This window comes from Lissotriton helveticus, chromosome 8 (assembly GCF_964261635.1).
Source record: "Lissotriton helveticus chromosome 8, aLisHel1.1, whole genome shotgun sequence".
Classification (NCBI taxonomy): Eukaryota; Metazoa; Chordata; class Amphibia; order Caudata; family Salamandridae; genus Lissotriton; species Lissotriton helveticus.
In genome coordinates, this window is record NC_136069.1 from 1,613,418,507 (window position 1) to 1,613,490,595 (window position 72,089).

The 72,089-nt window shown below is 43.6% G+C and overlaps 1 protein-coding gene across 1 annotated transcript; it reads right to left on the minus strand.

Annotated features, from left to right (window-relative positions):
* Positions 1 to 28,233: 28,233 nt before the first annotated feature.
* On the minus strand, positions 28,234 to 29,172 carry LOC144773971 (olfactory receptor 52B2-like). Its single transcript, XM_078659019.1, has one exon. It carries the CDS (start codon positions 29,167 to 29,169, stop codon positions 28,234 to 28,236), a length of 936 nt encoding a protein of 311 aa, XP_078515145.1. The 5' UTR covers positions 29,170 to 29,172.
* Between the last annotated feature and the right edge of the window lie 42,917 nt (positions 29,173 to 72,089).

Below are 72,089 nucleotides of genomic sequence, written 5' to 3' on the forward strand. Positions count from 1 at the left end.
AACAAGTAACCCGAGTGACTTAATACACTTGCCACTTATGACATTGCATCAAACATGCAAAAAGTGATAGGAGGATGTTTGCAATATGTATAACCACCTGCAATTGCTCTGGGTACTATTGCAAACGATAGTCCTGTTGCTCATCAGGGAGGTAAAAAGACTCTTCCATGAGTTATGGATTGTGGAGATAACCATGCCTGTCAAATGTGAATGTTTTTTAGGTTATTTTATAATCATAACTTCTCTTTAAGTGAGGTTTTGTTGGTGAGTTTCACAGAAATCTTTAAATCCATGTTTGGGTTTAATAACCAATCATAACTGTAACTTCACTTTTAATGTAGTGTTTTCAGTCAATGTCTGGGGTTGGTTTGATGATATATTGCATCCACTTCTTTGAATTAATTGTTTTCCTCTTTGTGCACTATCTTTGTCCACCTTTAACCCAGCCCTGTACCCAACCTGAAACTGGCAACCAATACCCTCCATTTTCTTCCTTCAAGCAGCCAAGCTGGGGCTTCCCAACTTTATTTTTTTACATGTTTTTATTTTTTTATTATTTTTGAATAATGTTTTTTTTTCGGGGGATTCGTGAACCCAAATATGGGTTTGTGAATTGTTAGAGGCTTGAGGACATTTTTGAACCTCCAGAAGGGTTCACAAAACCAGTCCAAGAACTGCAAACCCATCAGGGAATCCAACAAGGGTCTATGAGCCCCTACTTGAAGGTTAGCTGATCCGGAGCCAGGATTTGCATACCTATGAGCCTAGCTGCTGGTCTGCCAACCTCATTGCTGGGTCTTTGAACCCTGAAATTTAAATTTTTTATTTTTAAAGGTACTCATGGGGGAGGGGCAATTCCACCCACCACCACCACTCTTGCCTGAGCCAGGGGATCCCTAGTCTCTCAGTGGCTCCTCAACTTGTTTCATCATGTGGCGAGTGAGCATCATTTTCTCAAATGGCAATAGCGATACATTTTTCTCTGCATCACACGCCAGTCAGGGCCTTTGGGTCCCAGGATCCAGCTCTGAGTCTGCAGACCTATAACAGACATTGGAAGAAAAGGGTCGCTCATTCAGTCCCATTCCTTTATTTTTTAAATTTGGGTCTGCAGATGTTCAGTGAGCTGGGGTTTGCTGACCGTTTGCTGCCTCATGGTCCAGATGTCTCAAACTCTTAATCCTTTCAAGCCTACCCACACATTTTTCTATCACTAATTGATCGAAAGGTACTGATCAGAATTACACCAAAGTTAGCAAAGAAACTATGGTGATTAAAGTTTGACTTCCATGCAAAGTTTTGTATAATTCCATTGGGTAGGTATTTCTGTGGAAGAGAGCAAAAATGGGAAAAGTAGGATTTTTATCCCTCCTTTATTCTTCCCCTTGACAGATCTGCATACTACTTGCCATTCTGACTCCAATCAGATGAATTGCTCTTTGGAAAGTTTTGTTCTGATTAGTTGAAGGACACCACTGTTATTAAAAAAGAAAATCATTAACGGCAACTCTGAACTCATAATATCTATAGTGCTACTATAGCAGATTATGTTACATACATTATAAAACAAAAACAAGTACCCTCGGTAGAGGCGCGTACCTTGAATTGTATGAATGCCCCTGCTTATCTTAACTGAGCATTAGAATAATGGTGGGTGTCCTCCAGCTAAAACCTTTCTTTAAAGTTTAGTCACAGCCAACCAATTTGCTGTAGATATGACAATGAAAGCAATGAGGTTATGATATTAAATCATATTTGATCTTTATCTGTCCTTCTTACTCTCAGTGTAGGTCAAGATGGTTAAGATGAATGTGTTGGAGTTTTAGAATAGAAAAATCATGCTTACGCATAATTTCATGTATGTTAGCATTCACTGACACATTTTCTTTGTTGGTCTTAACTATCATTCTGCTGATTCCTCCACTGAATCCTCGCATGTACAGCCATGTTTAATGTGATTAATGTACATAATTATATATTAAGGGACCACCCTTTAAAACTATGTTTTTCCTTATCCATAGATTCTTCCTGCTCACAAATATTGTCCTGATGCGCCGTCGACCCTTTCACAACAAAAACACTCCTTTACTGTTTAAATTTTATATGGAGTTTTTGCTAATGTTGTCAATGCAATGCATTTTTTAATGTCACCTTCACTCGTCACATCACGCTTCTTCCACTATTTTGTGAGCACTTGAACTACTACTTGAATCAGTTTCAAAAGTTTTTGATATATTATTTATGGAGTAAATAAATGCTATGTCAATACTATTGTGTGTCCCTGCGTACATTGTGATACTGTCTTATTCTGTTGAGTCTGGCAATTACTAATTTCCAGTTGCCACATGTCTGATGATTAATACTCTTTTAAAATCAATAGCTCAGGCTGTTTTAGGACCTTTGTGGCCTTATATGTACCATTGTTTCCTTACACTACCATTTTCTTTGTCTGCACTATTTTGTGTGATATTTGAAACTTATACTTTGCTATTTCCGAGAAAACACATCCGCTATGTTTTGTTTCTTCAAGGTGAGGTTTTGCTTCACTAATGAATAGACTGTTCTTATTAGCACATACCTTTCCCTCTAGATAGAGGCCTTCTCCCACTAGTCTAGTGGTGAGCACGGGCAGAACAACCTCGAATAGTAGATAGTATGTCCCCAGCTTCAGAACCCAAACGTAATGTTATGTATTTCACTGTTTTGCTGCATCTGTTTGGAAAATTACATTGTGGGTGTGAATTCATTGGTCCTGAAATATACAGCACTCCTAGGCGACTGGGCAGACTGGGCTCCACTCTGAGGGCATCTGAATAAATAGATATTGGTTTGATATTGGTTAGTATTTTCTACTGTCTGACCTACTCCTCTGTAAAGTAGTGAAACAGGTTTAATCCAAATACCTTTATTGGTATTTACAAGCCAAAGAATGCAGGTGAGTGCCAGGTGAACTCCTTCTCATGCAGATGCTCCAGTACAACTGACACTCACTGTAATGGTACAAGTACATACATTCCACAGCAATAGATCACGAGCCTTAAAGTAAAACAGTACCACTTAACAAGTAACCAATATAACATCCTCATTTGGTATGGAAGGCTGAGAGGTGGCCACGAGTGACAGAGTGACCCATATCAGACCACTACCTTCAGTTGGTGCCCAAACAGGGACTCCTTTGGGTGAGTGACCCATCCCCTTCCATGGACAGGGGGGGAGATCGAGGCCATTGTCGGGTGTCGGACTGACCGTTCAGGGATCCCTGTATGAGGAGCATTGATTGCTCGTAACTGCGCCTTCCCTCCTGCTGGATGGTGCCTCACCCAGGGGTCTTCCTGACTGGAGTTCTAAACAGTGAAACCCTTGGATCTGACCGTTTGATCTAAAGAGTCGGCAGTGGAGAAATAATTCATTTTGACCTGCATATATCAGGTGAGTTTGTTTTGGTTCTTTGCGGATATGGTACCATTTTGGTTCACATTTGGTTTGGTCTGAAGACCGTCTTTGGGATAAAAGCATTTGCAATTGCTTTGGCAGGCATAAAATAGTGAACTTGTTCACTTTTTTGCTGTTGTTGTTGTTCTGCAGATGCACGATTGAAAGAAGCTCAGCCGGCGCCTCCAGGAGGCACTTCAAATGTTGATATGTATGTGAAGCTTGGTCTTGGTCCTATTATGTGTAGTACATTATGGCACAAATATACGAGGGACAATGCCAAGTTGCAGTGGCCGATGACAGTCACCTTTGATGAACAAAAGATTGGGTATTTACAAGAACAGTTATTTAAAAGGTGAAGTAGACAACCTGTGTTTGATTCTCTTAGAACGTTGCAGAAAGCAGCTAGGCAGAGACGACTGGAGACAGAAAAAGAGGCCTGGAAAGGGAAAAGGCAGACACTGACTCAGAAAGCTGTAGCATACGGTAAAGAAAAACAGGAAAAGGGAGTTGAATGCGAAGATAGGAGGTTTTGATTGCATATTGATAAATTGTATTTCGCTCAGGAAGAAAGTTATGCTTTTGTGGAAAAACTGTTAGATACTCGCCACCCGCCCCATATGCTCCGCAAAGGCTATATCCTACTGTCCATGTGCCATCACAGCCACCTGTTACAGCTGTTCTCACTGTCCATGTATCTACTGCTATTGTTTTGACAGCTGTGGTTTTGGCTCCTCCTCCTCCTTCTGTATCTTTTCCGTCTGTGGCAACAGTGACTAATTGTACTCCTGCCACACCTATTGTTTCAGCATCCCTGTCTCCAGCTCTTTTTCCTGTGATGCAACTGCCAGCGATGATTGTTCTTGTTGCTACTGTTGCTTCTCCCTCTTTGATTCTTCATCCCGAGATATTTGTAAGCACCGAGACACCAGTTTGTGGGTTTGAGGATAGAGACTTGACAAAATGTAAGGAGCGTTTGGCTTCTTTTGTACAGTTTGCGGTTGGAGATGAGGAGAAGAAAGTAGTAGCTAACCAGGCTGTGCAGTGGGATCGCAACCCTATTTACAGCGTGGAGGATGTTTGGGTTGTGATGAAAGATTCTGAGCCTTTTATATATCAGTATGCTCTTAAGCACATGTCCTCTATGTTAATTGACCTTTGGGAGCAGCACTTTAGGAATGCTGCGCCACAAATTTTATTTGATATTAGAGATTATGTGTATACTAATGGTATGGACTGAGGTCAAGTTTTTAGTAATATTACCACATTGGTTGCCTATAGGGGCAGGTTGCATGATAAGAGTCCTACAACGGTGTCTCAGTTACCGATGCAAGAGTTTTATCCCGTATGTCACCCAGAAATACCGGAGTTGACAGATCAGCATGGCGTTATCACCAGACGGGGTATAGGGGCCCAGTTTCAAGAACACTCTCTTAAGACTCATCTGGCATTCCTAGAAAAAAATCCTACTGCTTATTCTAAGGAATTAACTGAAACTGCTTCCTCAACAGTGATGGCTCTTGCTGATATTGAAATGTTTTTTGGTCTTCTTGTTCCGGTTGATATTTGGAGGCAGGTCCATACTCAAGATCATGTTCTGGAGTTGGGTGGTACTTGTGATCAAATGAAAGCATGAGACCAGGAGAGAAAGCCAAGTGATAAGCCCCAAGTGGAAATCTTAGTGTTGCCTGGTTGCATTATTACATATATGCATTCTCTTATTCTGCTGAGAAAAGTAGATTGGGATAAGCTGTTGGCTTGTTGACAAAAGAAAGATGAGAGTGTGTCTGATTTTTTCACTCGTTTTGTTACATTTTAGGATTACGGTGGCCAGAATCTGTCCATTGAGGGGGGGTGTTTGGTTGTTTGTCAACAGGTTTGTCTCTAATTTACTTCCTAATTGCAACTCAATTACAGGCTTCTGAAAGTACCTGGACCACCTTTTCCCCTTCTGTTATTTTGAATACGGCTCAATACTATGAGCATCGGGACAATGAGGAGAAATAGTGAGCAGAGAAAAAGCATAAGGATTTAAAGACAAAGATGTTGTTGCAACAGGTATTGAGAGGGAAAGGCAGAGGACTTGGTGGTCCCACCGACAGCTTCCACGTACTATTAGGCCACCGAATACGACGCCTCTGGGGCCGAATAGGTGTGCGTATTGTAAGGAGGAGGGTCACTGGCATAACAGGTGTCTTGTGCTCTTGCTGAAGGTAGTGATCCCTAGAGGACGAGGTTCTCGTGGACAGGGTTGTGGAGCTGGTGGGGATGATAGGACTCATAATGCTGCAGCCTCACAGAGTCATTCCGATACTGATTATTTTGATGATCCCTGGGATGGGCAGTACTGTCATGATGATTATGATATGGAGGAAGTGACTGGAGTGTCTTGTAGCTAGGACAGCCAGGGGCAGAGTGGGGGAACAGTTCAGATAACTGTAGATCAGTGTGGTCCTCATGTAAAAGCGGAACTGCAAGGATCGACTACGGAATTTTTGGTGGACAAATGAATGACAGAAAGTTCTGTTTCTTGAAATATGGTCCCTGGGGCGGCTCTGTCTGGCCATAATAATGTTTCGGTAGGTTTATCTGGTGTACCAGTTGTAAGCCCCATTTCAAGACCCCTTGCATTGACTATTGGTCCTTTCACTGTGGATTCACCATTTTTGTTGACATCTAATTATAGAGGGAATTTGATGGGTTTGGATTTGTTGAAGAAATTGCATGCTACGATTTATTGCTCCCCGGCATGTGTCTATATGACAATGGGCCCAGATGTAGTAGGCATAAAACAGTGTTTGTCCAAGGATGCGCCTCTCCCTGTTGAAATTGCTGATGTGTCACCCACTTTGTGGGCGACAGGTGATACAGATGTGGGACTGCTGCATATACCACCCGTTTCGATAAAGGTTAAGGACAATGCTATTCTGCCTCATATTCCTCAGTATAAAATGCAACAGGCAGGAGTGTGACTTACTGCAAATTATTCAGGACTTGATCAAGAAGGAAGTGTTTTATGAGATACAAACAGTCAGAACAGAAAGACCCTGCCAGTAATATTTAAATAAGGTCCTACATGAGGATCCTCAAATATCAATGGAGCAACGGACCTACCATTCAGAGCCAAACATCAGGTCAGTCAAGTATAGATATATATTTTTTTATATTTATTCGTTTTCTTTGATTTTCAAAATTCCATATACTGATATTACAAAAGATAAATATAAGTGCATTATTCAGAAAAATAGATTAAAACACACATGATCAATATTACAAGTAACGTCCCACAAACACCGTACATATCTCATACTCACATAACCACCTACTCTAACAACAATCACACAACCAATCTTTCACACATCCAAGCATAAATAATCCCACTAGTATATAAACACCATAAAATGAATTGATAACCGAATGGACAACAGTTAATTGAGCAAAGGAGTGTTTAGGCAGAAACAGAAATGGAAATAAGGACTGATGATGGAATAAACAATCCTGCCGCCAACAAGAACCACGCCGACGCGCGTTTCAGTGTAAGGACCCACACGGGCAACACCTTTGTCAGGGCGATGATGTACCACGGAGTAGGGGACTGTATATCAACACATGTTTAACCCAGGATCCAGATATGGAACATCGGTCCTAAAGGGATTGGTTCAGATGACAGTCTCTACTTGGCGTCTTCTTCAAATGATTGTGGACAACAAAATTCCCTAGGTTTAACAAGTCTTCTGGGCCCTTCAATGGTGACACTCAAATCTGAAATTCACCAGAAGGAAGTGGTCCAATAAATGTCTTTGGCGCGACGCCTCTATTCATAAATCAGTGGCCTCCATAAGGGGAACTGGTTCCATACAGATTTGCGGTCTGAATTTCATCAATATGCAGTAATCCACTTGATATCTTGATCGTGGCACCTCTATTTATACAATAAACGAACGTTTGGGAAAGGGTCCAAGGGCTAGATTAATGACCCAAACAGACACGTACCCTAATACTACGCATTTATAACAAAGAAATGTCTGTGGGTCAGTGAGAGAATAAGGGTTCCACTTTGTGTACTGGAGTGTGACATAAAAGAAAACCAAATAAGTAATTAGTGCCAAATGTGCAACAAACAGCACTCAATTCCTGAATTGGAAAAAAGTGCCTATCAGTTCCCACACGGTACCGCCCTATTCATCATCTGGGCTCTCCATACCCAGGAGAAAGTGTGGTCTGTCACTAGATATTGTTATGACAGACAATCGACTCAAGATGAATAAATGAGTTGTGTGATGGGTAGGACCGAAATAATTAGTGCATCCGGGTAACTGAATTGCAGTGCTTGAATGTGTGGTGAAAAGAAATGATATAGTGTTGTAAAATTGGGTAGAAATTGAGAAGAGGAATGAGTTTGAGTTTAAGGTATTTGTAGAGCGCTCATACACCTAGCGGTTTCTTGGCGCTATATGACTACAGCTACTCAGGGAGCGGGAAAATATGGGATTGTAACAATTTAAGAGGGAAAGGCTTGGGTAAAGAGAAAGGTTTTGAGGCCTTTGCGGAACAGGGGGTACTGGGAACAGGTTCTCAAGTGAAGTGGGAGAGAATTCCAGAGTGCTGGGGCCGTGGTAGAGAATTTGGAGCCTCCCCACTTCTTCCGTTTGAAGCGGGGAACCACAAGTAGATGGTGAGAGGAAGAACGAAGTTCTCTCGATGGAATGTAGTCATAAATGACTGTGTTAATGAAGGATGGGGCAGTGCCGGTCCGGGCTTTAAAGGTGGTACAGCCAAGCTTGAATAAGGCGCGCTGCCGGACAGGAAGCCAGTGAAGGGAAGCAAGGAGGGGAGTGACATGGTGTGATTTTGATAGGTTAAAAACCAGCCGGGCGGCTTGGTTTTGGACCAGTTGGAGGCGCCTCATAAGGTATGCCGGCATGCCATGATAGAGGGCATTGCCATAATCTAGGCGAGATGTTACCATGGCCAAAAGTATTAGTTTAAGCGCAGATGAGGAGAAAAATCGTGAGACTTTACGTATCGTCGTAAGGGAGAGGAAGGCAGAGGATACGACGGCACTGACTTGAGAGTGTAGGGAGAGTTGATTATTGATTTTAAACCCAAGAGTTTTAACGGAAGGGACAGGAGTGGGTGGGGAGCCTAAGGCAGGAGGCCAAAAAGAGGAGGACCAGGGACTGGAGCAACCACCTGTCAACACCAATTCCGTTTTATCGGGATTGAGTCTCAGGTGGTTGGAGTTCATCCAGTCCTGGATAAAGGTCATGATGAACTGAAAATTAGATATTGACTCGGGGGAGGAAGAGAGAGAAAAGATAAGCTGGAGATCGTCTGCATAATTGTACACAGAGACCTCCAGCTGCTGAAGAGCGAAAATAAGAGGGGCAATGTAAAGGTTGAATAGGAGAGGGGACAAAGAGGATCCTTGGGGGACCCCGCATTGGATAGGCCGACAGTCAGCTGAGTACTCACCCAGGCAAACTGCCTGAGTGCGACCACTCAGAAAAGAGGATAGCCATAGCAGGGCTGTCCCTCCGATTCCCGCCGCCTCGACACGTGAAAGTAAGATGGTGTGGTCCACCGTGTCGAATGCGGCGGAAAGATCAAGGAGGACCAGGGCTTGGGGCTGACTAGTATCCATTCCTTCTCGGAGATTGTCCAGGACAGATATAATTACTGCCTCAGTTGAATGAGCGGGGCGGAATCCAGCCTGCCTTGGCGCCAGGACGCTGTTTCTCTCCACAAACTCACTCAGGGTTCTGACCACATGACGTTCCAATACCTTCGCCAAAAAAGGCAGAAGCGAGATGGGGCGGTAATTGGCTGGATCTGAAAGGTCCGCCCCAGGTTTTTTTAATATTGGAACGATCACTGCCGATTTGAGCGTTGGAGTTACAATACCCTGGGACAGCGAGCTGTTAAGGAACGTAAGGGGCGTTGAGGGGCAGTGTGTGTAAATCTGTTTCAGAATATAGGCAGGGCAGGGATCCAACGGGGAACCAGACTTAACCGACAGAAGGATGGAGGAGAATGATTCGGTCGTGAGGGGAGGGATGGAATCAAGACGTGCTGTAACTGGAGGGTAGCAAGGGTCAATGTAGGCCGGGGAAGGGGGGGGGATCTTGGCTTTGATCATGGTGATTTTATCGAGAAAAAAGGAGTTGAGGGAGTCACAAAGTGATTGTGAAGGGGGGGTTTGAGTGAGACTCTATCGGAATAAGCGAGATCTTGAACAATATGGAATATTTCTCTTGGCCGGTTCTCTGCATGCTGGATTTTAAATGAGAAATAAGTCTTTTTGGTTTCCAAAATAGATTTCTTGTATTGTGCTAGGAGGGCGGTATAGCGAGTTTTAAGAGCAGGACAGTAGTTCCGCCTCCACTGGCGCTCCGCTTGGCAGAGATTGAGTTTTTGGGTCTTCAGATCATTAGAGAACCATCGATTAGCATCTTTGGGGCGTTTGGACGAGATGCGCTTTAAAGAGGCGATGGTGTCGCAGCCCGCCCGCAGCCAGCTGCTAATAGCTTCCGCTTGTCCACAAGAAGGCAGTCCGGAGAGGTCGGGCTGGATAGGAAGAGTGTCGCAGATAAGGCCTCGACGTCAACACTGTTCCATGATCGTGCCCAGACGTTTTTCGCGGGAATAAACTTAGGGCGTGAGAGCAGGGATAGGGAGAAAGTGATCAGAGAATGATCTGACCAAAGACAAGGAGAAATAGAAAGTGAGGTGAACGGGCAGTCTCGATGCCAAATTTGGTCGAGGATATGTCCCAGCCTGTGCGTAGGGGCATGGACAGCAGAAATAAAATTCAGCGACTGAAGGGAGTCTGAGAACTCTTTGGAAGTTGCACATTCCGCAGGGTCAGAGGGCCAAAAGTTAAAGTCTCCCAGGACTATCATGGAAGAATGGTTAACTGCCAGGTTCGCCATTAGGTCTTGGAAGTTATGGAGAAACGTTTGAGGGGAAGCAGGGGGACGATAATTAAGACACACGTAAGTGGGGGAGACAGAGAAATTGAGCGGGCAACTAAACAGTCTGATGCTCCCAGGGAAGGGAAGATTAGAGGTTGAAATGTGAGTTCTTTACAGGCGATCAGGGCAACCCCTCCACCAGGCCGGCCGGGAGAGCGGTCGGCTCGAATGGCGTAGTAAGATGGAGGGAGAATTGCCAACAGGGAGGGGAGAGAGCTGTCTGAGAACCAAGTCTTGGTGAGAAATAGCAGGTCCGGTTTGTGAAGTTCGAGTAGGGTGAAGAGGTTGAGCTGATGTTTGACTGCCGATCTAGTATTGAGATACATGGCAGTTATAGCTGTGGGGGTGGGACCGGTTAGAGGCAGAGGTGAGGAGTGGCTAGTTGAAGGCAAGGACACAGGGTTGGTGAGAAGTGGGTTATGAGAGGTAAGTAGGCCGAGACTAATGATTCGAGCTGTGGTGGCCGCAACTAATGGCCACTTTCCCTGAAGATCGACCAGTTGCGAACGGGAATATTGGGTAGGAGAGGCAGAGTGACTGGCCTCTGGCCTCGGTCGGCCGCGGACGGGCGCAGACGGGCTTGCCCTAGGCGCGCCTTCGGCGCGCAAACGGCGCGCCCGCTGCGCTCGTCCGCTGCACTTCCGGAGGAGGCACATTTTTGAGGGAGGATGAGGCGGTGGGCGTGGCCCCCAAGGGGGCGTGGCCTCAGGATCGAGCGTGGCGCTGAAACAGCGTCCCACGCCTGCAGGTAGCGGATAAATTAGCCGGTGAGCGGAGCCAAGTGACTGGGGGTAAGTGAAGTTAAAATCAAACACAACAGAAGCAATTATTAAACAATTTTTAAAACGCGCAGTCTCCCGGCTTTCCGCCTCAGGAGTTATGGGGAAGAGGAGGGGGCATTTTCAGCGTCTGGGAGGGGGCGTGGCTAGTTCTAAGGGGCGTGGCCTCGAGTCTCGTGGGTGCTGATGGCGGCTGAGAAATCGCCCTTCCTACACCAGCGCTGGCTTCGCTGTGCAGGGAATTGTTATCAGAAGCCCAGAATCAACAGAATTAAAAAAGTAGTAAAAACGAACACACAGTGTTTGTCAATTCAACAATGTGCAAATTACGCCGTATTTTAAAAAGTAATGGAGCAACACCCCCAGCTTCCGCCTCAAGGGTAGCTGTTAGTCAAACAGGAAGACGATTTTAATGATTTCTCTAATTCTCCCAACATTAAAAATGTGTGATAAACTGACAGATTTAACAAAATATCTGCATGCAAGTAGGATCAACATGTTTCAGCATCTGTGACTATAAATGCGCCACTGCTTTCTTCAGGACCTAGATTTTAACAGCTACTGCAAAAAATTAAAAAAGGTATCACCTGTATAATTTCAGGTCTTACTCAGTCTCCTCCAACGGGCTAAGGAAGAAGTTGCGCCCACAAAGGAAACACAGGGAACCACAGAAAAACAAAACAGTTGAACATTAACATTTTGATCAACCATTTAGTGTCGTTAACACAACATATACAAAGAATATAGTGATTAATTCCATTATCCCAATTGAAGCTCGCTCACCTATTTGGCAGGAGAAAATTGCATCACCCCACCTGGCAGCAGCTCAGGCGTGTGGAGCACCGCTCTGCTGAAAAAACAAGACAAAACAAACAAGACTCACATTCACAAATCACAGGTAAGTAGATCGTAATGTTGAAGGGCGATCTTTGTCGATCTCACAGCCTGATGGCGCCTGTCTTATTGCACAGTCCACTAGTGGCGACAATTCAAGGGTTAAACAGCCCCATTCATTATTGTTACCAGAAAATAGAAATCAACTGTTGCACTCATCGTTACGGTACAGTGACGTGAAGGTATGCCAAGTACAGCCCTTCGACATGAAAAGAACTTGTTATGTGAGTTCGCAAATGCCATTTCCCTGAGCTATCCCCCTTAAAAAGGCCGTGTTGCCAGGAAAACAAAGAGCCGTGATCTAGCGCTATAAGGAAGGAACACACTGTACTCGTGGCGATCCTGAACTCGGGCATTTTAAAAGAAAACTTCTCTATCTCCCGCTATTTAGTCACTGACCTTTCCGTCGGTACAACGGGTGTCCCTCTGAGCAATCTGGGGGGCGCCGGTGTAAGTTTGCTCTCCGTATTTGTTTGAAGTCTAGATCTCCATCAAGTCACGTGACTAACGAGTACACGTGACCAAAAACTACAAAACGAGTACACGTGACCAAAAACTACAAAAACATCCCATGTGGTGTTGGGAGTTATAGTTTCGAACCGTCCGTAAGCTGCTGAACTCCCGTGTGGTATTCGGAGTTTAGATTTTATCATGTTCGCGCGTCAAACTTTTGGTGTTGATAAAAACCAATCACCGCATATGTGTCTATGGTAATAACGTCACCCCAAAACTGATGATTCTCTCCTATATTGAGCATGACAAATTATCATTAGTGAACCCAATATCGGTCATATTCATGGCGGACCCTCAATGGCTAGTGGCCAATCGCTAACTGTTGAACAGGGTATGAATCGCTAGTAGTATAAAAATGCAAAAATAGGATGCATATTCTATGCCACAGTCTCCCAGGTGTTCATGGGAATTGTAGTTCATTGAACTGCCAGTTGTGAGAGTTATCGGACCACATTTCTTAATAGGAGTGTACGTGACTACCCCCTTGCCGATGTGTATGGACTCATTCATTACCATGCACACAGACCGACATAGATGTTAAGGGAATAGTGTCTAGATCAGTATTAATGTGGCATAGAGGTCGCTGCTACTATAATACTTTTCAGAGCAAACTGAACAAATGATGCAAAATTATTCAGATGTGCCTGAAGTTTATAGGGAAAAAGGTATATTCCTATAGCCGTAACCCTATAATGGGTGTCTAGCAGTAAGAGGGGCACGGCCGGAGATATAATGTAAGTTCGGTCTGCTGGATGCTTAGACCGAGCTAGTGCATACACAGGACTATAATGATTATAACCCTCAAAAAGATGGTATGTTTAGAGGGACATCTAAGGTATGTCTTCATTCAGGCCTACCTTGTCACTATTCAGTTTATAGACCCATTTCTGCTCTTTTTTTAATAAATATTTTGCAATGTCTGCGACATGTTCTGGTATATTCGGTTGCTCCAAAACTGTCCATTGGAATTCATTGGGGCCGTGGCCATCCTCCAGAAAGTGCGCTGTTAGTCGCGTTGCTTGCTTGCAGCAACGAATGGTGCTCTTATGCTCTGAAATCCTTCGTTTTATTTTTCTGGTTGTCATGCCGACATAGCGTAGTTGGCAGGGGCACGTGATCAAGTAAATAAGATTCTGGCTATTGCAATTTGTGAATCTCCGCTGTTGCCAAGTTCTGTTGGTGCCAATATCTAGAGACAAAGATTTAGAAGTCTGTGGGCACGCCGCACATGTCCCGCATGGATGATGACCTTCCGCTGCAGGTAGATCCCAAAGGGTCCCAATCGGCCGAGGGGTCTTGTTTTTTGTTCGGGTGTGCACTAACTTGTCCCTCAAATTAGAGCCTCATTTGAAGGCAAAGAGGGGTCGCGATATTTGATCGCCGCCAGTATTTAAGATTGACCAATGTTTAAGTACGATCTTCTGCACTTGATTTGATCTGGTGTTAAAAGTATTAACAAAGGTCAGTCGATTCATCTTTTCTTTTTCGATGCGTGGTCCTAACAGTGCCTCTCGGTTGTTATTCGAGGCACGTTTTTTTGAGTGGCGAACAATCTTCCTAGGGTATCCTCTTGCTTGCAACTATTCCTCTAGGTTGAGTGCATGTTTTTCAAAAGCCATTTTACTCGAACAGTTGCGTTGTACCCTCAGAAATTGGCCGTAGGGTAGAGTGACCGTGGGTGACAGCTCTCATAACTGAGAAGTGAGTTCCAAGCCATCTGCTTTTTGTATAGTTCAGACTCTAGACCATTAGATGTTGTAATGATCAGAAGGTCAACAAAAGGCAGTTGAATTTTACTATGTTCAACTGTGAATCGCAAGTATGCGTTTTGTGTGTTAAGCCATTGGTGGAATAGAAGAAGGTCCTCTATTGTACCACGCCAAATCACAAGAATATCATCGATGTATCGCTTCCAGGTGCGAAGCGATTGATGAAACAGGTTCCTGGGTGTTAAAACGATCTCCTGTTCGAAGTTGTGTACGTATAAATTGGCCAAGCTAGGCGCGAAAACACTGCCCATGCTTGTCCCAGCAATTTGAAGGTACACAGTGTTCTCGAATTTGAAGTAATTCTCCTTCATGGCAATCTCTGCCAAGCTCATAATGAAGGGAACTGGAGTGATGGATTCTGGTTCGTTTTGCTCCAACAGTCTCCTTACCATTTCCAAAGTTTCATTCTGCGGAATGGACGTGTACAAGGATTCTTTCACTGACCCACAGACATTTCTAAGCCTCTATTTATACACCCGTGGATCCCACAAGGGGAACTGGTTCCGTACTGTTTAGCGGACAGAATTGATAACAGGGTGCCTTCTACAGATAGTCCAGCAAGGTGCAGGAATGCCGGTTTCCTCGCGGAGTGTTTTAGGAGATGTCTGCCAATATTTGCAATAGTCCCATTCTTCCGATTCGTAAACGGACACCCTCAGGTTCCCCTGATGATATGGAAAATATTTATCATTTTGTAATTGATGTGCGCAGACTTAACAAACTAGTGGTTCCTCAGTTTCCAATGGTCCCAGAAATTACTACGCTTTTGACGATGATTCATTCAACTGCTAAATTATTTTCTGTTATCTATTTGAAAAATGCATTTTTCAATATTCCTATTCATCCAGATAGCAGCTATTTGTTTGGGCTCACGCTAGCTGGCAGAAGCTTTAGGTTCTGTTGAGTTCTTCAGGGCTATACTGAGAGTCCAAGTATTTAGAGTCAGGCTTTAAAGAGTCAATTGGATTCCCTTTCACTCCCTACCCGTAATGTTTGGTGCAGTATGTTGATGACTTGCTTATCACTTCCAAACCAGAGCAAGGTTGTAGAGATAGTAATGTTAATTTATTGTTACATTAGGCTGACCATGGACATAAAGTTTTTCTTTCTAAATGTCAGTATTGTCGACAGGAGGTCACCTACTTAGGTCACCTACTGTCGGAGGAGGGTAGGAAGTTGACACCTGAGCGCATCAGTACAATTTTTAAAATGCCCGTTCCACAAACTCAGAAAGATGTGCATGCAGTAAATACCTAATTATTTCCCATTAATCAAACCCCTGCTTGTACTAATGGCTAAAGTAGTGCATGTACCTTTGCCTTGGACACCTGCATGTCAGCAGTCTTTTGAGCAATTGAAAATTGCACTTTTTCTTGCTCCAGTACTCAGCACCCCAGATTATAACAAACCATTTGTGTTGTAAGTCCATGAGATGGCTAGTTGCACGCTTTCTGTCCTAACACAAAAGTTTGGGGATAAGCAACAGCCGTGTGCTTATTTCTCTGCTGTGTTTGATCCTGTCGCAAAAGCCCTTCCGAGTTGTCTAAGAGCAGTCGTGGCCATGGCCACTTAGTTTAGACAATCGGCTGGACTTGTACTGTATACTGACCTCACAGTCATGGTATCTCATGCTGAGCATACACTTTTAAATAAGACAAAGACAGGGCACCTCACCATGTCTGACTGGCTATAAATTGACATTGTTTGTGAAACATATCACAATCAAAAAATGTGCCACTCTGAATCCAGCCACGTTACTGCCCCTCCCTTCTGAGAGGGATGACATTGATAAACCTGACTGTATCTTCCGGATGGAAGAAGAGATGAATGGACGGGTAGACTTGACTGATGTTCCCTTATCTGACTCACAAGGGGAACTATATGTCGATGGTTTCAAATTTCCAGATGGCACTATAACTACTGTTTATGTTATTACCACACTGCATACAGTAGTAGAGACATCATAAGTCCCTTATCAGTCGGCTCAAGCTTCTGAGCTTGTTGCCCTAATATGAGCCTGTGAATTGAGTGAGGGACTGGTTGTCAATATTTATACTGACAGCCAGTATGCCTCTGAGGTCGCGCACAATTTTGGTTGACTCTTGAATCAAACGGGATTTCTTACTTCACATGGTACCAAAATCCAGCATGGGCACCTGATAATGGGGCTTTTGCCTGCTTTGACACACTCTAAGATATTGGCCATAGTAAAGTGTAGTGCCCACCAGAAAGTCACTGACGATGTAGGTAGGGGAAATGCTTTTGCAGATCAGATAGCTAAGGAAACGGCATGGACTAAAATGAAAAGAATGTTTGTAGCAGGCCTGGCTAGGTGGGTGCCTGAAGTTACCATGTTGAAGATAGACTTGAGAATGTGAAAGAGATACAAAGCGAGGCCACAATAGAAGTGATAGCAGTGTGGCAGGAAAGTACAGCACAATTGAACGACGAGGGATGTTGGATTGATAAATCAGGAAAGCAGAGATGGCGGTTGCCTGATGCATATGTTCTTCCTGTAGTCACGATGGCCCATGGCCCTGCCCATATTAGCACTAACGGTATTTGCAAGTTGTTACACCCTAAATGGCAGAATAACAACATTCCGAAAACAGCTGCACATTTAGTGAAGTACTGTATGGTGTGCATGATGCACAATCCAGGAAAGGGTACCCCCACACCATCTGTTAATTTTGCCCCACTGACTTTCCTTTTTCAGGTGCTCCAGATGGATTATATAGAGTTAGAAAGAAGCTATAATTTGAAGTACGTGTTGGTGGTTGTCTGTGCATTCAGTAAATGGATTGAGGCTTATCAGAGTGAAGACAATACAGCCATTACGACTGCAAAGGTATTTCCTTGTTTCGGCTTGCCCCGTTTGATCTGGAGTGATAACAGAAGTAATTTTAATGCAAAAGTGATTCAATTGGTTTCTGATGGCCTGAGTATTAAGTAGGGGTGGGCATAGTGTGCGTAGTGGGGCTACGCAAAGCTTTGTGAAGTGGGCAGGAAGCTACGCCCACCCACACACTTCGCATGCGCATTCGCGGGTGCCCGCGCATGCGCATTTGGATGGAAGAAGTCGGCGCGAAACAGAAGAGGGAGCCCCGGGACGCCGCATATCAGGTAAGTGCATTTAATTTACTTTTACACTATATTTTAAATCAAATTAGGCATGTAGAAGAGGGCGGAAGGGAGGCAGGTGGCGGGCAACTTTGCTCCGTCCCCGGAGTGTGCGTAGTGTTGCCTACTATGCCTACTTTGCGAATCGCGAAGTAGGCAACACTACGTGCACTCCGTGGATGGAGCGAAGCACTACGCCCAGGGTTAGTATTAAGCAAAAGTTTCATGCTGCTAATCATCCACAGTCAGCAGGTTTGGTTGAGAAGTACAATGTTACTTTCAAACTCAAATTGGCAAAAATTCAGGAGACAACAGGGTTAAAGTGGCCAGATGCTTTATTAGGACAGGATTGTTACTGTATGAGGTCCTGTTTGGACACCCGAAATGTCTGGGGCATACCACGACCTCGGTGGTTCTCTGATATTGAGTATCCATTGTCAATCGACTATCTTGCTCAGTTACCTGAAAGTTTGTTTTTTATTCACCAACAGGTCCAGGAAACCCTGCCAGCTATACCAGAGGGGCCTGGACACTACATTCAGCCTGGGGACTTTATGTTGGTGAGAACTTTTCAGCGGAAGAAGAGTTCAGAGCCACGTTGGAAAGGACCGGAGCAGGTCCTTCTGGCTATGTGCCCTGCAGTCAAGGTTGCCGGCAGTAAGAACTGGATTCATGCAACGCATTTCCGCAGAATACCCCTTCCTTTGCCTTATGATCAGTTCAATGAGGATGGAATAGGGGACTCTGAGTGTAAGACGGTGCCTTGCTTTTTCCCCTACAGTGACGCCAGGCTAACCTGGATGCAAACAGATGATGAAAATGATGAAGTGCTGAATGCAGCAGTTCCTCTGGAAATACGAGCTGTGCCTGGGGCCACTAGGTACAATTTGTGCCCTCGGTTGGGGGTCAGTGCACCAAAAGAGAAGAAAGATTAGTAAGGTATGGACTGCGTAAGTTAGGGTGTACTTTGCTATAGTACCAACCTAGTTAGTTTAGGGTGATGAGAGATTTGTGCACTGTTTGAACATTGGACAGGATAGATTAAAGAATCTTTTTGGGGGTATATTATCCTGGTATACGTGGGAACACGAGCCTAGGACAGAGCAAGCTATACTGCATGTGTTCAAGAGCACCAACGTTTTTGATGGACTATAGGAGCCTGTACCAGTGAGGCTCTGACACTGGGAACTTGTATATTTCTTTTGCTTGCATTTCGCCCTATTTCATCATTTGTTATGCATCCCTTTGGCAGGATGGTTGCTCAGGAAAAGCAGCCATTGGTTTCCCCTGTTTACACACGTGTATTTTGGTCCACAAAGATAAATATATTATGTGCTGTTCTTACGATTTTGTTGCTATTGATTCTAGGTGTGGTGTCATGGATTTTAAAACGGGATCAGACTGTATTCTCATGTACTAAGGAGAAGGTTATTCCTCAAGTTCAAAAGAAAAGGACAGCCCTGAGTAACATATTTTTAGATACACCTAAGAGATTTTTTGGAGAAGGCACTGCTTGTTATCCTACTGAATCTGTCACTAGTTTATGGACAGCATATCAGTTGTCAAATGTCAATCATACCTACACTCGGCCTCCTAATTTTGTAGAAGAACAAGGAGTATTTGGGTTCAGCTATCCAGGTCCTTGTCTGAATCATAGAAAGATATGGCGCATGGGTTGTCCAAGGTGGTACAACAACAACACTTATCGTGACAACTTCTATATGGGAAAGCAGAAAGTCACTTTGGTGGGTTATCAGTATAAGGAGTTGACAGTTACCCGAGAAGCTGGTTATTACCCCACATGTTGTTCAACAGTCAATTTTACTGATCGCATCCTGGATGTCAATTGTTCAGGGACAGTTTTGCGTAAGAGCACGTATTCTTTTGAAGATCCAAAGGACCCCAGTATCGTTGGGTGGAATTCTAGGTATTCTGATGTAGATTTTGTTAGGCCTATGTATGCACACCCTGGGGATTTCTTTCTGTCCAATGGAACTTATTTGAATGTCCCTAATGGTACACATGATGTCGCACTTGGGATGGTACTGCCTTTTGGTGTACCTTGCAAACATGTGAAGCCTAAAATAAGATGGGTTAAAAGGACATTGACCAGGGAATTCTGTGAAGGAGTGACAGATCTTGAAATCAATAATTCCAACAATTGTATTACTTTTGGATATATTCTCTTCCATAATTGCATTTGGTGGTATTGCTATGGCTAGGGGTGAGAGGGCAAGAGGATTCTTTGGATGTAAGCTGCAGATATTGTCTAATTCTCCAGTTGCAGCATTGCGAGAAATCATCACCCAATTGGAAAATTTGTGAATATATTCTGAACAGACTAGATATGCTGTTGATTTCATCCTAGCAAAGAGTGGTAGTGTGTGTGTGGTAGTGGGAGACCAGTGCGATCAATAATATGGAAAGGAACATTACCCAACACATTTTAGACATCTTAGAAAATGTTAAAGGTATGAAAAGTGGGATCTGGAGTTGGTCACTTTTTGGCAGTTGGAGTTGGATCCTTGAAAAGGTGATTTATTTCATTGTAATGTTGGTCTCTTGTTGTGTCCTTGTTCAATGCCGTCCTGTCTGCTGCTCTTATTGTACCACCCTTCTCACTCCTAAAAGGAAAATATTGATTCATGGTACTAATGCAACCATTATGATATAGAAGGAAATAGATGACCTCATCCAAATAGATAAGGGCATTTTCGAGACCTCTTCCCTCCTTACGGTCTCCTTTCCTGATACTGAAAACATGGAGTGCTCCTAAGCATTTCACCTATGATTTGATGAATTATATGTTTTTTGCTATTATTAAAAATGTTTAGCTCATGCTAAAAGGAGGACCTGTTACAATAGAAAAAACATGCTTACACATAATTTCATGTATGTTAGCATTTGCGGTGCCTTTTTCTTTGTCGGCGCCATTGTGTATGATAATCAAAACGTATACTTTGCTATTTCTGCAAAAAGGCCTCTGCTAGGGTTTGTTTCTTTAAGGTTAGGTTTTGCTTCACTAACGAATAGACAGTAATTGGTAATAAAGTAAATCAATATAGCAAATCAATAAAACATCGATACAATAAAATGCAAAAAACAGGTTCTATAAAAACATGTCCTTATCCTAAATAAATTTGATTAAATGCAAGAAGGATTAAAGTTGTTATACCCATATATGGTCTTCATAAGAGAATAAAGCATAAGCATGAAACTTTAGCATAATAAACTAGAAAATATTCTCAGCTCAAATAATGACAGGTTAAGAAATAAGCTAAGACTTCTCATAAAGAGATGTCTAAGAAAACTCAGTAATGGGTTTCCTCTCACAGAGTCTGGGATAAGGAACACCTAATGTGCTCTGCCTACCTAACGTTCTGGTGATACTAAGCTAAGAACATACACTAATTTAAACACATGTTTTCTATGTTGCAAAATTAATATTCTTTCTTCCTCTTGTTGACCAATAAGATTTCAGCACGTTCCTGGAAAAAGGATTACTCCTCATCTGCTCATCAATGTTCAATTGTCTTTTAACCATGTGTTCTAAAATATAGCAGCACATTCTTTCTCATTTTCCAGAAAGATCTTTTCATGAATCCTCCGGCTTGTCTTCTGCATTTTTTGTGGTGAGAACCTCAATCTCAGTCATCTAATACAAACAAGAGTCTATTTACCGGCTACTATACAGTATATTCCAAAACTGCAATATCTGCAGCAGAGAGAAGAAAAACATCATGCATAACGGTTGTTTACTATGATAAGCAATTATTTTCAGTATTAATATATCTCCCTGTTAAGTTAAGAAACCATGCTTCATTTCTATGTTACAGGCCTATAGTTTTAAGTATGGTTGCCTACAACAAAAACATTTCACATTTTCAAACTTCATTTCTAAATGTAAGTTCTGCACATTATATATTTTAATAAAGCATTTTCCAAATAGCTTAATTTGCAGCACCAAACCTTAAGAGTCTACATGATAGAGAGCAAGGGCTCATGGTTATGGTTACTCCATAGAATATTAAATAAATCCCAAGCCTGCACTGTACAATGAACTCTATTTGGTGAGCTTGGTTGCAGAGAAAGGGGATGATGTACATTTGATGCTTTATATCCATGACCCAAGACATTGGGGTATCAGTGGTTGATAGGGAATCCATTGTCATTGGGAAAATATATCTGATATTATTTCATTCATTTAATTTTCTGAGTTTTTATAGCGTGAACATGACCTGAAGGTATCAGATATCAGATTTGCACAAGAACCAGTTGCGTTATACAAGGATACATTCATTTTTGTTATTTGCAAGCCCCTTGCTCTGCCGGTGCGTCATTTTTTGTCCCATTTTAAAAGTATCGCAAGGAGCTTGTAAATAAGCCATAAGTGATTTGCTCAGAATCACAGGATGTTAAAACGTCGTTGCCGAGACTCAAACCCAGTACCCCAGATTTGAGGTTGACCGACCTAGCCATTAGGCCACAATCTCTACATTTTAAGGTACACTGATGAACAGATCTGCATGTTCATTATGAGCCTCATGCTTGTGAAAGAGCGTTATTTTTCTATGTATCAAGCCATGTTTATGAGTGTTATATTTAATTAATAATATATGATATTTTAATCAAATGGTATTTATTTTCATGCTGTTTTTAGGGAAGAGTTTCTGGATTTATTATAAATAAAATCAACCAAATATAGATAGACCTGCTCAACTTGCACATCGATATTAACTAGGCAAGAGGGAACAATCAATCAATCAATCAAGTCATTTATAGAGCGCACTACTCACCCGTAGGGTCTCAAGGCGCTGGGATGGGGGGGGGGGTGCCGTTACTGCTCGAACAGCCAGGTCTTGAGCTTCTTCCTGAAGGAGAGGTGGTCTTGGGTCAGGCGCAGGTCGGTCGGGAGTGAGTTCCAGGTCTTGGCGGCCAGGTAGGAGAAGGACCTTCCTCCTGTTGTCGCTCTTCGGATGCGGGGGACGGCGGCGAGGGCGTGGCTGGTTGATCTGAGGAGGCGCTTGGGAGTGTAGAAGTTGATCCGGTTGTTGAGGTAGCTCGGGCCTTGGTCGTGTAGGGCTTTGTGCGCGTGGGTGAGGAGACGGAAGGTGATTCTCTTGTTGACCGGGAGCCAATGCAGATCTCTCAGGTGTCCGGAGATGTGGCTGCGTCGGGGGATGTCGAGGATGAGTCTGGCCGAGGCGTTCTGGATCCGCTGGAGTCTCTTCTGGAGCTTGGCGGTGGTACCGGCGTAGAGGGCGTTGCCGTAGTCCAGTCGGCTGGTGACGAGGGCCTGGGTGACCGTCTTCCTCGTCTCGGTGGGGATCCACCGGAAGATCTTACGTAGCATGCGCAGGATGTTGAAGCAAGACGAGGAGATGGCGTTTACTTGTCTGGTCATGGAGAGGGAGGAGTCCAGGATGAAGCCCAGGTTGCGTGCGTGGTCCGTCGGTTTGGGTGCGGTGCCCAAGGCGGGGGGCCACCAGGAGTCGTCCCAGGCGGAGGGCGAGGAGCCCAGGATGAGGACCTCCGTCTTGTCCGAGTTCATTTTCAGGCGGCTGGTCGTCATCCATTCGGCTACATCTCTCATTCCTTCGTGCAGGTTGGCTCTGGCGGTGGTGGGGTCGTTGGTCAGGGAGAGGATCAGCTGGGTGTCGTCGGCGTAGGAGATTATGTTGAGGTTGTGTTGGCGTGCGATGGCCGCGAGGGGGCTCATGTAGACGTTGAAGAGGGTGGGGCTCAGTGAGGATCCTTGAGGGACGCCGCAGATGACTTTGGTGGCCTCTGACTTGTACGGTGGTAGGTGGACTCTCTGTGTTCTTCCGTCGAGGAAGGAGGTGATCCATTCCAGTGCCTTGTCCTGGATTCCGATGTTGCCGAGGCGCTGTACTAGGGTGCGGTGGCAGACAGTGTCGAAAGCCGCGGAGAGGTCCAGGAGGATTAGGGCCGCTGTTTCTCCGTTGTCCATCAGAGTTCGTATGTCATCGGTGGCAGCGATGAGGGCGGTCTCCGTGCTGTGGTTCGCTCGGAAGCCAGACTGTGAGGGGTCGAGGGATCCATTCGTCTCGAGGAAGGCGGCCAGCTGTTGGTTGACGGTCTTCTCGATGACTTTGGCCGGGAACGGGAGGAGCGAGATGGGACGGTAGTTCCATGCCAAGTCCTCAGGTATACCTTGTTAACCCTTTAATCTATATGTTTCAATTTCCCCAATGATGAAGTGGTGGAAACTGATCTACCATCTGATGGTCTGCATAGATCAGAGATCATCAATGATTTTGACAGTCTTTGTCTAGAGTGACGCACATAGCCTCTGTAATGATTGCTAGTTCATGACTAGAAGCTTGATGGATAATCATTGAATACTTTGTGATGTGCCACCTTCTCTTGGAGCTTCTTGCTTCATTCTCTTTCTAGACTCGTACATGGAATAGTTGACCTAGCTTGTAAGTGAGTTACCTTCTTTGATCAGCAATGAGCTTCTCTAGGAGTCAGTAATAAATGCATGTTTTGTCTGGATGAGTCTACTCCCTTTTGGAGGACACATGCAGGAGACTACTGATATCAGGACTAACATTGGACAGCATTCCTTTTTGCATGAAAGGCAGTGGGAGCAAGGCATTTACGACTGTACGGACGTATGTCCAAAGGAGCAGCTAAGTATTTTCCAGAAAATACTTTTAGCCGGATTATTTTGAGCAGCAGGCATTTTACACAGAATAACACGGTGCATAGGGTCTGGTAGAGTCCGAGAGAATCACCGACGACTTCCTCAGGGCAAGCACAAATCTCTGTAGATAAGTTCACCACAATACAGGTAGAACCTGAGTATGGACCCAAATAATATGGGTCCATACTCCATTGATGTCGGGTGATTCTCCCCGAGACGAAATACGTGTCGGCTATTGGCTACATTTGGTGATGTAATCTACATCAACTTATCCACTATGAATTTATGTATTATACATCTACGTTTATGATAAGGACAACGGCAAATAAGAAAATAAAGAGAAGAAAATCATTTGAGAACATTCTGAATCTGGACAATCTTATTGGACTGATGATTTAATATGGTTCAACTTTGAATGTTAATTTGCTTTCTGCTTGGGAGCGATATTTTGTTTACAATGGATATATAGATGTTCTTGTGCATTCATGCCTTTCTCCCCAGCATCAAAACCTGGATAGCTATTAATTTCATGGGCATAAATAGCAGCAAAATTGAGTTGTTGCTAGCTCTTGCCCAAACCAACTAAAATAACACCCCCTTAAAAAAAAACACCTCTACTGTGGTTGGGGCAAAAGGGCACATTAGATCCTTAATATGAAATACACTGTGACTCTAGTAGTATCCAAAGACTCTGACTTTAAGATGATGTGTGTTTTATGTGGCCATTGAACAGTTCAGGTAAGTGGCAAGATCCTTGAGAAACGCAGCAGTATCAAACGAAAGCTTAAATCTGTTGGTGAGCCTTCACACTACAGAAAACTAAATAAATGACACACCTGTTATGTTATTTTGTGTGTATATGCATAGCATTCTGTCGGTGTCATAGACCAGTTCAGAGAGTGGGAGAGGAATTAATAGAAGTGCAAGGTCTTCAACTTTTTAGGGAATTCAAGATGAGACGAGTAGGCTCTAATGTGTAGTTGGCTGTTCCATGTTTTAGGAGTCATATAACAGAATGATAGACCTGCGGATTTGTTTTTGTGTATATGTGGGACTATTGCTATAAAGTGTCTGACTGAGCCGAGGTGCCTGGAAGGTTGATGGAATGTGGTTGTTCAAGTAGACTGAGCCTATTTTGTGTAGTGCTTTATATGTGTGGGTGAGGAGATTGAATTGTGCCTGCTTGAGATATCAGGAGTCAGTGGAGCTCCCTCTGGTGCGGTGTGATGTGAGATCGACATGGGAGGTTGAAGACTAGTCCAGCTGCTGTGTTTTAGATGGTCTGCAGTCTGTTTATGTTCCCTGCATAGCGAGTTCTAATAAACCAGCCAGGTGTTGATTAGGGCCTGGTGTTTTTGGGTTACTGTTGATAGATGTTCCTTAGTAGCCTCAGAGTCTAGAGGCAAATGTGGTGATGGTGTTGACCTCTGCAGGCATGTCCAACTTGTTATCAATCATCGTCCTGAGGTTTCTTTCTTGTGGGCTGGGGGTGGTTGTGGGTCTGAGGTCAATAGGCCACCAGTTGGAGTCACACAGTGAGGTACGCTTTCAGAAAATGACCATTTCTGTCTTTTACGTGTTCAGCTTTAGACAGTTAGACTTCATCCAGGAGGCCACAGCGGCCGTGAATGCAGTGCAATTGTTCCTTGCGGTGGGGGATTTTTCAATGAGGATCAGTATAAGTTGTATGTCATTGGAGTAGGTGAGGATGTTGATGTTGTGGGCACAGATGACATTGGTGAGTGAAGTGATGTAGTTGTTGAAGAGGGTTTGGCTAAGAGAGGAGCTTTGAGGCGCTCCGCAGATGAGTTCTCTGGCTTCAGAGGAGTTAGGCAGCAGATCGACTGTTTGAGTTCTTCTGGTTAGGAATGTGCATATGCATTGTAGGGCATGTCACTGAATGCCTGCACGTGTAAATTATACTGGCTGCCTATACAAAAAAGGGCAGAATTTAAAGCACTTATTCTGGCCCATCGCGCAGTTAGGAGAAAAGGCTCCGCCTACCTTTCCGCCTGCCTCTGCCCCTACAGTAATGCCAGGCTTCTTCACTCTTCCTCAAAAATTCTCCTCACTACTCCTAGATTCAAAAAAGCACGCTCCGGCGGTAAAACCTTCCAAGTGTGCGCTTCTGCCCTCTGGAACAAGCTACCCATTTCCATCCAGGAAGAGCCCCCCTTTCGGAAAGCTTTAAAAACCTACCTCTTTTTCTAAAATTCCCTCTAAAAATCTGGCTCAGCATATGAACACACTGGAGCGCTGGGACACCCTGTTGGGGTAGCTGCGCGCTATATAAAATACACTAAATAAAAAAAAATAGTTGTCTGATCAGGATGGGGTGGAAGACAGTGTCAAATGCCTGAGAGATCCAGTAGGATGTGGGCTGCAGTTTCTCCTTTGTCTAGGATCATTTGGATGTTGTCAGTTGCTGTAAAGACAGCTGTCTCTGTGTTGTGGTAGGGTCTGAATCCTGACTGCATGGGGTCGAGGGGCTGGTGGTTGATGAGGTGTTTGGTGAGGCATCTGTTGATGCCTTTCTCCAGGACATTGGCTAGCTAGGGCAGGAGATAGCTCAGTCGATAGTTCACGAGTTTTGCCGAGTCTGCTATAGGCTTCGTCAGTAGGGTGCTGACAGCTGTGTTCTTCTGGGCTTCTAGGAATATGGCTGTCTTGACGGAGGTGTTCAGGATGCAGGCAAGGGCTTTGCTGAATGAGTTTTTCATATTAGACTGGCAGACTGGTTGCAAGGTTGCTGGGGTCAGGGTGAAGGTAATTTTTTTCATATATGACTGTGCTTTTGTTGCTAAAAAAAAGTCTGAGATGGCATTGTACAGTATTGAGATGGAGTGATGTTACTGATGGTGGCTGTGGGTGTGGTGAAGTCCTAGATGTTAGAAAAAATATCTTTGCTGCTTCTGGAACTGATGTTGATGCGGTCTGAGAGCCTTCATCTTGGTGTCCCACATTTTCGGGGGATAATATATTGGGCAGATTTGAAGATGTCTCTGCCCTTAGCATCTTGGCTTAGTCCCCATATGCTTTACAGTTGCTTGCATTACTGTATGGCCATCCTGAGTTCCTCCGAGAACCAGCTGCCCTGTGTTCTTCTTGTTTGGCGTTGCTTGACAGGAGACAGGGTGTCGGTGCAGACGATGATCCAGTCATACACCTCTTAGTGATAGGTTCTCTGAATGCTTGGTTCATGGAGAGGGTGGAGTCCCAATCTTTCTCTGGTACATCATTCTAGCAGCAGCAGCAGTGTGGGCCTGTAGTGATTGGTCTTCTGTGATTTGGTATGTTGATGTTGATGCTGACAAAGGGGTGGTCGGTCCAAGTGATGGGTGTTGGATTATTTGTCGTGATGTCATTGAAATTAGTAAAAATTGGGTCAGAAAGTATCCGGCACCGTGGGAGGGGTTAGATATGTGTTGGGTAAGTCCAAGGTTTCCAAGGCCTTCGAGAAAGGCAACAGAGATGGAATTGGTGAGGTCTTCAAAGAACAAACAGTAACGGGCACAAAGAGAAAGAAGGTCAGAGACAAAAGACACAAAAAGACAAAATAGAGGCAAAATAGAGGACACAATTGAGAAAAAAGAGTCAAATACATATGTACCAGAGCACATTTCAGAGTATTACTGAAACATGCTGACCAAAGGATTTAGGAATTGATGTATTCGTACACATTCAACTCTCTCTTTTTACCATACCAAAGGCTAATTTATTAAATATCTGATTGGTTGACCTCCAGATAATTTTAGGTAATACAAACACTGTCTCCAAGGGTATATCTAAACAAAAATCTCCACAAGAGCTTTGACTAAGCAGCAGCCCATTTAGAGTAGGAAACCCAATGATGAAACATGCCAGTATTGGTGTGTGAGGGTTCCACACCCTAAAACGACTGCTTCTTAGTGGACTTGCAGACTTTCCAAAATCCATTTTTATGACTCAGGTTCGCCATATCTTTAGTACTTTGATTCTCATGGGGAGGATGTATTGTGGACCATGGCCCTTTGTAAATTCCTCTCACTCTCTGTAGTACAATAATCAAGGTTGTTGATGGTAAGCTACATTTAACTTGTGTCCTATGGATGTCTGTGAAACTGTTTTATCACTCTCTCACGAATCTGTCTGGTTTTGACACCGTAAACAATGGGATTTACCATCGGAGGAGCCATCATGTAGCAGTTCACTAACAAAATGTGGATGTGAAGAGGAACATTCTTACCAAACCTATATAATATCGTAGAGATGATCACAGGGACAAAAAACACTAGGATAGCACATATATGGGAGCCACATGTGCCAATTGCCTTTAAGCGTGCATCCCTTGATGGCAGGCAGAAAACAGCTCGGAGTATTAGAAGGTAGGACACCAAAATTAATACCACATCAACCAGAACAACGGACAATGCCACAATCATGCCATAGAGGCTGTTCAGGGTTATATCAGCACAAGCCAGCTTTGCTATAGCCATATGTTCACAGAAGGAGTGATAAATTACATTGGATTTGCAAAATGGCAGCCTTTTAAGAAGATATGTCAATGGGCTTGTTGAAATCACGCATCTAAAGAAAGCTGCACACCCTATTTTAATGATAACAGGAGGAGTGAGTATAGCTGTGTATCTCAAGGGATTGCAGATGGCAACATAACGGTCCAAGGCCATAGCCAACAGGATTGTGGATTCCAAGGCAGCGAACGTGTGAATGAAGAACATCTGGGTGATGCAGGCCTCAAAATAAATTTCTGCAGAGTTAAACCAAAGTATCAGCAGTGTTTTTGGAGTGGTAGTGGAGGATAATGTCAGGTCGATAATGCATAACATACTGAGGAAATAATACATGGGTTGGTGGAGGATAGGTTCAACTGTGATGAAAAACAGAAGCATGCAATTGCCCAGCAGAGCAATGATGTACATGAAGCAGAAGGGAAGAGCAATCCAAGAGTAATGATCTTCCAGCCCAGGAATACCCAACAGGATAAAGACAAAGGGTTGGATGTTGCTAGTGTTATCCATTGTCACAATTGTTTCAGGCTTTCCAAGTCTAAGTCCACAAAGGCATCTCTGATTCTGAAAGTAAAATAATATGATACAGAAATTAGCATTGCAAAATATCCAGCCAAGGGATTATTTACCTGCTTTTTCTCCTCATAGAAATACATAAAAAGGAATAAAAAAAATACACCTACAAAGAAGACTCTAAAAACGAGTTAAGATCCCTTAATCATGCTCATACACAATTTTACATGAATTTCCCCGGCCTGCAACAGAGCATCATAGGAGATAGCTAAGTTAACTCAAATTCTAGACCCTTTCCGCTCGTGTCTAACGCCCCCTTTGAATTCTTTTTACACCTCAGACAAGTAGTAACTTGCACCACCAATGAGTATCTTGAGCCAATTTAGAGAAACAAAATTTTGGCCCAGATGTACAAACCTGACTTATCACACAAGGTTGACAGAAGCAACCTTGCAGACACAACAGGGGTTCCCAGAAAGTAGCTTCCTAAGAAGATGAGAAATACATTTTCCACTTCTAGATTCAAAATTCACTTTACGTCAGTGATCAACTTAGCGGTACATGGTTTACGTTAGACAAAGTAGACATTACCCTCAAGTCAGACTTATGAAATGCAAACATTGCCTTAAACACAATAACTTTTGAGTTGGATTCAGAGTGACAGAACTAGCACCTCCCTAATACTTGGACTCTCTCGCTAGCACGTTACCTGTGAATAGAATGTTGTCATCCAATTAAGGGGATCCTTTCCTCCATCTACCACATTTCCAATGAAAATGATGGCAGTTTTCAGAGCTTGGAGTCAATTGTGTAAACCAAATGATGTCTTCCCTCCCCTGCAGAATGTTTTAAGGGGCATGAGTCTCTCACATCTGCCAGATATGTGTTGGTCCTGAGCTGAAAGGAGGCCCCTAGAAGGGCTGGGGCACACACTGCTCAGCATGTGCTGTGTGGCACGTGTTGCACTCCTGCTTGGAGGCTTGCTTCCAAAGTCGTTTAGCAGAGAGTAGCACAAAGAGTACCAAGCTTAACTTTGTTCAATCCATTTACAATAGCTCCCAGACAATTGCAAACATTTCTATCTGCAGAGTACTGGGATCTTTGAGACAAATGCATGGTGAAGGACATGATAGGAGCTTTTCCAGCAGAATGAAGGTTAATAATCTGGATCACTAACTGGTAAGCTTCATTAATTATAGAAATGACCTTCCTTGTCCCAGCCACTATTTGGTAAATACTCCCTTTACCTACTTAAGGTCTGGGGCCTGTTAGTATGAGGTGGGAATATGGAAATGACAAATTCAGTAGTAATTAAGAACATGACAATATGACTCAATTGATGAGCTCTATTTGGCCTATTAAAAATGGTTTTTAGTTGTTTGGATTGGACCTATGGTGTAGCCACATTGGGGTTTTGTGGTATGGTAGATTTTAACTTGCTAAATTACAAATTAAGAAAGTTATATTGCATTTAGTTAATAGTTATGGGCTAACTGTAAATGCCCCCTTACATGAGGAAATCCTCCTTTTATTGTTGAAGGAGTTTTCAGTGTTAGATTATTTACTAGAAAGATATTCTTCATCCAAGATTAGACCCCCTCGAATGTTTCACAATTTCAAATCATTTATCAAAACTGTTAAACTATTGCATATTTTGAACCTTTATTTTCCGATTTGTAAGGAATTTACCCTTTTTTGGAACCCTCATTTATCACACTGCAGAATTAATTATCTACTGCTCACGAGATATTCATGTCAATTCATTGCCTTCACCCAGATATATACCATTGGAATTTTTGTCTATGCCATAATATAATTTCTCTTAAAATGGAGACACTTACACTCCCTAGACGTCATTGAAAAATGAAAACTCCCATTTTTCTTCAAGATGATGATAAAACCAAATTGCTTAATTGTATTACACATTTTATGCCCTTAACATAGACAATGATATTTCTAGCATCACTAAATGGGATGTGTTCAAGTTTTATGTCAGAGGTAATGCTACTTTCACTATACACAGGAGAACAAATCGTTTTATTGCAAACTCACTGACCTGGAGAAAAATATTTCCAAATATAAATTTAGACTGTAAGAAACAGCTACAAAAATTGAGATATCAATATAATTCTATACTAAGTAAACGTGCAGGTAGACACATCTCTATTACTCTACTTTCAACTCAACAGATCTAATAAAGTACCTGCTAATTACTTACGTATCAAAAATAATGAATTGTCGACACATGCTATCCATTCAAATACAGGACAACTCTTAGAATTCTCCATGGATGTATTAAAAGAATGTGGGGAAGATTAGGATGCACCCGCCATACTAGTGGGCGCATCCCGCATTTTTTAACATTGCGGCGGGCGGTGCTTTCAGCAGCACCCGCCGCAATGTAAAAAGGTGTGTTGTGTATTTGCATGCACAACATGGCAGGCACTGTGTGGTGCCAGCCACTTTGTGCATGCAAATGCTCAGGGGTACCAAAGGTACCCACCATGTGCACACCCCATCCCCCCAACACCCTGGGGGACCGCAATGGGCTCCCACATGCAGACTCCGCATGCCTTTCCATGGCGGCTGCCATGCATGTGAATATGGATGGTGGAGTCTTGCAGACACCGCTACCATATCAAGCCCCTTTTCCACCCGGTCTCCTGTTTGACCGGCAGAAATCCGGCGGACGGTATTTCTGTCTGCCGGGGTCCACCCGGCCATCCTAATATGTCAGGGGGAAATGGGAGGCGGGCATTGAATAATAGCAGGTTGATTGTCACTGCCATACGGGCGGTGGCGATCCGCCCGCCAATATAATAGACCCCTTAATTCTGGAACCCTCCCCTGGCCCTGATGGCAATTCCTGCTGAATTTTATAAAGCATTTTAGGTGCAATTAGCACCCTATCTTGTCACTACATTTCCAGATTTTTCAAACAATCGTTTGTTGGTGGGTCTTTATTTGACACCTTAATTGTAGTTTTTGCCAAACAAAACAAAGACCCCACTAATATCCATGCTAACACATAAGTTGTTCACAAGAACTCTTCTATTATGAGAGTGACTACACAGGCACTTCTGTCATATAATGCATTGCTTCACACTATTCAAACTCCTAAACGGACAACTTTATGGTTCAAATCTAGTTATATTACCTCCTAATATAAAATATGAACAGAAATTGACAGATGCTGGTACTGCTTTATCTATTGGAGATAACTCCAGATAATACCTGTACATTTTTTGCTGAATTGCAATGATAATTTGTGTTGCCCCCCACTGATTTAATCAAATATGAAATCTTATGCAAGATTCCTGATATAGAATTATTCTTAAATATTTTTCATTATAATGGCTATGTTACATTCAAAGTTTACAATAAATGATTATCTAACAAATTATCTAATTTAAATATTATTTGCAAATTTTTGGCATTCTGAAGTCTGCTATGTATTCATCCAAAAATTGGCAACACACACTTTTATGTAGTATATCCTGTTGGTTACCTGTCTCCTTATACAATTAAATTTGTTTATTTTATATAAGTGTCTATGGAATCCTAATAAATTATTTTAAGCACGTCTAATTGATACCCCAGCATGTTGGCATTGCCATGCTGTTGATGTTTCTTTTAAACATGTGCTATATGAATGGCCGATTATCTTTTTATTTTGGACTGAAATGTGGGACATTGTCTGTAAACGTTTTATTATTTCTGATAACATTTCTTTCTCTTTTATTATATGTAAATGATTTGCCTTACCTTATGACAAATCTATAGTTAACTAAACACTTTTTAATTTCTTAATCTCTTTGGCAATAATATATATTACCTCCTGTTGGCAAGATGCTAAACATTTATAAGTACACTCATGGTGGGCATGGATTATATTCAAAAGACATGTTGATTGTCTTTAACGTTTCCTATATGTGCATTGTCAATTTATTTATTTGAACAACTTATAAAGCGCACAAATACCCATAGGTGTCTCAGCGCTATGTACTGGAAGGGTAGCAGAGAGCTGGTGGGAAGCCTGATGTTTGAAGAGCCAAGTTTTTAGTTGTTTTCTAAACAATAGCAGCGTGGTACTGTTCTGGAAACCGTTAGATCATCATATTTCTTTCAATTCCTAACATTATGTAGTCATAATATTCTCAAAATCGCATATTAATACAAGTATATTTGGATAGCAGCTTACTGTCTTTAGTTTTCCATTACTATTTATGGGTCTGTAACACTGTTATATTTTCACACTTCTATTTATCACCAAATTCTACCATTTATTCAATTATTTAGTATATTTAGTACTATTTTTTGTAAGTTTACTGCATTATATGAACGTAATAAAATATTCTGACCAGAAAGAAAAAAAAATGAGGCAAGACTTATTAGAAATTGGGAGAAATTGTGTAACTGGCTGAGAGGGATGTAGCCATACTCAAGCAGCAACCACAATTCTTCCTAGGGTAAGGCAGAAGCAACCCCAAATTAACCTGTGCTTAACATTGATGCAATGTGTGAAGTGCAGCACTTCAAACAGTAATAAAGTGAAACAGAACACCAGAAAACTCCCAGACCAATTGAGAAAAAATGTTCAAAATTGAAGAAATAATCTAAGACCAAAGTAGCAAAAATCCAATCAGTTGAACCAGAGTCATGCAATTTTAAAGATTTAAGTAAAAATAGTGCCTAAAAGCACAAAGCAGCAACTGTGGATATCTAGTCGCTCCAGACCGATACAAAGTCACAGGTTCATGCCGTCTGCGATGAAGCATGGGCTGGCTAGAGGCGCCCAGTTAGCCCCTGTTAAATGGGCTTTGAATGTATGACATAATATATGTAGAAGTAACAATGTCAATACCAGTAAATACGATGTCAATGTATGCCAGGACAAATGTAGGCATAATAATGAGAATGCCAGTAAATGTGATATCAATGACCGTCATGTTATATTTACATATAATAACAAACTCAAATCATTGCTGTCGAATACACCCGAGATGACATCCCCATCAACCCTGAGTTAGAGATATGTGGCCCTGTGACCCAAACCCAAACCTACCGATTGATAGATCACACATGGGCTTACACTTAGCCCGAACACAAATGCACAAACAGGGCAAACCAAGATCAATCCCATAGATAGGCAGCTACACCACAAGGAGGAGTTGGGCCGCAATAAAGCTAATTTGGCCAAAGGGGCTCACTTTTCAAAATACCACAATATCAGATGCCATGAGTACTTAGGAACACTAAGCCAATCAAAACACAGTAAGCACACTACAAGCAGTGATCACAGGGTCCCCAGGCCAAACAGCTGGGCACATACACACTGACCCACATTGGGTCTCCACAAATTCGAGAGCCACCTGTGCCCTCTTATCAGATGATTGAATTTATGATTCATGACTTGGCCTGGACTGACCTGCTCCACAAGAATGTGTAATTGGTTTATTGCACTTCAAGAGGTGTATATAATGCTGGGCAAAACCTCTTTACATTGAGACAGTCTTCAAACAGGACTTTGCTGGTGCTCTCCCAGCTGCTGCGTTTAATTAAACCAACTTGTTCCTGTTTTCCCAAATGCATCATTTCTTCACATTTTTCTCGGGAAATTCATATCCGAGCAATAACCCACTGCACAAAAGTTCTATGAATCCTGGTTGTGGAGCGAAGTAGAGTCTTGTGTCAAGGATGCGTCCAATAGATGGCGATCCCTAGGAGCTGCAATGCAAGGTCAAGGATGCTGTCAATGAGGGCTTGTGATGTGAAATCCGGCATTGAGACGCATTGTGCACATCTGGTTCTGAAGAAGAGGAGTCCTGCTTTGTCATCTCTAACTGGGGGTGAGTGTGTGAAAAGTTTCAGCGCTCCGTCCATCATCTCCTTGTGTTTGCTCTGTCATTGAGGATGCCATCGATGAAGGGCTTGCAAATAGAAGGCCTGTGTCAAAGACGTGTTACTCTGTGGCAATTCATGGAGGGCTTTGGGAAGAAATGCAAAGTACTACACCATGGACGCATCATGAAGCAACCACAATTCAGAGTTTGGAGAGGCAATGTGTCCCGCAGCAGCTCCAATCTGTCAGTTCTGGTGGTACAACAGTTGGGCTGGCAGAGCACCTTCAGGCCCACTTCCAATGGTCCAGGACTGATGTAGCACCACTAGGGAGGGCAGGACTCATAGCTAGCAGAGTCCAGGTGCAGGGTGAAGATGGAGGAAAACTGTTCCAAACCTGAAGCTTCTGATCAGAATACTATCCAAGTAGCCCTTGGAGTCAGTCTGTTGGTCCTGGGTTCAATATGCAAGTCCAGTCCTTCTCAATCAGGCGGAAGGCAGCAGTGTAGTACAGCAAGGCAGAGGACAGCAGTCCTTCTTCCTAGTCTTCCCCAGGTCCAGATGTGTACCGAAGAGTGGGGTCTGCGAGTCCATTAATTATACCTTGAGCCCACTTTAAAGTAGGAGAGGATTCTTGAGGTTTCCAACCATGTTAGGTGTCATGCATCCCCTTCCTTCCTGCCCTCTCCCCATCCTGTCTAGGGACACAAATGACCAGTGACAAATCTTTGTGAGTGTGATCAGGCAGGGCCTTTGTCCTTTGTAACGTGCAAGTATGGTAGGTGATAGCTCCACTGCGTCCATAATTCAGAGTATCCCTTCCTGCCAACACCTATCGTCCATTTGTCTCACTGTCTGGGATACACAAGGACCTGCCAGCTACACTGAGTCATGGGACCCAGGGACAGGCAGCAGGTACCAAATGGTAAAGACAAGAAAATTTCAACTTTCTAAAAGTGGCCTTTTCAGAGTTGTGCTTTGAAAACTGACTTTAATATTTTAGAGGGCTTTAATTACAATTCTTTGGACACTAAACTCCAACTGTCTACCTGATTACAATTGAAAGTTAATACTTGTTAAGCATAATAAGGAAACACACTACCAGAACAGGTCACCCTTAAAAGTACATGTCCAACTTTTTTACATACACTGCATTCTGCTCTCTGGGCTGTGTTGGGCCTACCATATATGTGCCTTATATGTATTAAAAAGGAAGGTTTGCTCCTGGCAAGAGGTTTATGTTGTCAGCAGAAATGGTAGCTGATAACTGCACACACATACTGCAAAGGCAGGCCAGCAACATGTTTAAAAGCCTACTCAAGTGGGTGGCACAATGCAGGCCCACTAGTAGCATTTAAAGTACAGGCCCTGGGTATATATAGTACCCTTCTACAAGGGACTTACAAGTAAATTAAATGTGCCAATTGGGTGTAAACCAATGTCCTCTTGTTTGAAGGGGAAAGCACAAGCATGTTAGCACTGGTTAGCAGTGGAACAGTGCACAGAGTCATAAAAGCCAACAAAAAACTGATTCATGTGGTTATGACAATCTTCAGTTACTTGCAATGCACTTATATAGTATGGGATAATTTAAAGTGGTTAAAATACACATAGTGGAAAACAGTCTTCTGTAGGTCATTGTAGAGATCATTTACTTGGGGTTTGTGCTGTATAATTAAACAATGATAGATCATAGACATCAACCAAATGTTGGAGACAATTGACGGCCAAAGTACCTTCAAGGGCCATAGTGTCGTAATTTGGCAGCACCTGAGTTAGCATTTAGCTCAGCTACACGAGCTTTTACCGTTAAATTGACCAAACGTGCAGGGGCCATTTTGTATTCTCTAGCTTCCATTTTGTATGAACATGCTGCCTCGTGGTCAGCATGCACTTTTGTCCTTTCTCTGTACCAATGGCCATTTGCCTTGCTCAGCAACAGGCTATTTTTAGTACTGGTCAAGCTAACGCATGCGCATTTGTATACTGACTGGTCACCTCTCAGGATTGTTGTCCAAAACTGACCAGTGGTACTAAACTCCTCCCATATGTTGGCTGTGTTCCAAAAAATGCCCTTATATGTACCTTATATGTACCTAAAACTGTGAAAGAGCATACTGCCTACCTTTTTATTACTTTAAACTGTATAAAAGAGGTCGCACACCAATGTTCGGTGTGATACTTCTTGCATTGCCGAAGGGTGCTGTAGGAATGCACCACCCAATAAACTTGTCTTTTGCATTTCCAGTTTCCGTGCCAACTTCTGTTTTAAGGTGTTCGTGAGTTTTTGCAGAGTATGTAGACTTGACTGAACCCGATACCACAAATTGGCGACCACGAAGAGACTCATCAGCGACTCGGATGCCCGAAGGAGAGGTCGCGACGAAGGATTGGAAACTCGCCATGGACGCGTAGGCTGCCATTGAGTGACCCGAGTCTTGGCACCCACGGTGTTTCTTCCTTTCCTTCTGACCCGACCTTCCAGGTGGCGCCGGTCCTCGACTGAGATCCTGATCGATTGGATTGTCGCGTAGTGCCCGTTTGGCTGATTCAATTAACGAACTTGGCAGTTGGAACCTGGACGTTTTGAGGATACTTGGTAAGCTTGTGATTGGTAAGGTAGTCTACTGACACTTACTGTGGCTTTTTGAATTTATTTATTTTTATTTTATGTGCTTTTATAGCGCCTGAATAAATCCCCGAAGGGATATCTCCGCGTTTGTTCTAGATAAGGAGATTTGTCCCATACCTGGTCATTTACAGAGGTAGTGAGTCATAAGCTGATTAGTTAATAGTAAAAAGGTGGGTCTTGAGGGTTTTACGAAAGGATAAATGGTTGGTGATGAGTTTGAGTTTAAGGGGGAGGGAGTTCCAGAGAGCAGGTCCTGTGTGTGCCAAAGCACGGCCTCCCTGACGAGATTTTTTTATTTTAGGGACCTGTAGTAAATGGAGATTGCTCGATCGAAGTGATCGGCCTGGAACATAAGGTTGAAAAGCTTTAGTCAGATATTTGGGGCCCTTTCCTGTCAGGCATCTATGAATGGTACACAGAATTTTGAACTTCGTGCGTTGCCGCACTGGCAACCAGTGGAGTTTAGCTAGTAGAGGACGGGAGGGAGTTCTAGATGGAACATTGAGGACTATTTGAGTTAGCTAACATATTTGAGTTAGCTAACATTTGGACCTATGATTTGAGTTATATGTGGAGTGCACCTCACATAGGCAGGCATGTAGGGATATTTCTCTGACTTTGTATTTGTTTGAACGGCACACCGTGTGTACAGCATATTAAGTGCCATTTTATGTAGTATCACGTTTTCGTGAGATTTTGACATGCCTGTTCTCAGCACACTTCGAGGAATGTGCTGTTTTGGAAATGGTACCAGTTATCGATTAAATGAATCACAGCCGGCTCCCCCAGAGGGGACACCTAATCGCGATATGTACGTAAAATTTGGCCTTCCTCCTATAATGTATAGTACATTATGGCATAAATATACAAATGCCGATCATGAATTACAATGGCCACTACATGGGTCATTTGATCTACGAAAGGTTCAATATGTGGAGCAGTGTGTGTTTCAGTGCAGGTCTAGACAGAATATGTTTGATTGTGTGCATATGTGGGAGAAAGTGGTGCGTGAACGGATGAAGCGTGAACAAGCCTTGGCGGACAAGGAGCAGCGAAAGGCTGCTCGTGACAAAGCTTTACAGCTGCAGGAAAAAGAATTGCAGGAACAGAAAGAGAGGGAGACTCGAGAGCGTAATTTACAGGTTAATGGTCAGTTCCCTATTCGACGTCCTCTTTATCCTGTCCTGAATAATGAATCTGATGATTTTGCATTACTAGATCGTTGCCCGCCTCCGTATGTTCCGCCTACTCGGATGAGGACGGTCAGAATAAGCAGCGTACCAGGATAACTGCTGATCGAGCTACGGAATTGCGCAGGTTTGCTCGTAAACTTAATAGAAATGCTATAACTGTTTCCGAGATTGATGATAGTATGGGTAACTGGTCTGAAAAAGAACGATTGTATTTTCTGGACTATTTTGGAGATGAAGTTGTCGAACGGTTTAGAAAGTATTCCTCTGAGTTGGAACCTAAGGATATATCAGCTGGTCGTGAGAATTTTCGTAAAGGTCTTTTTGTTCTTGCAGATGTGGATACGTTTTTCCAGCGTTTGGTTCAGCTACGGGATGAAGCGGCACGACTACAGGAATCGGGTTTGTCTACGTCTGGATCAACGGAAGTATCCAAAGAGTGTCCTATCTTTGGAACAGATAAGAGCGCTGCGGTTCATGTTATGCCTATGCGAGAAGCTTCGCCTTTGTATGTCCCTCCTAAAGGGCATGGCACAGACGACGATAAAATGTCCAAAGATGCGAAGGGCTATTTTATATATAATTGGGTTTATACGCCTTGGAATAGAACAGATGTTATGGCGCTTAAGAATGCTTTGTCTGACCCCCGTAAAAATCCAGCAGCTTCCTATGAAGGTGTGGAAGGTGCTATTTCTTCGTGTGTTATGACATTAGTTGATATTGATCTGTTCTTTGGGTTGATATTGCCTCCTGATATGTGGAGGGCGATTTGTAAGTTTGATGATCAAACGATTCTAGGTACAGATTGGAAGGACATACCTCGAGCTGATTTAGACAGGGAACCCGCGTGTAAACCATGTCGATTAATTTTAGACCTCCCAGAGGCTATTTTGAATAAATTAAAAACGCTTGTCCCCCCTAAGAAAATTGATTGGACGATGTTGGCTTCTTGTAAACAGAAGCTGGACGAATCGGTCTCTGACCTATTTTCCCGTTTCGAGGAAGCGTTTCATGATTACAGTGGTCAAATATTAACAGACGATACAGGCAGGCATTTGTTCGTCGATAAGTACGTGGCTAATCTCCTACCGGAGATTGCAAAACATTTAAAGGCTAGTGAAAGTTCATGGACCACGGCAACCCCTGCTTCTTTATTGACTATGGCTCAGTACTATGAACGACAGGAATTGGAGGCTAAGGGAAGTAGTGATAAGAAAGCGAAAGATTTGAAGACGAAGGTGAAGGTTGGCTCAGGTTTACGCTACGCAGTCGAGAGGGAATGATAGAGGTAGACGAGGATCGTATAGTGCATCTTCTCCCCGTTCCGATAGTTCTGAAGATCAGTGTGCATACTGTAAACAGTTTGGACATTGGGCTTCGGATTGTCCGGTGCTTCGAGAACAGCCTAATCAGCGTGGTCGAGGAAGTGGAAGGACACGGAATAGTTATGCAGGACCGAGAGGTGGAGCAAATGATCGTGGAAGGTTTGAAGCAAGGGGTCATGGACAGGCTGACTATAACACTTTTGATCGACGGAATCAGTATCAGATAGCTGAGGGTGAATCTTCTGAGTCACAGGATAATCGTTATGCATAGGATTGCGTAGGATGGGGTGTGGAATCGGTTGAAGTACCAGTTGATCAAAGGGGTCCATATATATCAGCACATGTTTTGGGTTCTACTGATCAGTTTCTGGTCGATACAGGAGCTACTCGTAGCGCTTTGTCCAAATACTTGGTTCCAAGAGCTCCCCTGTCTGGTGAAACGATTACAGCAATAGGGTTCGATGGAACACCTTCTCTTATCCCATTGTCTCAACCCCTTACACTTCACATTGATAGATTTGCTGCCCCATGTCCGTTTTTGTTGTCTCCGAACACACCAGATAATATTGTGGGACTTGATATGCTAAAACATTTTAGAGCAACAATACGCTGTGCCCCTGAAGGGGTGCGGGTTATTTTGAATGAGAACTACCTAGAGGTTGAGAGATCGTGCCTCATGCAGGAGGCCGATGTGTTAGCTTCTCTTCCAAAAACGTTGTGGGCCACTTCTGATACTGATGTGGGACAGATGATTATTCCTCCAGTACGTATTACTGTAAAGGAGGGAGTATCTCTGCCTCGTGTCCCACAGTATAAAATCTCTAAAGAAGGTGAAATTGCATTGACACACATTGTGAATGACTTGATTATGGCAGGGGTGGTAGAGGAAGTCCCCTATAAAGTTTGTAACAGGCCAATTCTTCCGATCCTCAAGAAAGACACAGATACCAAGATCTATCGTTTTATTATTGATTTGAGCGAAATCAATAAGATAGTAGTGCCTCGGTACCCGGTGGTGTCTGACATTACCACATTACTTACTTTGGTTCCACCCACAGCAACTACCTTCACAGTCATAGTTCTCAAAAATGCTTTTTTCTCGATTCCCATACATCCTGATAGCCGATATCTCTTCGGTTTTACATTAAATAACAAATCGTATAGATTTTGTAGGGTTCCTCAAGGCTACACAGAAAGTCCTAGCATTTATAGTCAGGCTTTAAAAAGACAGCTTGATTCTTTCGACTTACAGTCTGGGGTGGCTCTTATTCAATATGTGGATGACATTTTGCTTGCAGGAGACACACAGGAACAATGCGAGGAGAGCACTTTTTCTCTGCTTTCTTTCCTTGCTAAGCATAATCACAAGGTTTCAAAGAAGAAGTTGCAATATTGTAGACCAAATGTGACCTACCTCGGTCATCTTTTGTCTAAGGAGGGGCGCGCATTGACATCTGATCGAATTCAAGCAGTTTTAGATACGCCAGTTCCCCGTACTCAGAAAGATGTTCGTGCTTTCATAGGTATGACGTCCTTTTGTAGGCAATGGATACTAGGATTTTCACACATTATAAAACCTTTGTTAGCATTGTTATCCAAAACTACACCTATTCCTATTGAATGGACAGATGAATGTCAGAATGCTTTTGAACAATTGAGGCAAGCTCTTTGTTCTGCACCAGTGTTAGGTACACCAGATTATACAAAGATCTTTACATTGTACGTACATGAGAAGGATGGGTGCGCATTGTCAGTCTTAGTGCAGACACACGGAGATAAACAGAGACCTTGTGCGTACTTTTCAGCGGTACTCGACCCTGTGGCTCGAGGACTGCCTGGATGTTTTCGAGCAGTTGCAGCAACAGCAGTAGCCATACGACAGAGTGAGGGAATAGTTTTGTCACACAAATTGTTGGTGTTAGTCCCCCATGCGGTAGATGCTTTACTGAATCAAACGAAAACACAGCATCTAACTAGTACCCGTCTAACAGGATATGAGCTAACGCTGTTGGCGCCACATATTACACTGAAGAGATGTGCTACTTTGAACCCTGCTACTTTATTGCCATATCCTGTTGCTGAGACCCAGAAGGAAGAACAACATGATTGTGTTTTTCTGACTGAGGAACAAACAAAGGGTCTTATCGATTTACAGGATACGCCACTACAAGATGTAGATGGAAATTGTGGGTTGATGGATCGTGTTTAAAGTTGCCAGATGGTACGACTTCCGCAGCCTATGCGATCACGACACTCAAGACAGTAGAAGCAGCACGAATACCACAGAAATCGGCCCAAGCAGCTGAATTAATAGCCTTAACGAAAGCATGTGAGTTAAGTGCTGGATTATGTATTAATATCCACACTGATAGTCGTTATGCTTTTGGAGTAGTGCATGATTTTGGCCTACTCTGGAAGGAACGAGGGTTCCTGACCTCACATGGAGTGCATATTATGCATGGAGAATTGGTACGTGATCTCCTGAATGCACTATTATGTCCAAAGAAAATAGCGATAATCAAATGTAGTGCACACAAGAAAGTGACAGACAAAATCGGACAAGGAAACGCTTTTGCCGATCGCATAGCGAGAGAGACTGCCATTTTACAAAATGTCTCTCCCATGTATGTGTTGAAATCGCAGGCTGAGCGATGGCACGATGCTAGAGAGGAAATACTAGACATACAGAAATCAGCATCTGAAGCGGAACTTGCAACCTGGGCAACAGAGGGAGTGTTGGACGATGAGGGTTGTTGGCGTAGCAAAGATATGGAGAGATGGAAATTGCCCGCCGCTTATTTACAAGCAATGGTTCAAATGACACATGGGCTGGCACATGTTGGAGCTCTTGCAATTACTAAATTGCTTACACGAGTTTGGGAGCATCCTGAGATTGCTAGTACGGCCAAGAGAGTAGTGCAGACCTGTCTGATATGCTTACAGTACAATCCTGCTAAAGGGACTTATACTCCTAAAGGAGGGTTTGTTCCACCTACTGCACCATTCGAAGTACTACAAATGGATTACATCCAGCTGGAGCGCTGTAATAACCTCAAGTATGTCTTAGTGGTGGTGTGTGCCTTCAGCAAATGGATTGAGGCTTACCCCACGAAAGATAATACAGCATTGACAACAGCTAAGGTGTTGCTTAAGGAGTACTTCCCACGCTATGGTGTTTGTAAATTTTTGTGGAATGATAATGGTCCTCATTTCATTGGGAAAGTAGTGGAGTACGTCCTGAAAGGATTGGGTATTAAGCAAAAGTTCCATGCTGTATCTCATCCGCAGTAAGCATGTTTGGTATAAAGGTATAATGCAACCTTGAAGCTGAAGCTAGCAAAGATCGTGGCATACACGTCTTTGAAATGGCCGGATGCTTTGCCTTTGGCATTACTGTCTATTAGATCAGTGCCACATTCTCGATCTGGCCTCACACCTTATGAAGTGGTGTTTGGAAGGCCTATGAATATTTGGGGAGTTCCTAAGCCTCGTTTGATACATGATGTGCCTTGTATAATGATGAACGATTATTTGGCACGATTAACAAATGATTTACTTTCTATTCATCAACAGGTTCGAGAAGCGCTCCCCGATAATTCCATTGGAGAGGCTCACGATCTCCGTCCTGGAGATTATGTGATGATCCGTGCGTTCGAGAGAGCCAGCAGTTTGGAGCCGAGATGGCGTGGCCCTGAACAAGTGTTGTTGGCAACTCGGACAGCGGTGCGAGTCACGAACAAGAAGCGGTGGATACACTCTACTCACTGCCGTCGTGTTTCCCCGGATCTGGTGAATCCTGCGATGTTGTCTGATTATCAAGACATCTTGGATGCAGAGAAGAGCCCAGCTGCTACGTTTAATGAATCGGAGGAAGCCTTCCCGGACCACACTGTTTCTGATAGAGTGAAGTATAATCTACGTCCAAGGAAATAATTTTTGTTCAAGACTGGTTTGTTACCGTTCTGAGGTTTGTGAAAACGGAAGCCGGGAATATCAAGGGGGGGGGGGATCAGTTCTGGCCAGTGTAGCGACACCCGTCTTGAATCTCGGAGAAGACACCAGCGGCAGCCTCAGTTCTCAGCACTCAATTTTTATTTTTTAGTTTTGCTTTTGAAGAACTTTGTTTTGTGAACTATGGCACCTGCTACAACAAGAAATAAGAAAATTCTTGGTGCTGTGCTTTTTGTTACGATTATAGTGGTAATAGCAGTAATAGCTTGGACCATAGAACGATTGCTTCCTGCACGAGAATATTTACTGCCTACCACTCCAAGCCCATCTGAACATTTCCATTTTACTTTGCCTTATCATGAAGAGAGACATAGACAGACTTATTTGAATAACAGCTTCATTCAGATTTTGCATCACACCCACAACATGACTAATACTACGAACTGTTGGGTCTGTGGAATGTTGCCTGGACATCAAAAGAAAGGAGGAACTCCACTTATTCCTCTCCCGTTTTCTCATAATGGTTCTTGTAATGCTTGGTACACTCTTCTTTTTACTCTAAGATGGCCAACAAAAGGTGGACTACTCTTTCGATTAAATAAGATATGTTACAACGATAGAGATGGCTATCCACAAGCCGAAGGAACTAAATTCGAGTGGGAAGAATATCGTCCGGATAATGTATCTACACCACGTATCTTCACTAATCAAAGACTTGTAAATATGTCCAGTCTACATGTGATTACTGTTATTGATACAAAAGCTGACTTATGTATTCGTAATAAAGGTACTATCCCTGTTGGAAGAAGCGAATGTAATACTACTCTCACTTTCGATACACCAAATGGTATTGCTTTTGTAGCTTCACGTAACACTTACTTTATTTGTGGGAATAAGGGATACCACCGTCTTCCCATTGGGTGGTTAGGAACTTGTTATATATCTTTTGTGCTACCACCTGTATTTATTGCCCCGCCTATGTATCACAATGACTTTGTATTGTATCACGATTTTTTATTGAATAGAGTCAAGAGAACATTAGAAACTGAAAACATAGACCAAACTGACACCTCCTTACAGCAATATGTAGATTTTAATTTAGGCCTGTTTTCCTTTGTTGGTGCTGCATTAAACAGTAGGAAAATAAGACGGCTAACACGTGTTGTGGAAGCTGTTGCTAATGAAACTGGCTCTGCTTTGGGTAATTTAACTGAAGAACTTCAGATTACTAGAATTGTAACGCTCCAGAACCGAATGGTTCTAGACGTAGTGCTAGCTGACCGTGGGGGTGCATGCCGCATCATCGGTTGTAGTTGTTATGTATACATACCAGATAACTCACCTTCTGTGTACGATGCTATTTCCAAATTGCATAAAATTGCTGCTGAAATTCACCCCGAGAATGGTACAAGGACATTCTCTAGTTGGTTCTGGACTTTACTTAGTACCTGGGGTTGGAAATTATTAACTATTCTGTGTATAATTATTGGAATACTCTTTTTTCTTTGTTTGTGTATTCAATGTGGTCCTACCTTATGTTCTGTATGTATTACAGCCTGTATTCCATCCAAACGAATTATTGCCAAAAATGAGCAGATGATTAATGCCGAAATGATGAAGATTATGATGATCAATATTGATGACGAACATCCTGATTACTTTCATTATGAGGTAGCTTCAGCTAAATGCTAAAAGGGCCGTCTGTCGTAATTTGGCAGCACCCGAGTTACCATTTAGCTCAGCTACACTAGCTTTTACCATTAAATTGACCAAACGTGCAGGGGCCATTTTGTATTCTCTAGCTTCCATTTTGTATGAACATGCTGCCTCATGGTCAGCATGCCCTTTTGTCCTTTCTCTGTACCAATGGCCATTTGCTTTGCCCAGCAACAGGCTATTTTTAGAACTGGTCAAGCTAACGCATGCGCATTTGTATACTGACTGGTCACCTCTCAGGAATGTTGTCCAAAACTGACCAGTGGTACTAAACTCCTCTCATATGTTGGCTGTGTTCCAAAAAATGCCCTTATATGTACCTAAAACTGTGAAAGAGCATACGCCTACCTTTTTATTACTGCTAAACTGTATAAAAGAGGTCGCACACCAATGTTCGGTGTGATACTTCTTGCATTGCCGAAGGGTGCTGTAGGAATGTACCACCACCCCATGGGGTCTTAATAAACTTGTCTTTTGCATTTCCAGTTTCCGTGCCAACTTCTGTTTTAAGGTGTTCGTGAGTTTTTGCAGAGTATGTAGATTTGACTGAACCCCATACCACAATAGCTTCTCTTAAGAGTCCACCAAAGTTGCAGACTCTCACCTCCTTCCCAGTCTGGTGAATAGAGGGACTGCCTCATGGGGGATTCTTTCATTCATTGATTATGTTTTTCCAGAGCATTTAATGCTCTTCGGCTGTTATGTCTTAAGATAAAGACCTTCACATCTATGTCAGCTAAACTGTAACTATATCACATGAAGGCCTGCTGCTGTCTGTCTCTATTATATTCCCAATCACTTAAAATTATCTTCCCAATAAAAGACTGTCTGATACGTGGATCTTGATCAGCTAATCCCAGTGCGGGGACACTCCAGTTGCAGTAAACATACATTCTATAAATTTCTTAACACATAACAAGTCTTTCTCAGCTATTGTACAGATTTATTTGATAAAGAGGTACAATCTTATGGGATTTGGGAACTTTAGTCATTTTGATCTTAGACGGACTTTGACCTAATGAATAATGAGAGTGAGGAGCATAAAGGAGAGATTGGGAAGAGAGCCTAAAAGTCAACCCTACTCTGACTTGCTTTGGCTTGCATGCTACAATAATGTATGCAACATTCATAAAGATCCTGCAATCAACAGCGTCTGCTGCTTTGAATAGGACTTATCTCATGTATGAGAGAGCTCTGACCTCTGAAAAAGGTAATATTAGTTGCTATTCTTCCATTTATTCTCATATCCATGATCATATCTGATTTACTAGTTCATCAGTTGACTTGATGGTTGTATTCTGCTTAATCTTTTTCCCCTTTCTAAGCTAGAGATCTGTGCATCAAGGCCTCTCAGTGTTAAATAATGTAAAGTCACTTTCTATGCTGTTTATCATGGAGTTCACAAACTCCCTTCTCTTGTATTTGCCAGAGTTCACAATGTAAGGCCCCTTCCAAATGCATTTGACTAAGAGTTCACAATATTATATTTCTTTCTATTCTTGGATCATACATAGTTTATTCTTAATGTATTAGTCACAGGGTATGCATTGTCTAACAGTGATGAATCTACTAAATAGGTAAACTAACACAAATGCTGTTCAATCAAATGCCTCTATAGAAGATGAGCAAATAGACAAAGTGATGCTACATGGCCACCTTACTATTGGACCGAATCAGAGCACCAGGGGCACCCCTTTGGCATTTGACCCACAGGGTAGTGAGGTAGAGCACTCCAAGGCTTACTCAGGGAGGTGGTGTTGAAATCAATGCCCAGAAAGTGCTCTTGGGTCCCTTTGAACTACAGATCTGTGTAAAAAGGTATCTCAGTCTTAAACAAGGTATAGCTACTACCTTAAAAGCCTTTCACATTTTGTTGTCACAGAATTTTCAATTTGAAACTCCTTCTTGTTGTTTTTGTCAGACAGTTCACAGTGACACCCCTTGCTGTGTTTCATTTGTCAGTGAGTCCACTATGGAAGATTATATTTTGTGTGTATGTTTTAGATTTTACAATGCAAAGCACCTTCCAACTGTATTTGTCATCAGGTTACATTGTGCTCAGCCCTTTCATACTATATTTCACACAGTGTCTGCATTAACATTGCCTCTGTTAGTTGTAAGCAAATTATCTACTCCATATATGGGCTAACACAACAACTGCCCAATCCAAAGGTCTTAAAGAATGAAAGGGGTGGAGGCAAAGCTCAGGCCACCATATTATTGAACCAGAACAGAGCACCAAGTAAACCCTTTCAGCACTTGACCTTCAGGGTAGTGAGATGGAGCAGTCCAATGTTTACTCAGAGAGAAGGAGCTGCACTAGTATCTCAGAGCACTAGCAACCAAACAAAAACACTTAATAAATGAATCACCAGCCAGTGGCTTTACTTTTGAAAATAATGTAATTCACTTCTGTCTAGACCTTCCGGAACTCTATAAACTGTATAGGATGGTGTCTAAGCATGGGCGGATTTTGCGGATTGGCAATCCGCGAACTTGCGTATTTACGGATTCCGCGAAGATCCGCGAACTCTAGCGGATTTGCGGATTTTTCCGTTTTTTGTGTTGGCGCGTGTTCGCGCCGATTTTGGGACAAGTTCGCAATTGCGAACTTACTTTTCGGCTTGCAACGGCCGCGACTATGTTGTTTCTACGTCTGGTTTATCATCACAGGTTCACAGCACCCTCTGTTTCACCACTGCCACCCTCTGGGACACCCATGCCACCCTCTAGTACATCCTCACTGGCACCTATTAGGTTTATTTATCACTGTAGATTATGGTGGTTGAAAAAAGCAAGCACACCTGCCCTTCTTCAACTGCCATCAATTAATTTGTGTTTCATTAATGTGTCAGTAATTTTGAAAGTTCCAGTCTGGCTGGCACCTGCTTCCTTCCTTATCTGTAATTTGCTTTTTGTTGCAGTGAAATTTTTTTTTCACAGGACCTTTATGGTGCTATTCTATGAGCCTGCTGTTTGGGTCATAGCAGGGTCATAGAATAGTTGCAAACTCTGGAGGGGCCCATCAGGAAGCACTACCTTGAATGTTACTAATGTTAAGTTTGAACTTTTGCACCTGCTCATTGCTTTCAGTTTAGCTAAAATCGTTTTTTCTGCAATTTCGCGCGTTTTTTGGGGCGCGAATCCGTGCGAGATCGATTTCGGAAGCCGCGAATACGTGCGAATACAAAATTGTTTTTGTTGCGACGTGTATGTTCGCGTGATCTTGCGCGTGTTCGCGAGGCGCTTCTAGCTATACGTTTGCCAAGTTACCCTATCGGTCGTACACGGGCGCGGCCATCTTGTTGGCGTGACGTAATTCCGTTTCCGCCCGCTATGTGTAATCTCGCAAAGTGTGCTGCTCGCTAGTACAATTTCGCGCGTACTCGCAAGGAAAATCTCGCGCGAACTTACCCACGCGGTCGTGAACGGGCGCGGCCATCTTGTTTCTCATTCATTGCTATGGTTCTGGGCATGCTTTCTCTATCCTCTCTCAATCTCTGCCATCCTTTGCTTGTTTGAAGTTTTTTTGATCTAATTTTACTTATTATCTAACCCTCTATTTTTCTAGCTCTATATTTTTGTGTTTTCTGCAGCTTTTAGTTACTTTTAAACTACTTTTTTAAACTCTTTTCTTTTCTTCTTCACTATTCTATTTCTTCTTTATCATTTAAGTTTATTTCTGCCCAGACCATGGTAAAGGGAGCCGGGAAGCACCCTGAGAAGGGGAAGGGTCCCGCACCCCGTGCCCGGCTCCCGTGCGGGCGTTTAAGGGGGGAGCAAGTGGTCCCGAGGGAGATCTTCAGCACGGAGGAAGTGGCGGCACTGATCTTCCACGTCCAGCGCCGCCTCCCCAAGACGATCCTGGGAGGCGGCAAGATCGCGACCGGCTATGGCATCCGGGAGCGTCGCAAGCGGTGGGAGAAGGTGTGCCGGGCCATGTACAAGATCTCTGGGGTCGGGCGCACATATAACCAGGCCACCCACCGCTGGACCGATGTCATGGACCGGGAGCGGGACTTGCTGGACGCGCTCGGCGTAGAGGTCCCCGGGCTTGGTGAGTAGTAGTAGTAGTACATTTACTACTCTGTTTTATCCTGCTCTGTTATTTGCAAATCTTTGTTCTTTACCAAGAGCAATAATGCTGCCGATTACATTGAGGTAAATTATATTTCAAAATCTTCTATGCATTTCAGGTGCACTGCTCTCCTTCTCAGTAGCCTTGCTTGCTACTATGCTTCTTTGTTTTGTATGTTGTGTTCAGAAGCATTTCATTGGCCTGAGAAATTATGTATGAGTGTACTGTAAAGAAAAGAACTGCGTAATGCTAGACAGTAAGGGTCATATTTTCAATTACCGGCGCATCCCTGCAAAGTAGCAGGGATGAGGCAGTAATTGTGTGCCATGCCACCACCACCCATTGGCCCAAAACGTCACAGAAGCCTTACGCATCTGTGCCGTAAAGGCAGCGCATTGCTGGAGTTGCGTGCCAACGATGGCGCAGCTCCAGCAATGCTCTGGGGTACCCTATCTCCCCAATGCTGCATCAAGCCGTACGTCGGCTTCAAGCGCGCAGGGTTTGAGTCATGCATCATTGTCCTAAAAGTGACTGATTGACATCTTGTAGATTTCCCTCAGCCACTTTTAGGATTCGTTCCTGCGCAGGTACGCCCTCCCTTGCGCCGGAACGCCCCCTGATGGCGCAGGGCTTTACAACGTGATGCATCGCCCATATGCCCATATGTGTTTTTTTTTTTAATATATACGCCGCACCAACACCATGGCGAGTCTTTTGTTCTGCCGCTGCGTCAGAAAAGGCACGCAACAATGGAGGAAAATCAGCCGCAACTTCCGCAAGGGACTTATAAATCAGCCCCAACAGACTGAAGTCCAGTCCTTCCTTTAGACAGTCACATGGCTATCAGAAGAAATAGTGGCGGTGGTGGCGGGTGTATTGATAGTTTGAGTATTCACTGATATGCAAGCAGGATGGACTTTGTCTGTCACGTGTTGCGCACTGCTGCCTGCAGTGCCAGGCCTAGGCAAACCTCTTTAGTAGTCTGTTTATTGAGTTACATAGGAACTTTCTAAGTCAACGTTCCGCAAATCAGGCAATACGAATAACGTAGTATACCACATGAGATAGATCCCGTGGAATAGTTGTCTATCTATTTGCTATTTTTCCAAAATATGTTGTTATTGTTCTTTTGAAATGTTTGATTTGGTTGAAAAATCTCATCCATGTTTTCTGGTTTTTCTTTCTTTCATGTTGTACATCAGCTCCCCCCAAGGGCAAGAGGACACAGGAGGAGGGTGCTGAGGATGCAGGCCAGGATCGGGCAGGCGAGGGCTCCTTTGCTGGCCCCAGTAAGTTTACATTTTAATAAACAGTACCTATTTTTTCCTAGCGTTCCTCATTCGATTTTTTCTAAATCGTCTTTGATCTTCTTGTAGACTGGATATAAATTCTTATCCTGCCTCGAATATGACTCCCTGTGGTATTACTAGACTATTCTTATTAGTCTGTCTGTGTAGCTAACTAAGATTGGACATTTGGCAATTCCATTGGACTCCCATTATATTCAGCAATACCTCTATGCACTGTCTCCTTACTGACTAGATAGTGTGGCAGAGTCATTCAGCTCCCGAAGTCACCGATTATAGATCCCCAATGATCTCTAGATTATCGTACGCAGGACAAGAGAGTAGTACGGAGTCACAGCACAGTCAAGAAGTGTCAGAGGCACTCATGCTTGCAAAAATTCCAAAACCTTTAGCTCATCCACTCTAGTCTAGAGGAACAAAAACCACAGAGTCTATTTAAGTGTAAAAGCTTTATTAAATGTAAACACATTTATTAAAATCTACTTTGTCATAAAACTATTTAACTGTAAACGGAAAAGTGGTTAGTGCTGACGATTAATTGGACACATTTCTTGTGGTCGAGCTGAACTCTCACCTAGTTTGAACTTGATCCTGGTCGTGTTCTTAGGACTCAGGAGTCAAGCTTCTGTCTGTTAGGAGAAAAAGTGGTGCGTGTTAAAAATCAAAAGCAAGCATTCATCAGTTGTGCATAAAAGTGCAGCAAGACAACAGCCTTCCCTGGAAAATGGGACATTTTTACTATGGAGTAGACAGTCACAAATTATTACATTGTATTCTGTTTTTTTAACATTTCTCCTAGACCAAATATTATATAGTAGTGAGTGGTGTATTAACATTCTTAAATGTACTTTGTAGGTGTAACATCTGGTGACGGGGCCAGCGCGGAGGTGGCTGTGTTGGACTTGGACTCGGAGGCCTCTGGGGAGGAGGCGGCGGTAGAAGAGCTGGTGGCCGTTCCTGTGGGGGATCAAACGGTGGTGGCGGAAACAGGTAAGCTATATATTCCTTACTTATTGAGATTGAAGACTGCATAGTGTGCTTTCTGCACGGGTGTATTACAATTACAAATCAACCAGGTAGTAGCCTCCTCGAAATGTACTTCGACTTAGCTGTGAAGTTTTTGGTGAGAAGAATCCCAATAAGTTCTTAGACGAACGTGATGGATGGGATGAACGAAAAGCGAAAGAAGGGTGTAAGTAAGTGGGACGCGAACTTGTATGATGGCTGGCAAAGAAGAACGATATGTGTTTGCTTGGCCCCCGAGGTGGCTGGGAAGGAAAGAATATGGTATGGTGCATGGCTGGGTCAATGATGAAGCAAGGATGGGTGGAAGGACAGCAGCCTGGGTGGGTGAAACAGAAACTGTATGTGTGCGTATACTTTGACTGAATGGATGCCTGGAGCATGGTATTCTCTGACTCTTACATAGCACATGTGTATCTAGAGAGAGTAGATGGTCGCCAGGTGAAGTAAGTGTTACCTTGAAGAGCATGTACCACCGCACCCGCACGTCCGTCCCAGTGCAGGGAAGGCAAGGAAAAGAAATTGTAAATGTGTCCAATACTACCATGAATAGTAGCAGTACTTTGTATTGCGTTTGCATTCACAGCATATATCTGGTTATTACGGTGGACACTCCGTACCTCTCTTAATAACTTTAGTTTACTTGTAGTACGTCATTCATGTGTGGGTGTATCACTGTTCACTCAATATTAAGCAAAGCACCTAAAGTCATCTCATCTGTCATTAAATACGTCCCATGTGAAGTGATAGATAATCAAATTAGTTAGCTTCTTCAGTTTCCTTTTCTAGTACTCATTTGCACTGTAGGGTGAAAGGTAAATTAATTAAGCAGTAGCCCTTGTAACAGAGTATTCTCAGTGCCACCCGTAATAGAAAAGTAATAGCTTCACCACCTGCATGTACTGGACCGGTACAGTAACGCAAGTCTGTCTCAATCATCATGGTGTGCAACTTTTTTTCTCGGGTGCAACTTCACTGTGCTGTGTCCATGTCATTCTGCCGGCTTGCATAAGATAACGTACCCATTTCCCTAAACAAGAGAGAAGAAGAAGAATAAGACTGGTGTACTGTCATAGTCGACTGTAATGGAAGTCCATAGTGGTCGTAGAATTAGTTCATTAAACTACCACTACTGTTAGAGCAAGGATGCAGAAGTGGGAGGTTACATAGATACTGTCCTCAATAGTTATGTACTGTGCTTTCAATTTGCTACTTGTACTCTGTGACCCAACTTTCGGCTCAATCACTTTGTGTTATTAATAAGGAGCATTGGTTACAGACTATGTCTTTCTTTCTTCATATAGTTGCTCCTTCCAAATCAACAACAAGGAGGGAGCAGGCTAGATTGGCCCGGCAACGGAGGCTGGAGGCCACAGTCGCCGAGTATCGGCGGCTGGTGGCCCTGGAGGAGGAGGAGGACACGCAGTCGAGCGGGGCAACATCCTCGACTGTGACCACTGCATCCTCCTCCGTGACTAAGCCAGCGGGACCGAGCCGGGCTAAGAAAGCCGACCGCCACCGCCAAGCAACCGAAATACCAGCTGCCCCCCACAGGAGCTGCAAGGAACGCCAACGCCGCCTACGAGTCCGCATGTCCAACCTGGAGCAGGAGGTCCTGAGGTATAAGAACTTGGTTAAGGGCCTCCGCTCCGAGCTTGCCACCCTCCGCAAGGAGTATGATGCCCATGCCGCATCATGCACCAGCACCAGCACCCTCCAGTAGTGGAGTGTCCCTTGCCCTTTTTTTATAGACTTTTGGGGGGTGGGATTTGGGAGTTGGGATCGTTTTGGGACGTTTCAGAGACAATCGTTGGGGTTAGGGTGGGTGAGGGAGATTATTTTGTTAGGGCTAAATAAATATATTTTTCAACTTTATCTGACCATACCTGTTTTTTACTGCTTTTCAGTCTGGTGGGTGGGGGGCGGGGGTGTAACAGTAACTTTGTTTTCCTGAACAGTCGTAGGACTTTAGTAGTACAACCGTCAATCTCTTGTCTACTCCGAAATAATACTCCATTATACTACCTCCCACCAAACGCTTATCTTACCTGTAATTTGTGTTAGAAATTAGGGCTAGGCCCAGGGCTGGCTCCAGGTGAAATGGGGATTAACGTTGTCAATCCTGGGCGGGTGACATTTCCTCATTGCGGTGGTACTAGTGGTGTGACACAGTGGCAGTTGCATGCCTATGGAAAAAAAGAAAACGAAACCTTGTTTGTCCTCCTTACTGTAGCATTACAACGGTTACGGTACGATCGAGAAAATAGCAGGTGACAGTACACTAGAACAGTGCCATAATGTAGCCTAACAAATGGTAAAGTATTTGCTTGCAAGTATAACTAGTACTTGCGTTGAATTTATTTGACATTGGCTACTACTACTAGAAGATATAGTACTGAAGCTGAGTAAGTCTAGAAGATATCCTCGTATTCCTTCACCAGCCTGTTGCTGCTATCACCTTATCCTCCCCAGCAAGTGTGTGGAATTATTGATGTCATTTTAGTCAGACATCAAGCAAAACAACACAGCCCGGGGGAAGAGGGTTAGGGTTTGTAAAATGGATGGGAATGGGGGTTTCTTTTTGGGTAGGTTTTGTTGAGAGAAGAAAAAAAAAGCAGAGCATGGACAAACAATAATTGAAGATACAGAGTTTACAGACAATCTTTGGTTACAAACTAAAGGTAAGCACATGCAGTCACACTCATAGAATAAAAGACAACAATGGATACTGTATCTGTATTGCGTATGTTGTTGGAGTTGTCCTGTTGAAATTGGTAAGTAAGTTGCATGCAGCAAACAATTCCTCTTATTGGCGGCACTCCTCCATTCCAGCTGACGCTTCGTCCATCAATGTGGTGGTGACCACTGACAGAAGAGACAACCTGTCCACTGCCTGCCTGGCGGATGTTGACTGAAACCCGGCCTGTAATTATTGAACGGAAAACAGGAAGTGCTATTACAATACCACTGATAAATAAATAAAAGGTATGTACGCTGTGTGGTTCAAAAAGTGACACTTTGATTTCCCTAATAGACAGTACAATATTTTTGAAATTGCGTGCTCTGTCTGAGTCACCTTTTTAAGGATCAATAAGTATGGCCAAAATATTATAGCGGATCTTTCCCCTCAAGGTGGGTGTACTACTGTGTTTTAGAACAAAATTTGACCTTCCCAGCAATGCTCCCACCAAGACCCTTACTAAAGCCAGTCGCAAAAATGTAGAAGAACCCAATCATATCTCTAAAAACGATGCCTAGCAGAAAAATGGTTACAAAACGTACTTTGAAAGTAACAGTAGGCCCAAATACAGACCGTGGATTGTATTCAAACCACTTGCCTGCAAGCAAAAGTATCCATAGCCAGCATCGCTCCAACAGTGCTCTACAACAACAGAACCGCGTTGCAATAGAACCCCCCTAAACACATGCAATCCTGCTGCTAGGGCTAACCCTAACGAACCCTAACTTACAAAAAGTGCCAAAACTGGTGTTTCCTTATGGATTTTGTCCAACAAACTTCTAGCCGGTATTAGACCTTCCCAGGAATGCCCCAGGCAAGACCCGCCAACCCACCCGCAAAAAAACACCCGACACAACACCACCAAACAGCGAAAAAGCTAAATCTCATACTTACAATGTCTCTCGGCCTTCGGTCCAAACGCGGCGCTGTGCAGCTAGGTCGTCATCATCATCAATCATCATAACTCCTGTTTTCCACCACGGATTTCCTGAAAAGCAAATGCAATCAAGATTAGACTGTCGCAGCAGTGCTTCGACAGAGACCCTGGCCGCAACCCACCCACGAACAGCAGGAAGCCCCCCAAAACGCTACATTGAGCAAGATGTCTGAAGAAATGGCAAAAAAAAGGCTGTTCCTTATGGATTTTGTCCAAAACACTTGTATCCGGTATTAGACCTTCCCAGGAATGCCCCAGGCAAGACCCGCCAACCCACCCGCAAAAAAGCACCCGACACAACACCCCCAAACAGCGAAAAAGCTAAATCTCATACTTACAATGTCTCTCGGCCTTCGGTCCAAACGCGGCGCTGTGCAGCTAGGTCGTCATCATCATCAATCATCATAACTCCTGTTTTCCACCACGGATTTCCTGAAAAGCAAATGCAATCAAGATTAGACTGTCGCAGCAGTGCTTCGACAGAGACCCCGGCCGCAACCCACCCACGAACAGCAGGAAGCCCCCCAAAACGCTACATTGAGCAAGATGTCTGAAGAAATGGCAAAAAAAAGGCTGTTCCTTATGGATTTTGTCCAAAACACTTGTATCCGGTATTAGACCTTCCCAGGAATGCCCCAGGCAAGACCCGCCAACCCACCCGCAAAAAAACACCCGACACAACACCCTCAAACAGCGAAAAAGCTAAATCTCATACTTACAATGTCTCTCGGCCTTCGGTCCAAACGCGGCGCTGTGCAGCTAGGTCGTCATCATCAATCATCATAACTCCTGTTTTCCACCACGGATTTCCTGAAAAGCAAATGCAATCAAGATTAGACTGTCGCAGCAGTGCTTCGACAGAGACCCCGGCCGCAACCCACCCACGAACAGCAGGAAGCCCCCCAAAACGCTACATTGAGCAAGATGTCTGAAGAAATGGCAAAAAAAAGGCTGTTCCTTATGGATTTTGTCCAAAACACTTCTATCCGGTATTAGACCTTCCCAGGAATGCCCCAGGCAAGACCCGCCGGCGCCAACCCACCCGCAAAAAAACACCCGACAACACCCCCAAACAGCGAAAAAGCTAAATCTCATACTTACAATATCTCTCGGCCTTCGTTCCAAATGCGGCGCTGTTCAGCTAGGTCATCATCATCAATCATCATAACTCCTGTTTTCCACCACGGATTTCCTGAAAAGCAAATGCAATCAAGATTAGACTGTCGCAGCAGTGCTTCGACAGAGACCCTGGCCGCAACCCACCCACGAACAGCAGGAAGCCCCCCAAAACGCTACATTGAGCAAGATGTCTGAAGAAATGGCAAAAAAAAGGCTGTTCCTTATGGATTTTGTCCAAAACACTTGTATCCGGTATTAGACCTTCCCAGGAATGCCCCAGGCAAGACCCGCCAACCCACCCGCAAAAAAACACCCGACACAACACCCCCAAACAGCGAAAAAGCTAAATCTCATACTTACAATGTCTCTCGGCCTTCGGTCCAAACGCGGCGCTGTGCAGCTAGGTCGTCATCATCAATCATCATAACTCCTGTTTTCCACCACGGATTTCCTGAAAAGCAAATGCAATCAAGATTAGACTGTCGCAGCAGTGCTTCGACAGACACCAAAAATTACACACAAACCCCCGGAACCCCGCCAAAGAGCACCTCAAAGGCAAGCAAGTCAGCAAAAACGGCCAGAAATTTCCACCTCATATTTGGTCCAAAACACTTTTGTCCATTATTAGAGCTTCACAGCAATGGGCCCAAAACCGTCAACTCACCCGCAAAGAAGTACAACACCCCCACAAGTGCTGAGTCTTTCTTCATTGTGCGTAATCCAGCACTCTGCTTGGAGGGAAATCGCAGTCTGGAGGAGGAGGATAGAGGAGCATGTTCTTCAGAACTTGTGAACCTGAGGAATGTAGACTGCGGCACCTTCAAATCAATAAGCAAACAAGTGAAGACAGTTCTGATGATGGTCTTGTTTTTGGGATTAGGTGATTAAAGTTTGAATTAAATTAACTGTGCAAAACAAAGAAAGAGAGACACAAAGCACACAGGAATAAAAGTGAATAAGGACGAAAAAGAAAGTTCTTGATTGATTGTCTCATTTTCAGGGCTCGGTGTCAGGGAATAAGAACAAGATTTCGTCATCATACTCTGCGAATTCAGGCTGGATGAGGTCTGTGGCACCGAACAGAGAAAAAATCCCCTCATCTACGTTGCTGTCCTCCTCGTCTTCATGCGGCGTGCTTTCTCGTACTTTGTAATCTGGTGGTATGAGGTGCTGATTCATCTTGATCATTGTCAGCCGCTCCACATTTTTGGGCGAGAGGCGGCTCCGTTTGGGAGTTACAATGCCACCAGCAGCACTGAAAACACGTTCAGAAGACACACTTGCGAGTGGGCAAGACAAATAGTTTATAGCCAGGTTGAAGAGCTGTGGCCACAATTGTTTTTTGCCATGCCAATACTGCAATGGCTCATCATTAAGGAAGACCTCTGTTGAGTCATTCAGATAGTCCTGCACCATCGACTCAAGGTCATCAACTGTTCCTCCACTTTGCTTACTTTTTGCTGTGCCTGTGACATTTTTTCGAGAACCATACCCCATCAAACTTAGCCAATCCTCCTCCCCAGCCACTGTTAGTGTTGTCATTGTGTGTGGTGCAGATGATCCAGTTGCCGGTGTCTTTAACGGCTGAGAGGTCACTTGTGCCCCAGCCACAGGTGCAGAAGTGGATTCTTGTGACTGCGGATGGTCTGCTGATGCTGATGCTGATGTACTGGCTTCTCCTTCAATAACCTGCCGTTCTTTTTCAAACCTCTTGGCTGACCAGGCTAACCAATGTTTGTACTTTTGAACATCTGCATCAGCGAAAGGAAAGAATGCGTTGTCTGCCAGCGCCTTTTTGTAGCGTGGATCCAGAATAGTAGCACAAATGTAATGCTGATCTGAGTTGATGTTTTGAAGACGTTCATCACCACGTAGGCGATGTAATAATTTCTCAGACAAAATGAAATGGTTTTTTTTTTTTCCATCTTTTTCAAACTCAGAAGAAACCGCCATCAGTTGGTGCTCCAGTATGCACAACAATGGGATAGCTTTTCCCAAATTACAGTCCTCCTGGCTGACTGCACGCGTGAAGAACTCAAAAGGACGAAGCATGTCTGTCAGGCTTTTAACTATGTCCCATTGCGCCTTACTCATCCGCTGGTCCTCCTTCTGAGATGTAGCCTCTGTCAAGAAATAGTGATCGAGTACCGTATACTGCTCATGCAGACGCTCAAGCATGTAGAAGGTTGAGTTCCAACGTGTTGCCACCTCCTGGATGAGTGCTTTCACTGGCATTCCACGTTGAAGTAGCAGTCTCCGCAGATGCTTCCGGGCCTTAAAAGAATGGCTGAAATGGTTGCACATTTTGCGGCAGGTGGCCATTACCTCGAACGCTGGACTCTCTTTATCACTCAAGAATTTTTGAACTACCAGGTTGATACAGTGCGCCAAACACGGCACTCTAACATGGTCACCAAGGAACATGGCCTTAACTACATTGGCGCCATTATCCGTGGAAACATAACCAATCTTGCGTTTTAGGGGGGATAGCATTGTCAAGACCTTTTTGTCAAACTCTTCCAAAAGGTTTTCTGCTGTGTGACTTTTCTCCAAGCCAAACATGGCTAGTGTTGCATGTTTCCGAGCAGCTTTGAAAACTTGGTCCGGGTCAACACCTGCGTTTAGCTTTGCTTTAACACCTGAAAAAGAGACCCAGTGTGCAGTGATGCACATGTAATCATCGCCTGGGCCACTGGTCCACATGTCTGTTGTCAGATGTATTGTGTGAACAGCACTCTTCTGCAAAGCTGCCCCAATCGCCTGCAGCACATCTTCATGTAGTGCTGGAACCGCAACTCTGGCAAAATAGAACCGGCTCTGAACCTTCCATTTAGGGCAGAGCGTTGCAACTAATTCAAGAAAACCTACCGCTTCTACAAAAGAAAAAGGTAGAAGGTCCACAGCTAGCATTTTAGCCAGCTTAGTGTTATACAGACGCGTCAGTGGGTGGTTGCGTTCATATGGCACGTCTGAAGTAAGCATTGTTCTAATGTTGCCCTGGACCAAGCATTTACGGGCTGATAATGACTTCGTTGACCCAATTTTGCTCGCTGGTGAACTTTTGTGCGTTGGTGTCTCACTCGCTCCAACACTCTTAGTGTGCCTCACATTGGGTGTGCTGCTGACAGGGGTACTGGGTGTAAGGGAAGTGTTTGACACGTCTTCTTCCTGCTCGTCAACATCAGATGAAACATCAACGTTTCCTTGATTTTGGCCTTTCTTGATCGCAGCTAGGTGCGCAAACCATTTGACAGCGTGCTTTCTCTCAAGATGACCACTCTGGCCGCCGGTACCATAGTTGGTACCTGACTTACCACGACTAACTGCAAGCTTACAAAGGGTACAAATGGCAAACTTTGGATTTTTGGGACAAACAGTAAAGAAGTCCCAAACTGGGGACTTGAAGTGTCTGTGGGACCTGGAGGAGGCGGCGATACTGGTGGTGGTGGTCATGAAGCTAATGCCAGATGAAGTGGAGGATCTGGATTGCCCAACTTTTGTACGTTTTCCACTTTCACCGCCACTAATTAAGGTCGAGGTTGACGAAGGTCTCTTCTTGCCAGAAAGAAATATGGAAGCGGGACGAGTTGGTGTACTACTTAACTCCAATGATTGTGGTGTTTCCACTGCCTCCTCATCGACAACATCATCATCATCATCATCACGCGCAGCAGCTCTTCGGGCTAGGGTCAAAATGTCTGTTTGCTGCATGCCCGCTGGGGCTGCAGTGACCTTTATGATGACTGGGTCGTCGTTGGCAGAGTCTTCATCAGCAGCAGTATCCGCCACTTCTTGTTGAGCCTCATCACACTCCATAAGTCTGAGACTTTGGACGAGCTTCCTTTTACGCTTAAGTACCTTTGTTGGATCATGGTGTGCCTCACTCTCAGACGGCTGTGGTGCTGGTTCCCAAGTTTGATCCGTATCATCAGAAGGAGGTGTGCTTGAAGAGGATGTAGACACCACCCTTGATCTGTTCCTTGCTAGGGTTGTGGAAGACAATGAAGGATCAGCAGGAGGAGTGGCTTCCTCAAATGATACCTCGCCTTGATTGTCGATTTCCTGATGTGCCCCTACTTCGGGAGGAACAACTATTGTGGGCACTTGTGACCCTCCATGCACCTCTGCTTGCGCATCTCCTTGCGCTGCCTCTCCTTCCACATGTACTTGGGCTTGTACTTGCACATGTGATTGTTGTTGCGGCTGTGGTTGTTCAACACTCGTCAGATGAGCTACAACAACCTGTGTTGATTGAGGGACATTGCTGCTGCTTTCTTGCGATGAGCCAACATCACTGGTCGATGGTGATTGAAGAACTATACTGGCTGCCTCTGCAGCACTCAAGGGCTTGGACTTAAGTTGGCACGGTGGTGGTGGTGGCACTGAGCCCAATGGAGCGGGGGGGGGTGCTGCCAGCTTGGTCCCCAGCAGATCCCGCTGCTGCTGCTGCAGGCATACTTTTTTTTTTACTCCCAAAAAAAGGGGCGGGCGGCACACCAGTCTCCTTGGTAACTTGCTTCTTCTGCTCCTTACTGGCACCTTTCTTGCTAGAGGAGCTACGGGTTACTTTTTTTGGGGCCATCCTGTTCAGAGCAGGTCAGCAGGCAGCAGTTGCACGAGTTGCAGAGGGTTCTGTGTCCAGACGTGACGTCGCGTGACGTTATGCTGCACACACCGCTGCAGGACTTCTTCCTGGCACTGGTGGTTCTCTTGAGTCTTCTTGTGCACCTAAAAGCAATGGAAGACAGAGGAACATCAGTTCAGTTATACACCCCAAAAATTCGACAAAACACAGAAAAATGAGCACAATCCCATGCCATCCTTGATGTTTACATTGAAGACACCCCACAGAAAGACTATGGACATGCAAGTATGCAACACTCACTACCCCTGGGCATAATGGATGAAAAGTAGGCAAAATAAGTGCAGGCCTCAGACACTGCCTCTCCTCAAAATGGCCCCTTACACCCCAGGCACATGTTGCCTGTACCAGCCAGCACTCAAGATGGCCACCACCACCACCCACATGGCCAGTCCACATCAACAGTACACCCCCAAAAAACAGAAAAACAGCCAGAAATCACCACAATCCAACGCCATCCATGATGTTTACATTAAAGAGAGTGAGACCACACCACAGGCACACTCAGTCCATGCACCACCCACCACCCCTGGGCAAAAGGCCACACCAGCAGCCCCCCAAAAACGACAAAAAACAATAAAATAAGCCCAATCCCAGCCCATCCATGGCCTCAATTATGTTTAAATTCAAGAAGACACCCCACAGAAAGACTAGGCCCATGCAACACTCACCACCCCTGGGCAAAGGGCCCCACCAGCAGGCCCAAAAAAACGACAAAAAACAATAAAATCAGCACAATCCCAGCCCATCCATGGCCTCAATGGTGTTTAAATTCAAGAAGACACCCCTCAGAAACACTAGGCCCATGCAACACTCACTACCCCTGGGCATAATGGATGAAAAGTAGGCAAAATAAGTGCAGGCCTCAGACACTGCCTCTCCTCAAAATGGCCCCTTACACCCCAGGCACATGTTGCCTGTACCAGCCAGCACTCAAGATGGCCACCACCACCACCCACATGGCCAGTCCACATCAACAGTACACCCCCAAAAAACAGAAAAACAGCCAGAAATCACCACAATCCAACGCCATCCATGATGTTTACTTTAAAGAGAGTGAGACCACACCACAGGCACACTCAGTCCATGCACCACCCACCACCCCTGGGCAAAAGGCCACACCAGCAGCCCCCCAAAATCGACAAAAAACAATAAAATAAGCCCAATCCCAGCCCATCCATGGCCTCAATTATGTTTAAATTCAAGAAGACACCCCACAGAAAGACTAGGCCCATGCAACACTCACCACCCCTGGGCAAAGGGCCCCACCAGCAGGCCCAAAAAAACGACAAAAAACAATAAAATCAGCACAATCCCAGCCCATCCATGGCCTCAATGGTGTTTAAATTCAAGAAGACACCCCTCAGAAACACTAGGCCCATGCAACACTCACTACCCCTGGGCATAATGGATGAAAAGTAGGCAAAATAAGTGCAGGCCTCAGACACTGCCTCTCCTCAAAATGGCCCCTTCTTACACCCCAAGCACATGTTGCCTGTAGCAGCCAGCACTCAAGATGGCCACCACCACCACCCACATGACCAGTCCACATCAACAGTACACCCCCAAAAAACAGAAAAACAGCCAGAAATCACCACAATCCAATGCCATCCATGATGTTTACATTAAAGAGAGTGAGACCACACCACAGGCACACTCAGTCCATGCACCACCACCCCTGGGCAAAAGGCCACACCAGCAGCCCCCCAAAAACGACAAAAAACAATAAAATAAGCACAATCCCAGCCCATCCATGGCCTCTATTATGTTTAAATTCAAGAAGACACCCCACAGAAAGACTAGGCCCATGCAACACTCACCACCCCTGGGCAAAGGGCCCCACCAGCAGGCCCAAAAAAATGACAAAAAACAATAAAATCAGCACAATCCCAGCCCATCCATGGCCTCAATGGTGTTTAAATTCAAGAAGACACCCCTCAGAAACACTAGGCCCATGCAACACTCACTACCCCTGGGCATAATGGATGAAAAGTAGGCAAAATAAGTGCAGGCCTCAGACACTGCCTCTCCTCAAAATGGCCCCTTCTTACACCCCAAGCACATGTTGCCTGTAGCAGCCAGCACTCAAGATGGCCACCACCACCACCCACATGACCAGTCCACATCAACAGTACACCCCCAAAAAACAGAAAAACAGCCAGAAATCACCACAATCCAATGCCATCCATGATGTTTACATTAAAGAGAGTGAGACCACACCACAGGCACACTCAGTCCATGCACCACCCACCACCCCTGGGCAAAAGGCCACACCAGCAGCCCCCCAAAAACGACAAAAAACAATAAAATAAGCACAATCCCAGCCAATCCATGACATGAATTATGTTTAAATTCAAGAAGACACCCCACAGAAAGACTAGGCCCATGCAACACTCACCACCCCTGGGCAAAGGGCCCCACCAGCAGTCCCAAAAAAAGGACAAAAATCAGCACAATCCCAGCCCATCCATGGCCTAAATGGTGTTTAAATTCAACAAAACAGTTGTATCATGCACCCCTAACCAACCCTGGTCCTACTGGATACTGTGGCTACCCACAATATAATTTATTTAATGTTCTGAAAAAGTTCCAAAATTTTACTTGCAGCAACTGTAATGCCCCAAACAAACTTACTTGTGAAAGTTGATTTCTAATCCAAAAGTGATCCAAAGACAGTCAAAAAGGCCTCAAATCCAAATATCCAGCAGCACCCACAAAAAGTAATCCTTCCAGCTCCAGATCCAAATGAAAGTGACCAGGAGATGGACAAAGCACTGGGAGGAGCCTGCTGGACAGGAACAGGAAGTTGGAGACTGTGGGGCACTTCCTTCCTCCCCCCCCCCAAAATGGACTCCTTGCAAAAAAAAAGGCCATGCAAATGTCAACCTGAGGAGTGATTCTGATAAAAATCATAATTTTCTGAAGGTTTATCCTGTTTGCTGGTGATTTTCTTGTGCGAAATTGCAAAATCTCTATTTCGCAAGTGCGAGATTGTTCCTTTCCGCCGCAACTACGTGTTCGCAATTGCGAACTCTCGCGAGGTGTGCTGTGCAAGGTGGCAAGCCGCGAGTACGTATTCGCGGGCGACAAACTCCCGCGGGAACACGCAGCAAGATCTAAAATGGCGCGTCACTCGCAAAGAAAAACAACTCGGCAAACGCTAAAATGATGGAAAGTGAACGCCGTGCACCACGCCGCGCGCCGCAACCAAGCAAAAAATCCGCCGCGAGCGGATTCACGGATTTTCGACAAATTCGCGAGCGTTCGCGGATTGCGGATTTGCCGAAAATCCGAAAAATCCGCGAGCGGAGCGGATTTTACGCCCATGCTTAATGGTGTCTCAGTGTTAAACAATGGATTGCCATTTCCTAGGTTGCTTGTCACAGAATTCAGATTGCAAAACCCCTTCATGTCATATTTGATATTTTTCATAGTTCAAGATGTGAAACCCCTTAGCATTTCATTTGTTAGAGAGAGTTCACAATGTAAAGCCCATTGGTATTGCATTTGTCAGGGCTCACCATATAAACTCATTCCCACTGTATTTGACACAGTGTTTGTATTAACCATGTCATGAGTAATGAAAATACTTATCAGGTGGGCTCGCAATTGCTAACCTAGTTAAAAGCCCTAAAGAAGAGCAACAAAGTGGTGCAGCCGTAACTCAAGAGCCACCTTACTGCTGGACCTGCACTAATTATCAAGAACACCACTGAAGCACTTGACCCTTAAGGTGGTGGGGCAAAGCTGTCCAAAGCTATCTCTGGCTGGTTGATTTGAGTATAGACATAGACCATATAAAAGTCCTTTAAAAGTCAATGTCAGCCAGTGCTATCACTTTAAAAGCCTTAAGTATTGCTCTATGCTAAGCAAAAATTAGAAATGTGCACAATGAAAATTAGGCCTCTCTATCCTCCTCTGAACTAGGGCTCTATATAAGAAAGTCTCTGCTCAATCAAATGCCTATAGAAAAGGCGATCAAGAAAGGAGCAGGGCAAAAGCCTTTAGGCGTTTAGATTCACACATAGTCAAATAATAAACATAAAACTGCAAATGTACACAATGAAAACCAGATCTCTATAGTCAACCCCGAATGAGAGATCTGCTTATGGAATTATCTTAAGTAAAACAGCGCTCCTTTGTTTGTCACATAGTTCAAAGTGTAACATTCTTTCTAATGTACATGTCAGAGGGTTCACAATTTTTAACACCCTTCTGTTAGACCTGATACCGTTGGCGTGGTTTTCTCCCTTAACTTTTTTGCATTAAGGACTCCTGTTTTGCTGACTTTGTTTTTGCTGGCTTTACGACTCTGCATGCTTTACCACTGCTAAACAATGCTAATAGTGCTTGTGGTCTTGCCTCTAAAATATGATAGAATTTGCTTATACCCAACCCAATTGGAATGTTGAATTTTTGATAAATGAAATGCTACTAGTAGGCTTGCAACACTGCTTGTGCCACTCACTTATGGAGCAATTTAATCATGTGTAAAATCTGCCATTGCAGCATGTGTGTGAAGTTTTTAAGCTGCCATGTAAACCTGCCAAATAAACCTTTTGCCAGACCCAAACCCTCATTTTTACTACATATAAGTCACCCCCTAAGGTAGGCTCTCAATAGCCCACAGGGCAGAGTGCAGTTTATTTAAAACCTTGGAAATTTACTTTTTATTCTTCAATGCTATGGTAGTGAAAAATTCTTAAATTCATTGTTCACTACTGCAGTGACTTCCTCTCCCATAGGATAACATTGGAGTTTCATTTTGCATTTAATAAGCTGTAACTTCCAAATAAGAACAGGTAACCTGTTCATATTTGTTGTCTCTGGATTTATAGTGTAATGTAACTGGGTGTAGTTGACAGTTTGGCTTTGTGTACCCCTTTTGACTGCCTAGCTCTAATGCAGGCACTTTAGCACCATGGTGCAAGGGTACCTGCATTGTAAGGAGGATTGCTTTTATGCAGGAAGGGACACCTTATGGAAAAAAAGCAATCCTTAGAGGCTTTTTCCTCTATCTCAGTGTACTGCATTTTGCTTGCGAAAGAGGAAAACACAAGGAGAAATTAACTTATTTCTGCTTGTTACGCCCCACCTGAGGAGGCATACATTTTTGGAGCGTCAAAATACATGGATGTTGCTTCAGAACACCCATGCAATGCCCATGGAAATGCCAATCTGGCGCAGAGTAATACAACACAGAGATTTGTACTGTGTTGCATTACTCAAGATTTATGTAGCTGGTCAGGGCCATGCAAGGTGGCCTTGTGTGGGTTCATATATCTTGCTTTTAATTTGCATTGCTCTTGCACCACATTTCATGTTGCAAGAGTGACAAAAGAGGCTCATAATATGTCCCTAACTCTTCAGCAGTTCTTTGAACCTGAAGCATCGCCCTACTGTGAACGCATCCTCAATACTGGCCTTCACATCACAAACCTTCATTGACGAGATACACGTCAACAAAGCGGGACCTCACATAGTAGCCTCATTGCATCTCATAACTGGTGCATAACTTCGGCTGTGCATCCTCGCAGAGCTGCGCAAGCCAGAATTTAAGGTACGTTGTTCAGCTGGACCAATTGAGTTCCTGTTGCCAAAGAACAGTCCATCATGGTTGAACTGAACATATGATTTTGTCTTGATCCAGCTCAAACCAGGTATCAACAGTTGGAGCTTCGAGCTTTTTTGGCTACTTTGACTAACATGTTTAAGCGTGCATATCTCTAGTTCTACTGATTGGATTTTTGTCATTTTCGTTTTGTTTTATGTATAAAAAAATTCTACTATTTTCTAACTTGGTGTGGGATCCTTTCTTACAGTTATCTTTTGGCACAAAAACTTCACATATTCCCTCTGAATTGAATGTGCCTGCATAGTGACAAGCTACCAGAGGATTTTTGCACAGGTTAATTTAGAGTTGACATGTTCCTCACCCTGACAAAGATTGTAGTTGCTGTTTGACAATAGCTCACGTAACCAGTAACCCAATTTCTTACACCTTCTTATTGTATTTGTCACAGGATAACACAACGCAAATCTCCTTTCTAATGTATTTGATGTGAGGCTTGTGCTGACAATGCCTCTATCCCAAATAAGCACTGGAGCTACATTGTAGGTGGCTAAAACAATCGTGTCCCAATCAAATGCTCTAAAGAAGATCAACAATGGGGTAGACCAAATGTCCCTCACTCTATACTGATTTTTTTATTCTTTTTTTGAGGTTACTTGAGCTCTAGAAGACTGTTACAACTTTCTCTAACCAGACCTAAGTATGTGTTTAGTAAAGTAGGTTTGTAAATAATATAAAACATAATCTTAATCTTTAATGAATTTCTACAGGGTTGAGACCTTGAGGTGCCCTATCACTGGAAATATTAGTGCTTGTGTAACAGTTGCCTATTTAAGATCAATGGGCACCAATATCCTATCCAAAAAAAGCTAACATCCTCATGATATGCTCCATGTACAAAAGACCTAGTCATGGTTTAGAGATGATATGTAACTTAATCCTTTGTTGCACTATATCCATCTACAGTCCCTGAAAAGATAGCACCTAGATATTATCTTGGAGTTTAACATTTTTATTTAAGCAACAAATGGTTAACAAGATCCTCAGTGTCAAACACAAATGGAATATGACTCATGCTTGTAGAACAATGGTGTAGATGGAAAGCTCTTAGTTGGAGGGTTGAAAGTGGGGCTTGGAGGGTCTCCAGAGGGTCTGCAGAGCAAGGGAATCTTTTTTTCACATTCTCCAAACTCTACACAGAATTTGGACTGGAGGTTTTGGTGACATAATTGGAAGTAATTATAATGCAAGCTTTAAAATGTTTCTGTTTTTTTAATAAATAGAGACAGAAACCAATAGTTTACAATCTATATATAAATTGACACTCTCCAACATTACGTTATGTCATCTTCAAACCAAAATTGGTTCAAGGGCAAGGCAATATATCATCATGGTATGTGGGGACTTTAATACCAAACCTTGATGTCACATTGGTCAACTTAGATGTTTTGCATAATTATGAAATCGTTAGTCCCAATTCTCAATCAACTTTTTCAATTTGCGGTTCAAGGAGAGGTGCCTCCTTAATGTCCTTTATGGTTAAAAAGAATGTACACGCTCTAAATGGTTCCAGGCCCTCAGATTCACACCTTTCATTACGTGTACTGTGCAGGGGGGGGTGTAAGCTTGATAGAGTGCATATTAGTCAATCTGGAAGCATGTCAGTTGGTCAATGATCTTGAACTAGAACAAAGAATTGAGAGTGACCATGACCCGGTGATAGCATGCCTAAGCTTCCAAATGAGGGACATTTCCAACCGTACATATTGTCAAGAACTAAGGAAATGGGTATTACAAATAACAACATATAAGAAGCCCATAGCCTGGCGGCCGTCTAATACTAAACAACTATGTATGTATGGTTGAGTCTTTTGATCTAATTAATGCACTTTTCATTTTCTGTTCTTCATCCACTGTAGGTAACAGGAGCAAATGTTTCAACCACAGGCATGTAATTATGATAGGACATAACTAAGAAAGCACCACACCTCTATGTAATTAGCACTGATTTCAACCAAGTATAGGTAGTTTAAAAATTGTTTTGTAGGGATCCATGCCCTGACGAATGCCCCAGACGTTTAGGCTAATGGCAGTGGGCAGAAACATGTTGGCAATAATTTGGAGGTGAGACACAGTACTCCAAAACCCTTTTTTTTTGTCTTTAATTATACCTAGGGTCCCATGAATAAAGGTGGTGTACCCCCAGTGAACTCTAAGGATTTTTACCAGTTTTTCATCTAGATCCCCTGTTCAATGGAGTTGTCCAGTGAGTTTTATGTAAGAACTCCCTCCTAACTAGTCAGTCTTCAAGGAGGTTGAGTCTGCCCGGGTGGCATTGTCTTACCCCAGGGTGGGGAGAGGATTCCTATTGTGAAGCATGACACTAACAAGTGTGTGAGGTTTCCTCATCCATTAAGGATGACTTCCCCATGAGTTAGGCATCTGAGGTCTCAGCTCGTGCTCTGACATTTCAGATACACCCATATCTTTTGGTGTATCAATGACACCGTACCAATTTATTGTGTTTATTGGCAGTCTAATAACACCTGCATCAGACTTGGTCGAGCCTTACATCTCCAGCAATATAAGATAAAAGAATATCTGGAGAAAAGAGATCCACACGACTCTGAGACAATCCCAAGGTTTGAAACCCTAATCAAATTATCTTGGTGGACAAGCACTGTGCATTTTTACTCCAGGATGCAAATACACTGATAATAGTAACCACATATATATGGAATGGTTTGATTCGGAGTGCAGAACATTGAAACAATCTCTTTCCTTAGCACTTAAAACAATACACAAAACTTCAGATGGGGAAACCTGATTAAAAACTTCAAGACCGAAGTATAAGTATCTTGTTAAAAAAAGTTAGATGCACGTAGCACTAAGAAGCAAAAGGAAAAAAGGTAGCTCAGCTACAGATCATTAAACCCATTCCTACATTTGAACCATGCCTGGATATGCTCTACCCTGCTGGTAAAAGATCCTTATATAATAGATTTAGATTTAGCATTGTGCCAGTGACACTGTACACTAGCAGGGGAAGTAGTTCATCTACCTGTGGTTGCGAGTTTGGGGGGATAGATTCTGTAATGCACTTGATGTTGTACTGCTCCTATGCTCTTACGCCCAGAAGAGACTACCTCCACCCACTCATCACTCCTCATGGTGCACAACACTGTAAGGATGCTCTGAATTCATGCATGCATACAGATTCTGAAAGAATCTTCAAACAGGTTGCAATATGCATAGGAGGTTTGGAGAGCAACTAGATCACTGGACACTGTCAGGATTTCTGAAACATGTTCAACATTACTTGCTTATGTTATTGTGCTGTTAACGTGTGTTACAAATCTGTGGTTGTTGGTTTATGCCAGGAAATGGGGATTTTTGTATGCTGGGAGCACTTCATCGTTAATTTCCTTGACCTCTACAATTAGAAGCATTTGCATTTTAGCAGCATTGTGTATCTGAACCCTAGTTCTTGGGTGATTTTTATCAACCCTTTTAATTGTGGTTTCTTTATAATTAACTAGAAGGTAGTTCGGCCGGGTTGCCGCCAAACCATTTATCAGATATATTCACACTTTTTAGAAAGCTGGATAGCAATGCACCAACGCATTTTTACTGACTGTCTTTTAATTAAGAGCGGACTCTTTTGGCAGTGGGACTTTTTCAACCTTTTACATTTTTCTGCAAGTATTTTTGAAATGTTGTCAGATGCTTCATGTTTCATTGCGGTATTTAGCAAGAATAAAAATATCATGGGACTAAATGTTGTGTCAAGAATATCAAGAACAAAGATATCATGTAGGCTAGTTTTTATAGGTAAGCAAAGTTTCACTATATATAACTCCACAAATATGTGCCTTGATGACTCCTATCTACCACCAGAAAATGATAAAACCTTACAATCTAGCACCTAATGTCATTATTTCACTTAGTAGCACAAAATGGAATGCCCTGCTTTGTTGAATCCAAGTTTATAAGACTCTTCCATTCCCTATTTGGACACACCAAGGGGCTGCTTATGGGGAAGCCATGCAGTGCAGCACAGCATGGCGAAACAAACCACAGTGCAACACTGCACTGCTTGATAAGAAAAGGGCAGGAATTTGCTGTATCTAAGGCAATACACTGCATCCTTTCCTTTCCCCTGTGCTGGCACCCTTTTGGCTGCCTAGGCCAATGCAGGTACCCTTGCACCATGGTGCAAGGATGCCTACGTTGCATGCAGGATTGTTTTTCTGCAGGACGGGGCACCTCTCTGCACATAAAACACCCCCAGGAGGCATATTCCTCGTTCTGGTTGTCCTGTAGAATGCAACACACATGGAAAGAGCAAGAAACAAGGAGAAATAGAGATAGTTCTCCTCGTTACGCCTCACCTGGGAAGATGTAAGATTCTAACACATTGCCAGGTTTACAAGATCTTGTAATTCCAGTTATGCATCAAAAACCATGGGAGGTGCATGGGAATACCCAAACAATGCCCATTGAGCGTCTTCCCAGTGCGAAGTAACACAACCCATCAATTTTCACTGTGCTGCGTTACTCTAGATTTATGGAGCCACTTAGGGCCACGCAAAGTAGCTATGTGTGGCTTCAAACATCTGTCTTAAGGTTTGCATCGCTCTTGCACTACTTTGCGTGGTTCTAGAGTGATGCAAAGGGCCTCATAAACAGGCCCCCAAATCTCATTGACTGACACAAAATTATAAAAAGGATTGTCTCTGTGAGCAACGAGGCATATTGTTGGATAAAAGCTCATCTTCCATCACATTGTGCGGGTCACACAGGCACACAAAACCAGCAGTAGAAAGCTCCTCTGTACCAGTTGA

What these genes read in the sequence shown, in the direction of transcription:
- LOC144773971 (XM_078659019.1), bottom strand. Translation starts at nt 29,169, where the DNA reads ATGGATAACACTAGCAACATCCAACCCTTTGTCTTTATCCTGTTGGGT.